This window comes from Podarcis muralis, chromosome 4, assembly GCF_964188315.1.
Source record: "Podarcis muralis chromosome 4, rPodMur119.hap1.1, whole genome shotgun sequence".
Classification (NCBI taxonomy): domain Eukaryota; kingdom Metazoa; phylum Chordata; class Lepidosauria; order Squamata; family Lacertidae; genus Podarcis; species Podarcis muralis.
In genome coordinates, this window is record NC_135658.1 from 77256455 (window position 1) to 77317402 (window position 60948).

The 60948-nt window shown below is 41.4% G+C and overlaps 1 protein-coding gene and 1 long non-coding RNA gene across 2 annotated transcripts; both read left to right on the plus strand.

Annotated features, from left to right (window-relative positions):
- Positions 1-14021: 14021 nt before the first annotated feature.
- MRPS9 (mitochondrial ribosomal protein S9) lies at positions 14022-55865 on the plus strand. Its single transcript, XM_028727954.2, has 11 exons — positions 14022-14178; positions 23751-23930; positions 33333-33395; positions 33485-33515; positions 35059-35138; positions 44233-44321; positions 46944-47019; positions 49700-49868; positions 53005-53113; positions 54514-54683; positions 55659-55865. Exons 1-11 carry the CDS (start codon positions 14089-14091, stop codon positions 55748-55750), a joined length of 1149 nt encoding a protein of 382 aa, XP_028583787.2. The 5' UTR covers positions 14022-14088; the 3' UTR covers positions 55751-55865.
- LOC114596414 (uncharacterized) lies at positions 23942-26843 on the plus strand. The gene is made up of 2 exons (XR_003706521.2): positions 23942-25546; positions 26356-26843. It is a non-coding gene; the product is annotated as an uncharacterized LOC114596414 (long non-coding RNA).
- Positions 55866-60948: the final 5083 nt, after the last annotated feature.

Here is a 60948-nt window from a genome sequence, read left to right on the forward strand (position 1 = left end):
CTGCAAATGGTGTTTGGGCAGATTAGGCTCTCTAAATATATAGCTATATCTCAAAAATTCATAATTGAAATGCATTCCTTTTTAGTAAGAATGTGATTTTCAATGACATTTCAGAAAGAGGTACCTGCATTTTCACTTCCTGCTTTCAACTATGATGGGGTCAATTATAAGCAATATTATTGGAAGACAACAGAGTTTCCCAAATAGAAACAGCATCATTATTGTTATCAGAATTTTCAGGAGAGGTGGAAATAGCTTACTGGTGATGTTGCATTGCTAATAGGTAAAGGTAAAGGTACCCCTGCCCGTACGGGCCAGTCTTGACAGACTCTAGGGTTGTGCGCTCATCTCACTCTAGAGGCCGGGGGCCAGCGCTGTCCACAGACACTTCCGGGTCACGTGGCCAGCGTGACGAAGCTGCTCCGGCGAACTGGCACCAGAGCAGCACACGGAAATGTCGTTTACCTTCCCACTATTCAGCAGTACCTATTTATCTACTTGCACTTAAGGGTGCTTTCGAACTGCTAGGTGGGCAGGAGCTGGGACCGAATGACGGGAGCTCACCCCGCCGCGGGGATTCAAACCACCGACCATGCGATCAGCAAGCCCTAGGTGCTGAGGTTTTACCCACAGCGCCACCCGCGTCCCTGCATTGCTAATAGTGGGAGCCTAATATTGAAAGTGGAGAATATGAAAAGGCATGGGGCAAAAGGAAAAACATTGTGGAATTCCCCAAAACCTGTTTTATTCACCTTCTTCCCCCACTTTCTGGAATAATACTACAAGAATCTCAGAAAAATGCATAATCACTTTAATTACATAGGAGGCCACATTCAGGTACTTCCGCTACTAAAGAATCCATGCATTATTCCAAACAAATTATTTCCCCTTAGGAAGAAGACAGAAAGGTATGACACTATTCAGCCTCTGCCCCAAGCTGAGTTATATAGGAAACATTATTTCTCAGTGCTAACAATTTGTATGTTTGCCTGTTCTTAGGGAAATACCGAATGATTCGTGTTTATAGTGACTTTTTATCCTCCCATGGTAGAGAGTAGGATCCTGGCCAAATTGTGTCCCCTGCAATGACGCTATTCCTCAGATTGCCTCAGCCTCTTCAATGGATTGTATTTACCAGTGTGAAGGTGTTCATCTTACTTGCTGCTCAACTTAAACCCTGCCAGCTATTTTCTTATTACAAGGTAAGTGACATAATGGCCATATTGTCAAATGGAGGAAAATGCAGAATATTGAAGAAGGGCAATATATGTTCCAGCCTTTGTATGTACATACCGAAGAATGAGAAAGCAAAATTCATATGAAGAGGGTCTCAGAGCATGCTTGGCTGAGATAAACCACATAAACTATTGCCAGCTCACAAATACCCTTTTTCCATTCCAGTGGCATCCTCTAAACAAGAAGGAATAGGATATGACTTCATCCTTTCTTTGAATGTAATTCTAGGGTTCTTACATACTAACAGCAAACTCATTCGCTCAGTATGGATCCTTGCTCAAAATGGCACCAACCTTCCACATGAGGGAGGTGTCTGCAGGTTCGGGAGTGCCCCATGGTTTGTAGAAGTGTGAACAGAATATTATTTGGGAGGGGGGAGACACTCCAAAACAGCCTCATGAGCACCAAGCGCGCTTAATGAGCACAAAATGTTGCCTGATTATTGGAGGGAGGGAACTGAAAAATGGATGAGAAAGAAGAAGACAAAAGAGTGTCCTGGAGAAGGGGAAAACTGGTGGCCGAAACACAGAACATTTTTGTGGCGGGTCCCATATGTACTTTGGAATGAGCCAGTCAAAAGAAGTGTGAAATTAGCACTTTTAACGGATTCTTTGGTGATCACTCGTAGCCAAGTAAGATTGTCTTCCATGAACACAGTCTTAACTGTGAGTCCGTAAGTGACTGCGGAGGCCAATTCTGGATCCACATGTCCTTTCACTGTGGGGACATAGGTTTCTGGGCAGGAGTTGACCATGGTGAGGGTTTGCCAAGCGTGCCTTCCTCTTAGTGCATTTTCCCCTTTCGTCCTGAGTTTGAGCATCTTCAAAGTCCATGACACCTTTGGTAAAGACTGTTCTCCAGTTGGAGTACTCTAGAATGAATCAGTGTGAAATTGGCACTTTTATGGATGATACATACTTGCACTTACCCAGTGGCGTAGCGTGGGTTGTCAGCACCCGGGGCAAGGCAAGTAATTTGCGCCCCCCAACCCGTGGATTTGCGCCCCCTAACCTGTGGATTTGCCCTAACCCCAGATGTTGCGCCCGGTGCGGCCGGCCCCCCCTGCACCCCCCACGCTACACCACTGCACTTACCAGCTCTCAAGATTAGTACACATTTTTGGATATAAGTGTTGAGAGGGGAGGAAGGTGAAGGAGGAGTTTGGGAACAAATATTTTTGCTACTGCGTGTGCTCTAGCACTGAGCTATGGCCCTCCCCTACAGTCCAGTACTGATAGGGCTAAAAGGAATAAAAGAGAGTTGTACTTCCTTCCCCTTTTGGTACCCATTCCTGGCAGGAAATACTGTAAGAAGCATCCTTCATGCCCCTGTGGTAACAGGGTCCTATTGGACAACATCTCACTAGGAAACAGAAACAGCAACTGCAGTGGGCCTACCCTAGTTTTATTTGCTTTGACACTGCAAAATCCTCTTCAAAGTAACTCTAAATAAAATTGGAGTTGTGGAGGTCGGCTAATGTATACCAGAAATGAAAATGGAATGTTCTCTGAAATGTGTGAATACAGCTGATTTACATCTGGAAGCAAAGCAATTTTTTGCATCTCCCTTGTAATAGCCATGCATTTATATATATCAAAATGTGACAAACAGCAACAAAAAATTATAAACCTTGGCATGGTGAAAAAGAAAATCACAATAGGAATATTACCTAAAATGAAATAACATAAAACACCACACAATAAAACCCTGAATTTGTTTACCAGGCTGCAGACTTCTGATTGTTCTGACAATATGTATCTTATTCTCCATGTCACGTGACCTGGCTGAAGTAAGAACTTTGTTTTAAAAAAACAAAAACAAAATCTACCCCCAATTCATTTTTAACAAAATGAAAAAGCAAAGTATAAAATTTAAATGAATGCAAAAAGAAAGAAGAAAGAAAAATCAAGATATTTAATCCTTAAAATAGAGCCGGCCCAATACTATGAATATGTTTTGTTTTTATGCATTGATTTTATTATTTGCATTTAACCCGAACACACACAGAGATATGCTCAAAGGTAGAAGTTAGAAAATGGATGAGGGGGGATATAGAGCAAAACATAATATAAGGAATTGTAGGGTCCAGAGTGATGCATAGATAAGGTTGAAGTAAGCCTGAAATCAAACCCCCTGACTGAAAACAAATGTCTTTCAGTGCAGCGTTACTCAGAAGTCAATGGGTTTACTCTCAGGTAAGTAGGTACAGGACTGAAGCTTCACAGCTCATGTCTGGTTTCAACAAAGATGCATTTTGCATTCTTGCCAGCTGCATCCCCATTAAGTGTCCCAGACAGTTGAAATAATGTGGAAGCCTGCAAGCTACAGGGGCATAACGGACAGGGGAGCCCACCACAGTCCGATGTCTGGGATAATGGGAGAAAATGAACTTTCAAACACCAGGACTGAATGACTAGCCTCTGCTGGTTCAGTAGATTTCACCTCCGCTCAAAGAGTTGCAGCAGAACTTATTAGCGCTGCACTTTGGACTAAAGAATGAGTTAGGCTGGTCTAAAAGTCAGTTTGGGAACAGCAACAGGAAGAAAGAAGAACACTTTCCATGACTAAAAATACACGTGCCTAGAAATCATTTGCCAAGTAGCTAGCAGTCACTAAAGACATAGGCCCAACAGCTATGTTCCCCCGCCCCCTGGGTACAATTCCCTTTGAGAACAATGAGATGTCATTAAAAATTGCTCCCAGGGGATTTGCTCTATCCCATACAAAGTGGGCAAGAAAACCTGTGCTGTATCCACACTAGGCTGTGTGTGGCTGGATGACTTATTCTGAAGCTTTCTGAAAGGAAAACTTGAAAAAGAAAAAGACTTGGAAAATGCTGGAGCCCTTGGACCATCTCAAAAAGGTATGCGCAGGAGTGTGACTTCTAAAGTGAAGTGAAGTGGACTCATGGTCCTATGTGGGTCATGTTAATTTTTGTTAAATAAATAAGAAGTGGTGCACCTGGATCAAATCAGGCGAGTTTTGTGGATTCTTCCACCATTTCTAGTAACAATATAAAGTGGAAATCTTCCATCAGCCTAGCACCCTGTAAGTGCTGCAACTTCTACTTTTGTCAAAAAGTGAATGACTGGTTAGATTAGATAGATAGATGATAGATAGATAGATAGATAGATAGATAGATAGATAGATAGATAGATAGATGATAGATAGATAGATGATAGATAGATAGATAGATAGATGATAGATAGATAGATAATAGATAGATAGATAGATAGATAGATAGATAGATAGATAGATAGATAGATAGATGATAGATAGATAGATGATAGATAGATAGATATAGATAGATGATAGATAGATAGATAGATAGATAGATAGATAGATAGATAGATAGATATAGATAGATGATAGATGATAGATAGATAGATAGATAGATAGATAGATAGATAGATAGATATAGATAGATAGATAGATGATAGATGATAGATAGATGATAGATAGATGATAGATAGATAGATAGATAGATAGATAGATAGATAGATAGATGATAGATAGATGATAGATAGATAGATAGATAGATAGATAGATGATAGATAATTTATTATGGTTGGAGACCAGCTTATAAAACACACTTGGGGGTGCATTCCCAGAAAGAAAACAAACAGTTAAAACAATGTACAACAATAAATTTAAAATTTATAAATGCGATAAGCATATAGACACTTAAAACTTTAAGATAAGCTACCACATAGAATGACTGGTTGAAAAATGAGAGACAGAAGCACATGTACTCAACATAATATATACTGTACTTTCATGCGAGTCACCCTCCATGATATTGCTCCACCTCCAGATACCAAAGGACACCTTGGCAGAAAATGACACCACCCTATAGTTCAAAAGCTAGACTCTCCATAACACCACACACAAATGAGCAAGATATCAAATTCTTCCTGGCTCCTGTTTCTCAATCCATTTTGTTGTACGCCTGTGGGCCTCCAACAGCAGAAGAGTTTGCATAGTTCAAGAGGTTATTTCAGGAGACCCTCAGTGTTGAAGCTGGGTCAAGAAGAGTCAACAACAAATTGGTTCCACTGTTCTAAAGGGGATGTTGCTTACCAGCCGAAAGAAATGACAAAAGTGACAATGTCAAATAAAAAAACCCTTCAAACTACCCATGATTCACCAGGAGAAAGGTCATGTAGGAAGACAAGAGAAACTGCATCCTATGATTCTTAGAACAGCTGTAGGCCCCCTCTCTACTACAATGTTTATGACAATTGCAGGGGAAAGAGAGTGAAAATTTCCCCTGGTAGAACCAAATCACGCACCATCTGGCCACCACTGTCAGAGAAAACCCCATCAAGAAACTTCCAATGTAGTGTGAATAATCCCTCAGTCAGCATTCCAGATGCTCTTGCACCAAATTAATGATAATGGGTTATTGTAAACAGTGTTTAAATTTATATAAGGGGGGTGCCATTGAAATCCGCCCCCCCCCAACTCAGGGCCTATAGAATATGCTGGCTAGGTGTCAACTTCTAGGAAGATTCTATTATACATGTGCCCGCACATGTTGGAAACTATTCTTGTTTAGCAGAAGATGATAATGCTAATGCACTAGTGATGAGGATGTGCTTTATGTGACTTATTATTTGAAATCACTTAGGTCAGAGGTAGTCAATATGGGGCTCTTCAGATGTTGTAGACTACAACTCCCATCATCCACAATCATGGGCTGATGGGAGTTGGACTCAACACAACGTTTGGAGGGCTGACACTGACTACCCTTGATTTAGATGATTGCTCAGTTTATGTTCCAGCACCGTTGCATATTTCATGCTCAGAAAGGAATCCAAGACTTGGACTATATCTCTACTTCTATTATTTTATTCTGGTAGGACTGTGCTTTATGCACAATTTTTTTTTTCAGGGCAGCAATCTTATGCGGCACCCCAAAACACATGATTTGGACCACTGTGCCCGAAAAAAGTGCAGCCGGAAATTGTGTGAGATCACGACACCCATTTTTGCCACTGTCCTCTCACGAGAAAAAAATGGGATGTCCCATTTTCTCCGGGGCAGTTGAGGGATATGTGACTCTTGGACCAGTTGCTGTCTCTCAGCTTAGCCTACCTCATGGTTTGTTGTGAGGGTGAAATGGGGAGGGGGGCCGAATCATGTATGCTTCTTTGACCTTTTTGGAGAAAAGGTGGGATATAAATCTAATAAATTAAATGCATAATTGGTAACATCATGGAAGGAGTTACCATACATCTTCAAAACTCTTCCCTGAAATATCCTCAGACATTTTTTAATTATTATATTTTCAGAGGAGAATTGGAGGGCTAAGCATGCCTCCCATCACCAATGCCATTATTTCAGCAAACACAGATTTGGGGACATGTAGTTCCCAGGATGTCTGGAAGTCTGAGGGGGAAATTAGGCACCAGTCGAAACGCTATTGTGTGGCCTTGTGTGGCTTGCAGTTATAAGGAGGGTGGAGAATTCAGATATCCATTATTTCGAGAGGTACTCACACGATACAATTTATCCCTAAAACTGATCCAAAATCTAATTAAACATTATTTTTAAATGAAGAAGGAAGAGGAGGTAGCCCTTGTGCTTTGTGAATGTAGAGAATATTATCATGTGGACTAGTGTGCCTTGACTTTCCAACAACTAAACCATTGAGATCTATTTGTTTACTGTTATAGATATGAGCAGTATTACATATCAACATCGTGAGGGGTGAAGCATACACCTTCAAATCTCCCACTCCAAATCAAGAAAGAATGTAAATAAATCTATTTTAATTACAGGTGATTAATTAAAGCAAGACACCAGAAAAACATTAGTTTTAAAGCTCAAAAGATATATCAGTCTAGAGACGGTCATTTTTGCCCTTTCGGAGGCTGCAGCATCAGCTCTTGAAGGTGATTAAAAGCTGTATTCCAAGATTAAAGGAATTTGTTAAAGGTATTTTATTGGGAGGGCTCTTATTTAAAGAGGTACTTCAGGAAGTAATCAGCTGTTTTACGGTTCCATTGAGAAAGCTATTTCTCTGTCAGTATAACCTCAAATAATAAGCATATAATCAGTCTAAGAAATGAGATGTGTATAATATTTCAGAACAAACTGTGTGGAAAGCATCTTGTAGAGCTGCATAATATGCCTGATTTTACACACACACACACACACACACACACACACACACACACTTGATTAACATCAGGAGTTAGAAAGCCATCACAAATTTTTCAGCAGCAAAAGACTGCAGGGAAGGAATGTACAGCAAATAATACTGAATACAGAAAATATTAATTTCATGTTTCCTTTATATACATAATGGATAAGAAATGGCTTCTGATGGAGTTACCCACATTTATTTTTATACACACATATATTTTATAATTACTATGGTTGGGCAGTATGTCCAAATAGTTCATAGGAAAAATAGGCAGTTTTCATTCAAAATTATTCTGACTGGGCATTGAAGACATTACTGTTGCATTACCTAAAGTGTAGAAAGCCTAAGTGTGAAAGCCAAGGTCTTTAGGTTAGATAGATAGATAGATAGATAGATAGATAGGTTTGTATTACAAATCCTTAAACTTCTGCTGGAGAACTAAACAAACTGCAGTGACCTTCAAGATAAAGCTCATACTTATTTTGAGTAATGCTGATTCTAAGAATGCCATGCTATGTGATTCTGTACATATGCATTTTGGATTTTCCATTCCATTCTGACCTGAGATCATTTTGCTAGACCGGTCCAGAAAAAAACATAGAGAGTCCTCTAACTCTAACATTCTGGTGTAGCTTCCAGAAGCCAATATGAAGGCAGGCTCAGAAGTGCCAGAAAATTGGCAAAGGGTTAGTACCAGTGTAAACACTCAAAGGATTAAGTCACAGCTATGAGATCTGGACGCGGGTGGCGCTGTGGGTAAAAGCCTCAGCGCCTAGGGCTTGCTGATTGAAAGGTCGGCGGTTCGAATCCCCGCGGCGGGGTGCGCTCCCGTTGTTCAGTTACCAGCGCCTGCCAACCTAGCAGTTCGAAAGCACTCCCGGGTGCAAGTAGATAAATAGGGACCGCTTACTAGCGGGAAGGTAAACGGCGTTTCCGTGTGCGGCTCTGGCTCGCCAGAGCAGCGATGTCACGCTGGCCACGTGACCTGGAAGTGTCTCCGGACAGCGCTGGCCCCCAGCCTCTTGAGTGAGATGGGCGCACAACCCTAGAGTCTGTCAAGACTGGCCCGTACGGGCAGGGGTACCTTTTATGAGATCTGGACCTATGGCTTGTATGCTTCACTCCATTTCCCCCAGCAGGTAACAACACCTTGGGTGTACATTAGAATGGGAAAATGGCACAGGGTATGTGTGGAATACTTTGGCCACCTCGTGAGAAGAGAAGACTCCTTGGAAAAGACCCTGATGTTGGGAAAGATTGAGGGCACAAGGAGAAGGGGACGACAGAGGACGAGATGGTTGAACAGTGTTCTCGAAGCTAACATGCGGGAGGCAGTGGAAGACAGGAGTGTCTGGTGTGCTCTGGTCCATGGGGTCATGAAGAGTTGGACATGACTAAACGACTAAACAACATGTGTGGAATGGTTAAACCTATCTTTCTCCCCATACCCCCAATAATTGCTTAAGCAAACCGGCTGCCTACCAACAGTGGCTGAACAAAAGGAAAATATTGGGAGATCTTATCATAGTTCTCCCACATCATGAGTGATTTGGCTGTTAGACACCTTTCTGGAATGCAGCTTTAAACCCTATCAGATCACAAGACAAGTCTGGGTGCACAGTGGTTGCAATCCACAAATAAGCACTGAGGTAAGAGATTATCTGGAATTGCATCCTAAAAGCTCTATGGGATCTTAAGAAGAGTCCTCCTCAGGGACTCATGGTTACATTTCCAGTTCTCCTTCCCCTCTTTTATCTGAGAACTGCTACTTGAAAATCCAAGTGATATATAGGTGAGGTTACAGAGGGCTTTCTCGGTAGTGGCACCTGCCCTGTGAAATGCCCTCCTGTCGGATAAATAATTATGCAACCTTCCGTAGACATCTGAAGGCAGCCTTGTATCGGAGAAGCTTTTAACGTGAGATGTTCTGTTGTGGTTCTGTATATTCTGCTGGAAGCCGCCCAGAGTGGCTGGAGCAACAGGTCAAATGGGCGGGGTATAAATAACAAAATTATTTTTATTAAAGGTAATCAGAAGCACAATCTACCTTTCCTAATGATTCAGAACAGGACTGGCAAAAAGAAGCACTTCTTCAAAGAGTACCGTATATACAGTGGTACCTTGGGTTAAGTACTTAATTCGTTCCGGAGGTCCGTTCTTAACCTGAAACTGTTCTTAACCTGAGGCACCACTTTAGCTAATGGGGCCTCCTGCTGCTGCTGCACCGTCGGAGCACGATTTCTGTTCTCATCCTGAAGCAAAGTTCTTAACCCGAGGTACTATTTCTGTGTTAGCGGAGTCTGTAACCTGAAGCGTATGTAACCTGAAGCGTATGTAACCCAAGGTACCACTGTAGTTAAGTTTTGGGATTTGCTGCCACGTGATGTAGTGCTAGACACCAATGCGCGTAGCTTAAAAAGGGAGTTAGTGCAAATTCCTAGAGGATAAAGCTCTACTAGTCACTATGGCTTGCACTATGCCAGTATGCCTCTCAACACCAATTGCTGGGGAACTTGGGCAGAGAGAGGGCTATTGCATTCTGAAATATACTCGGAGTCGAGAGTGGATTTCATGCTCTTTATTCAGCTCATGGTGGTGAGGAGGAATGCAAGTTCCCCCACAATATCTGCTTTATATGCATTATTTACACAATGGGCTGCACGTGGTTGGCTAATTCCGGGATTCTCCTGTAGGCCAATCAGGTTGCGGATTCACTTCCACCTGGAGCTGGATTGGGTGGCTCCTGCTGACCAATCATACTGCTGCATTGTTCTAGGACCAATCAGACTGCTGAATTCTGAATCCTATGGTTCTAGGACCAATCAGACTGCTGCATTTTGGATCCTATTGTTCTAGGACCAATCAGACTGCTGCATTTTGGATCCTATTCAACTCAGTACATAACACATTCAGATCCTGCTTTTGGGTTGGCCACTGTGAAAACAGGATGCCAGACTAGATAAGCCTTTGGTTTGATCCAGCAGGACTCTTGTGTTCTTAACGGCTCTGTCCTGTTGAAACGCCACATGCCTCCATGGCTCTATTACAGAAAAGACTAATTTGATCCAGGGAAGAAATGACACTATAAGAAAGTACTGCTATCATCCAATTTCTTATTTAGGAGTAAAGTACATGTCTCTGTTGTTTTTTTTATAAGGAAAATGCTGTAGCACTGTGAGCGGGGAAAAAGGAGATCATTATCAGGTGAAGATGAAGAAATGGGCCTGCCAAGATTGGAGGGGAAATTCCTGTATCAAGACAAGAGTAATAGGCCTATCAAGAAAAGTGGCAAAGAGACAATGGACGGAGATGTGGAAGGAAAAGCCCTGCCAGAACCACCATTCAGTCCCTCCTTATTCAAATGTCAAGAGAAAGCAGCAAAGGAAATCATAGGATTTCAGAGAACCAAAGTTACAGATGGGGCATGCATACGACAGTATAACGTCTTTATCAGAATCATACTGTTTTCAGAAGGAGAGGCAAAAAGATTTGAGAATTGTGTGGTTTTATCATTTTGGCTTAGGATCTGTTTGGTAGAGAAGAGATGAGAGTTAAGAATCCCACCAACACAGAAGCTGGAGGGCCACAGGTCTTTCTCTCCTGCTGCTGTATGAGGTAACTGACCTCTGAAATCAACAGTGACCTGCGGCTTCAGAATTCTAGAAGGGGCCAGGCACGGATTAGATCCAGAGAAGAAACTCTATGACCTCCAATACAAATTGGAGGTCACCCATCTCCACTGTTTTGTAGCCTAAACATCATGCAGTTTTTCTTTTATTCAGTGTCACAAACTTGTAATTCCAGTTACAGATAGGTAGCCGTGTTGGTCTGCCATAGTCAAAACAAAAAAAATTCCTTCCAGTAGCACCTTAAAGACCAACTAAGTTAGTTCTTGGTATGAGCTTTCGTGTGCATGCACACTTCAGGTATCTGAAGAAGTGTGCATGCACACGAAAGCTCATACCAAGAACTAACTTAGCTGGTCTTTAAGGTGCTACTGGAAGGAAATTTTTTTGTTTAAACTTGTAATGTTACATTTATGTAAAAACAATAAAACATTGTTCTTTTTCTGTGCCAAGCATATTTTTTTTATCCTAATTCCTGTACACTTGAAACAGAGAGAAATCCTCTGATCCAGATATTGCATTCTTGATCATTAATTCTCTCTAGGCTTGCAATCCTAGTAGGGAAGAACCTGAAATTGAGGTCTGTAGAAAGGGCATTTGAGTAAACCAAAACCAGTGTACAGAGCTCACAGATAGGTGTGGTGTCATTTCTGAAAAGTCAAAAATATTCAAAGTAATCAAGGAAATTCCACATTGAATAAATGTTGGTTTTTATCAGTGCATGCAAAAGAAGTGGCAGTTTTTAAACTAACTACCTGCGTTTGAAATGTTTCCCATTAACACAGGCACATTTGAATTTGCAGCTGGCTTCCCTGGCAAGAGGGGCAGCCTATACAGCAATTGGAATGACGAAAGCGTTGCTGGATGTAATATGCACTGGCCATTCTTTCTAACGGGAAAGAGGTTTGCACTCAACATCCCCAGACAGAGATTGTACACTACATTTAGCTGCAATTATGCAGTTAAGATGCCAACATCTTCTGGAAAAGGGAGAGTGAATATATTGGAAATAGTGACGTGGTGTTTGGCTGTAGATTGGATAGCAACTGATTGTGGGGGTTTTAGATTTCATGTTACTGCTTCCCCATCTGTCTGTAGGTTAGAAGGCATGTGCTCTCTGAGCCAGAGCCTTTGATTTATTATTTAACAGTGGTACCTCAGGTTACAGATGCTTCAGGTTACAGACCCTTCAGGTTTCAGACTCAGTTAACCCAGAAATAGTACCTCAGGTTAAGAACTTTGCTTCAGGATGAGAACAGAAATCGTGTGGTGGTGTCGCGGCGGCAGCAGGAGGCCCCATTAGCTAAAGTGGTACCTCGGGTTAAGAACAGTTTCAGGTTAAGAACGGACCTCCAGAACGAATTAAGTTCTTAACCCAAGGTACCACTGTATTTATTCAGTATATGCTGTTTTTCAACCTACAGGTTTCCAAAGCAGCTAAAGCCCAATAAAATTATTATTTTAAAAATCAAACAACTTAAATACATATGACGTCCCAGCAGGTTGCACCATTTTCTGGAGGTCAAATCAGGCATTTGATTAACAGTTGCCACAACATTTTGGGCAGTATCTGACATTATTCATATATAGAGTAGATCTACTGAAATCAATACTGGATGTCACTCATTGCAGAACTATGGATTCCAGAAGCATTTGTTCTTCACCTTGCTGCAGTTCCGTCTTGCAAACATGGATAAATCCAAGTCTGCTTAGCATACCATCAGTGGTAAATTGTTTGAAGATTTTGTTTTTTGGAATTTTAATACAGTACTGTATAGACATCATCTGCACTAAACATTTACACAATATACACTGTACTATACACACTATACAAGCAGTACTATACCAGTATTATTAACAGTATTATACCACTTTATACAGTCATGGGTCCATCCGTCCCCCCCGAATCCTGTAGTTTTTTAAGAGTGCAGAAAGTTGCTAGGGTCTCCCTCATCGCTCCACAGAGCCCCAATTCCCAGAGTTCCCTGGGCCGAAGGACTGAATGTTAGGCTGTTGTGTTGGTAATTAATGTTGAGTTACTATTAGTGGCTGTTTTTCCTTTTCAACGTTACATCACGCAAAAAAAAAAAAATGAATTTCAACTAAGTAGGGAAAGATGCTGACTTCATTACATTTGGGCATTTTCCCAGAATGCCAACTGCCCCCAAGAAGAACAAATTTTATGGTTCCCGCAAGTTTGCATTCCTTCTTGCACATTTCCAGGTTTAACTCAGTCCTATACTCCTAGGCAAGTGCGAATAAGATGGCAGCCTTAATTTACCTTTTCCCAGCCTTGAAACTAGAGTGTGTGTCCTAATAAAATGAACAATAGCAAGACATGAAAAAGCATTGGAAGCACGTTCCCTACCCTCTCAAAGAATTATGGGAGCTGAAGTTCACCCTGCACAGAATTACAATTCCCAGTACCACTTAACAAACTACTGTACCTAGAAATCTTTGAGAAGGGGGGCAGAAAATGTGCTTTGCATGCGTTTTAAAGACACAGTGTGTAGGTAGACACACCAGCCACCTGCAACCCTATCTACTTTTTTTATTGCAGAACTACTGAAGATACAGTCGGTTATCCGTAGATGTCCCTTAATGATGCTGAATATCCTACAGTTGGGAGATTACACAGCAGCCACTCATTATTTTTCTTCTGAACATCTGGGCAACTGCGGACAGTCCTGAAAAAAAATAGCAGCCTTTCCTCCTTCCTCGGGGTTTTGCGGCTCTCCGGGGTTCAAAACAGAAACAGGCGAGCAAAATATATGTATGCTGCTCCCCTTCCCACTCAGACTTATGTTGCACGCGCGGCTACATAACTATTAATGGCTTTGCCGCTTCACAGCTCGAGAGTCACATGACTCCTCCTGGGGGCGAAGCGTCCTCTCTCCTTTCTTCCTCCAACGCTCCCCCCCCCCGCCCGCTCGCCGCGTTTTGCGGCCAATCAGGCGCGACGTCTCCGCCGTCGTGCTGCTGCGTGTGCGACAGTTGGAGGGCCGCTGAACGGAATACGGCAGATAGGGGAGGGGTCTCTCTCTGTCTACCCCGCCCTCCTCTCCCTTAGCAAATATGGTAGTGGCGGCGGTTGGGCGCGTGCTGCTCGGGAGCGGTGCGTGGAGCGGGGCGGTGAGGACGGGGAAGCGGTTGGCGGGGCCGAAGGTAAGAGAGAAGGGAGGGAGGAAGAGAGAGAGAGCGCGTGCGGGGGGGGGGGAGGGGAGTAGCCGCTCACGTAAAGAGCTGCCGGTTTCTGAGCGCTCGGCGGCGCATGCGCTGTGTTTTCTCTCCCCCCCCCACAAGTCCCATGTGAGGTAACTTCAGTCCCCGAAATCTTTCTTTCCTCAATGTTCAGAAAACGTTGCTCTGTAGCCCGAAGTTGACTCGAGTCAAGTCGCTTCTCTGCCTTCCCACCTCTCATGCCTTTCAATAGGTTTATGTGGCAGGGCTGTGAAATGCCTGCAGTCGTACTTTGGCATTAAAGTCACGGCTCTCTCTACACAGACACACATATAGATACACACACCATATGTGTGTGTATATATAATTAAAGGTAAAGGGATCCCTGACCGTTAAGGCCAGTCGTGAACGACTCTGAGGTTGCGGCGCTCATCTCGCTATATAGGCCGAGGGAGCCGGCGTACAGCTTCCGGGTCATGTGGCCAGCATGACTAAGCCGTTAATGGCAAACCAGAGCAGCGCACGGAAACGCCGTTTACCTTCCCGCCGGAGTGGTACCTGTTTATCTACTTGCACTTTGACGTGCTTTGGAACTGCTAGGTTGGCAGGAGCAGGGACCGAACAATGGGAGCTCACCCCGTCACGGGGATTCGAACCGCCAACCTTCTGATCGGCAAGTCCTAGGCTATGTGGTTTAACCCATAGCGCCAACCGCATCCCTCATATATATATACACACACACACACATATATATATATAGTCATACCTCGTGTTTCGTTAGGTTCATGTTGCATCTTTTCGGCTTGCGAACGCGGCAAGTGTATATTTCCGGGTTTCACCGCATGCGCACATGCGTTCTGCGCACTTCGCACATGTGCAGAAGCACTCTATCACGCTCCACACTTGCGCAGAAGCACCGCTCTAGTTGCGCACTTTTCGGGGTGCGAACGGCACCCCAGAACGGATTGTGTCCGCAACTAGAGGTACCACTGTACACCCAGTCAGGTGGGTGGGGTACAAATAAATTATTATTTACACACACACACATATACATGGCTTCTGTGCTGTTAGGATAGGAGTTGGGCCTGCAGTCACATCTGGAAGACCATACGCCTTCTTTATTTTATTTTATTTTATTTTATTTATACTTTTCAGATATATACATTTCACTGTTTTTAAAATCATTTTGACATTTTAAAACTTGACTTCCTTCCCCCCTCTTTCTGCGGTTCCTTAAATTTATTTTTAATATCTTACACATATCCAAATTAACTTATTTATTCACCTTCTTTAAATATATGTGCTTATGTAGCAGCAGGTTATTACAATAAGGATTATCACAAGTGATTCCTGTAATTGTGCATTGCAACAAGGTAAAATAATGAAATGCAATTAAACCATATAGGCTCACACTAATGAGAGGAGCCCAACACTACCCAGAGGGTCACAGGCAGAAATGACACGGGTGAAGTTCATTCTCTTTTTGACGATGTATTTAATAAATAATAATAATCCAGCGACTGCCTTGGAATCTAATGGAAGAAATTGGAATTGTAGCCTGAAGTAATAAATTGCTTCATCTGTGACACTTGGATTCAGGAAAACTATTCTCAGTCCTAAATAAGGAGGGTCTGTGTGGTATCATGGGTAGAGTGTTGGATTCTGACCAGAGAGACCCAGGTTCAAATCCCTGCCTGGCGATGAGCTCACTGGGTCACTGTCCTAATCTGCAAACCAAATGTTTTAAGGTATAAGGGCAAAGGTGTGTGCATGTTTAGCCCTGATTTCATTGGAAGAAGAATAAGGGGCGGGGGGGAACATCATGAATCATAATGAATAATAAATGTGGTGGTTCTTCTTGTGAATATGTATCATCTGTTTGGGTATACTTTGCTCCCAACTACAGATAAATTCTCAGCTGGGCTCTCCCATCAACCAGTTTCAGTTTTGCATAGTTCAGCTGCCACCACATCATACCCTGGCAGGGTCAGGAGCCCCCTTGATCTCAAAAAAACTTAACTAATTAATGAATTATACCACCCTCTACCCGCAGGTCTCAAGGTGGTTCACAGAATAAAATCAAAATATAAAACCACCAAATACATAATCAAAATAAAAACAACAACCCAATAATCCCCCCTAAACCCCCCTCCCCATTTTAAAAGAGCATAGGATCCTTAAATCTATAAGCTGATTTGAGAAGAAAGTGGGGAAGATTTGTAGGAGAGGAATCCCCAATAAGGTTCACGGAAGAGCTGTAACTAAACAGCCAAATGGGTTTCCGGTAGTTAAATGCAAAGGGTAAAGATAAGCATAGAAAGTACAGTGGTACCTCAGGTTACATACGCTTCAGGTTACATATGCTTCATGTTACACACTCCTCTAACCCAGAAATAGTGCTTCAGGTTAAGAACTTTGCTTCAGGATAAGAACAGAAATCGGGCTCTGGCGGCGCGGCGGCAGCAGGAGGCCCCATTAGCTAAAGTGGTGCTTCAGGTTAAGAACAGTTTCAGGTTAAGAACGGACCTCCAGAACGAATTAAGTACTTAACCTGAGGTACCACTGTATAACCATGCAGAGTGGTCTCTTGAAAAAAGATTGAGTGCTGCCCTTCCAGTATAATAGGGCTTGTGCTGGATCTGCTGGCTCCTTTGAAAGCCACCTCCACCAACTAGCCTTGCAAATTTCCAAAACAAGCTAACTGCAGTTGAGAGCAATGTTCTTCTCCTGCTTCCAGTCTCTGTTGTAGAGGGAGCTTCCATCCTGACAGGCAGCTCCTAAGGCCAAGCTCTCAAGCCTGCCAGAGTACTTCATTGCAACAGAGGATGCATTTACAGTGGTGCCTCGCAAGACGGAAAACTCGCAAGACGAAAGGGTTTTTTGTTTTTTGAGCTGCTTCGCAAGACGATTTTCCCTATGGGCTTGCTTCGCAAGACGGAAATGTCTTGCAAGTTTGTTTCCTTTTTCTTAACACCGTTAATACAGTTGCAATTTGACTTCAAGGAGCAACTCATAGAACGCAGTGTGGTAGCCTTTTTTTGAGGTTTTTGAAGACTTTGGTCATTTTTGAAGCTTTTCCAAAACTTTTCCGACACCGTGCTTCGCAAGACGACAAAAATCGCAAGACGACAAAACTCACAGAACAAATTAATTTCGTCTTGCGAGGCACCACTGTAATTGGGGCTATTGAGGCATCTTTTTCTTTGGTTGGGGCTATCTTAAACACAGGCTTCTGTCTCTTGTAACTGAAAAAGCAGGGGGGACACCCATTTCAGGTTGCAGAAGTTGCAAGTGCAGGTCATGCCATTGCTCACCTGCACACCTGCTCCACTAGGCAGAGGAGAAGCCAGAATTATACCGCAAAGTACCAATACCAAGTTTAGAAGCCAACTTTCCTTTGCTGCAATATATGGCATCTATACAGCACAGAAGAAACCTGGTTATCATTATGCAAAAAGGACTTGGGATAATCCAAGGTGTGAGACAAAAGGGTCTGTACTTGTATAGGACACAATTGAACAACATGTATCATTATTTACTAAAATCACATTGCACAAAATACAGTAGGGAGATAGAACTCATTGAACAACAGCCGTCAAAAACTGTATCTACTGTGTTAAAGATGCGGGAATGTAATGAAGCCCACTATTTCACCTGATTTTATCAGACTTTGACATTTGATGCTGGAAAAACAACCTAATTAGATAGAAAGATTAATAAAAACCAGAAATATGATCAATTACTCAACAATTAGAAACTATTTGCATCCCGAGAATTTATTATGGTTTAAATACTTCATTCATATACACTGTTGTTACATGACGTTTAAGAGATTCTTAAGAGATTTAAAATAATTTTATATTTAATAGGTTCTTAAGAGATTTAACAGTTTGAGGAGACTGTCCTAAAAAAGATAAAAGTTGACTGTTTTGAATTTATTTTGTGATACAGGGGTATGATTGTGAATGAGAACAGGTTGAGGATTACATGATTAAATGGGTGCGGGATACTGGAAATATGATCCCCATGGAAATCAGGAAATTGCTAGAGTTCATTCTTTTTGTTAAATCAAACTATAAGAGAAAACTGCTTCAAAGTAATGTCAAGGTGGTATTTAACTTTGGTTGTACTAAGTGTGATGAATAAGGATAAGGAAGTTACTTACAATAACAATAACAGTTAGATGTTAATTTTGTAAATTTCTATGTTGTGAGTTCTTCTACTATTGTTACTAAATTACACTTTAATCCGAAGAGACTATTTAGACTACAACTAATCTAGAGATGATCATTGCAGCAAGGATGTTGTTTTCCCAGAAACTGAAAACTCAGCTATTTCCTCTTCAAATTAGTGACAGGATAAATAAGCTTTGGAAATTGGCTGTGATGTAAAATTAAAATATTACTTAATATTGAAATAAACAGGATATGGACAAAACAATTTTCTTTAAGTTTGGTCCCTATTCTTACTGTATTGTCAAAGAAATTCTTGTCCCCCAACATTTCAGTATAGTTTTATATGTTTTAAGTTACGTATTAATGATAATGTAATTGTTCTGCTTAAAAATGATTTAAGAAGCTATATTATTTGAAATGCATGTTCAGAAGGATTGATAGATAATATTATTAATAGCATTATTGTTATCAGTATATTTTTCTTGTTGCGTTCTATGGCGCAAAAATGAAATGTTACTGTTCAGCCATTGCACAGCAAGTTTCCCCACCCTTACAAGTGGGTGCTGAGGTGCTAGTGGAGAGCAGCCATGGGCAATATCAGGAAAATTGATGAAATGTAACAGTTTGCAAGGATGGGCTCTCCCAATTTGCTACATGAAATGTTGCAGCCGTGTTCTGGTTTGAATTTAAACATTTAAGAACTCCTTAAGTTGGCAAATGGAATGTAACTCAGTACGTATTTACCCTTGCTTGCTTTATTTAATTAATTTCTGTCCCAGAGCAGGGTCACCTAATGAAATAGAAACTTGTTGCATGCTGCTATTGTACCTATATGTGTCTGTGTGTGTACACACACACACACACACACACACACACACACACAGTGTGTGTATATATATTATTGTGACCAACACTAAAATTCTCAGCATAGTAGTACCTAACTGTTCTTGCAAACAGCACAATCAGTACTGTCTGCACCTCCTCACAAGCCCTCCCTTACCAAAAGCATCAACAAAGAAATGAGCTTTTAACTGGTAGCTAAAACCAAAGAAAATTGGTGTCTGTCACATTTGAGGTGGGTGGAAGGGAAGGAATTTCAAAACTCAAGTGCCAGCACAGAAAGGCCCCCACTTGCTTGTTTGTTTGTTTGTTTGTTTGTTTTTGTTTGTTTGTAATATGTATAAGCTTATATTGGTAGGATCTGTCTTACATTGAGTCAGTCCATTGGTCCATCTAACTCAGTATTTGCCTGTGCTTTCTAGCAGTGGGTCTCCAGGTATCTTCACCGTCTTACCTGGAGATGCCAGGGACTGATGCATGCAAAGCCCTCCCACTCAGCTCTGACTCTTCCCTCACTTAGATTTTGATTAATATAACTTATGCCTTTAATGTATGGATGCTTACAAGTCTAGGGGCCATAATAACGTTCAAGACAATACAACATACAAAACTGTACTACCAGGATGAACAGACGGGACACTGGTCTTCAGTTGGTGGACTAGGACTTACTGGGTTGCAACAATATAGCCATATTCTAGGATGACCATATGTCTGGATTTTCCTGCACATTACTGGGATTTCAAAGTCCGGGGGGGGGTTCCGAAAGGCAGTGCTTTGTCCTGGATCTTAGGAGTCAATTTAAAAATCACATTTTTGGGGGCTCAAAAAACTCAACAACCTAGGGTTTTGTCTAAAAAAAGTGCAGTTATGCCGCTGATTTTTCAACATAATTGTAATAAATTAGGGATCAAAATAATGCTAGCAGTGTCTTGCAGCTTTAATACAGAATTACCTGCAAATAATTAAGTAAACATCTCTTACTGTAAAATCCTATACTTGTCTACTCAGAAATAAGCCTCTTTGAGTTTGCTTCTGTTTAACTAAAAAAATAATGTGTGTAGGTGGTTCCCTGTGTGGACAATTCACCTAGAGGGGTCGGGTCTAAAAGCATGTGTGTGTATGACAGAGACAGAGAGAGCACTCTCTCTTGCCTATTCACCAGCTTCTAACAGTTTCAGTCTAGCTGGTGGAGCCTGTAGGGGGGAGCCACAGTTTATGCAAAATCTGCCTTGTGAAGGCAGATTGATCATCCTGCTAATGCTCTGCTTATATATTTCTAAGTAATGCAAATATTACAAATACACCATAAACCTCCAGTGCCCTTCTCATCCAAATCCCTGGTGTTCTGCCTCTTGAACACCTCGTATCTTGGAACTAGGGAGCACGTGACAATACTTAAAAGTAGCTGGGCAGGCTAATGTATTTATCTGTCATGGATGAAAAATACTATCCAGGTTCAAAGAGAAAAGCCAAGAAATCACTTTTCCCAGTACCATTTTCTATTCCTGGAAAGTGGGAAGAGCCACTGAGCTTTGCCTCTCTAGGACTCATCATTGTCCTTGTTTCTGCAGTGGTTTTCAGAACTTGAAAGCTCATATTTAACTACATAAAAGATGGTTGGGATATCACCAAAGAAATGCTCTTGTGTTGCATCAGGACAAGATGCCATTGGTTCTATAACTGGGGCTTGCTTTTCATGACAGAGTGCTACTGGTAAGGGGTAATACAAGGAATTATAGGAAGGACCCTTTATTTTTTTTGGCAGGAGGTCTTCGTTTGGTAAGGGACGCGGGTGGCGCTGTGGGTAAAACCTCAGCGCCTAGGACTTGCCGATCGTCAGGTCGGCGGTTCGAATCCCCGCGGCAGGGTGCGCTCCCGTCGTTCGGTCCCAGCGCCTACCAACCTAGCAGGCCAACCTAGCAGTTCGAAAGCACCCCCAGGTGCAAGTAGATAAATAGGGACCGCTTACTAGCGGGAAGGTAAACGGCGTTTCCATGTGCTGCGCTGGCTCGCCAGATGCAGCTTGTCACGCTGGCCACGTGACCTGGAAATGTCCTCAGACAGCGCTGGCCCCTGGCCTCTTAAGTGAGATGGGCGCACAATCCCAGAGTCGGACACGACTGGCCCGTACGGGCAGGGGTACCTTTACCTTTACCTTCGTTTGGTGCTGTTGAAAGGCCTGGATAGTTCAGTTGGTTAGAGCGTGTTGCTGATAACACCAAGGTTGCAGGTTCAATGCCTGTCTGGGACAGCTGCATATTCCTGTGTTCTGGGGCATTTGGACTAGATGATCTTTAGGGTCCCTCCCAACTCTAAAATTTTATGATTCTATGGAAAATATTTCATATCTGAATTCAGCACTTCAGATATTGGACAGCAAAAAAGGCATCTCTTTCTTTGTCAGAAACTTTAGCTTGTGACTTGTTGGGAATAGGCCCTCTTTTGAAATCCTTGGGACTTTCTTTTGGGTAGATCTGTATAGCTAGACATGCAAGGCACAGAACTCAAACTGAAATAAGAATATGTGTCACATTGTAGCCTAAAAGATTTGACCACTAGATGGCTAACTCCTTAAATTGCTCTCTAGCAAAACTGTTGAGTAGATCTACAAGATTTCACCTTCCAACTTCTTTTCCACCCTCCCATTTCTTTTTCTTGTTTCTTTCCAGGGAGACAACTCCAGTAATCTGTTTATGGAATAATTAGACTGCCGAGAAGCTTTGTTAATATGAACACAGGACAAATAAAGTAGTGCATAAGGATGGCTCTTTGCCAAGCTTGAGCCATTACTGCTTTGCCAGTGATTCTTCTGTTCCTTTGGCAGAGTGCTTGATTGAAATTACAGTTGTCTTACCCACTGATTATCTTGGTAAAAGAAAAACAAATCTGTCTAGCCATATCTTACAGGATTCCATAAAAGCCAGAAGATAACTGTCTTTTGGACCATTGTTTTGAGCAGAAATTGTATTCGCTAGTAGGCATTGATGGCAATCGCACTAGGGTTTTAAGAGGGAGGAAGTAAATTGCTCAGCCAAAACTGTCAGCCAGGCTTTCTAAATGGGCTGTCTTAGTCAATATGGTAGGCAAATGTGCTAAAAAGCTTGGAGTCCTCATAATCTGAAGTTTTAAGAATTGGTCAACATTCACCAAGAACAGTGTAGAATTTCTTTAAAAATAAGTGTTTGCACGCATGCATTCAATACAGTATATGGTACTAAGACTGTATTCTTGTAAATTAGTTACACTGAGTTCAGTGAGACTTATTCCAAGTAAATGTTCTTATGAAATGCAACCTTAATATATTCTCAGTGCACTCAAGAAATATATATTTCTATCATTTTTTTTACATCTGTTAGCTAACACATGAAAGAGGATGTGAGCCAGATTGGATTTGAGTGTGTGAAATTTGGTCTCTTGGATGTCCTGAGTTTCATTCGCTTCTGAAAAATCAGGTGCATGAAAATATTGAAAATTAAGTAACCTGTTTTACTGAAGGTTTAGGCACATAGAATTCTAGAGGAGTGGACTCTCTTTACAGCTCCTTTTCTCTTCCTTCTTCCCATCCCACCCCTGTTTTCTTTGCCAACACTTACCATAAGTGACCTAGACCTATCTTCCACCTTCTTTGTCTGTGTGCTTGCCAAAATATCATAGGAACACTTTACCTGATAATTAGTTATATTAGATGGGGATATGTAAATAAAATACGTCTTGTATGTTTAAAGGCAGGCATTTTGAAAAACAAACGATTGCTTGCGTCATTGTGACATCTGTCTCAGAAAACCAAGTTTCTTGGAAAACAATAGCCCTTAATGAGAATTTATTTACAGAGCAGATGCCAGATATTTACAGAGCAATAATTAATCTTGCCACGTCACTTCTTTTCTAGAATAGGGCTTTTCTTCTTCTTCTTCTTCTTCTTCTTCTTCTTCTTCTTCTTCTTCTTCTTCTTCTTCTTCTTCTAGAATAGGGATATGGCCCTGCAGATGCTACTGGGCTATAAGTCCCATCCTCTCTCCCGCTGGTGGGAATTGGAATCCAACATCTGGAGGATCACAAGTTTCCTACCACTATTTTAGAGCTGTATGTTTGAAAGGAACAATGAAATTTCACTCAGTTCATATAAATCACAAGCCCCAGATCCCAGGAAGTGTTCTAGTAGTATTTAACTGGAAAATTGAGTGGATTGTCTTATGTTAACATGTATTAAATTTTAAAATGTATTGGAGTTTAAGATGCATTTTAGCTCCACAGCAATACCCCTGTGAGATAGGTTATGCAGTTGGGACAGTATAATTTACCCAAGAATTCAAGTGAGCTCACATCTGTATATGTGTTTTTCTACAGTTATATCCTGCCTATCTATCTTCTGTCAGTGAAATAAAGGTAGCATAAAAAGAGTTCCCTGGTAGTGTCTCAACCAGGCACTGAGGAGTCCAGACTGTCTTAGCTTCAGCACGGTTGCCGTATTCTGTGCCTTGATACAATATCCATGCTGTCCCTTTTATTTTGAGGTTTGTGATCTGTGTTTCCCTTCCCTAGACATTAAGACTGATCTGCACTACCCCAACAGTGCAGAGGAAAAATGTTGCCGCTTCAGGACCTGAAAAGTACACAGAAGCTTTTATCAAAAAACAGACTGAAGATTTCAACATAGGAAAGAGACATTTAGCCAACATGATGGGAGAAGATCCAGAAACTTTTACCCAAGAGGATATTGATGTAAGTATGGTTGCTCAGTTGGAGAAGTAATTTACTGCAGGGTTTCAGAATTGAAAGCTCTTTGCTTCAGCATGAGCCCCTCAGCTCTCCGTGAATTTTAATCGAACTGTCAGCGTACAAGCGAATGCTACTATACATAGAAAACATTGCAACTGTGGCTCTGAATAGAGATTCTACCCCTACTACTGTGCGAGGTCAGACATCACACTGCAGAACTCTATACTATACCTTGCTAAAGCACAGCAGGTTCTTTTTAAAACTACTAATGGATAATCCCCTTGATCTGAGGTCGTAAGAACCACTATCAAGGTTTATATAGCATTTGGAAGCATTTACCCGTAATTTGACCTGCTGGGTAGACTTATGCTGGGGTTTCATGTATGATACTATAACAGCTAGCATTGCAAGTGACCTTTTTCAACACTTAGGGCCAACACTTGGGTTGCAACTGTGCATGCTTATTTTGGAGCAAGACCTACAGGAGGTTATTCAGAGTAAACATGCCTGTTCCGCTTTTGATTTGTGACTTCAAGTACATATTTGACATTGAGCTTTAATTCTTTCTGGTTGCCCCTGTGTTAGATGCTTTGCTGATCAAATAAAATAAAAAATCATTGGAACTAATATTTCCTTCTTCCCTCCAATCTAATCTCTCCAACCCCACCACATTCTACCCTGTGTTATTTTTTGGATGGTATTGCACAAAATGTCAGTAGTTGTGAGCCATTGCAGTTTAATGTAACTTCCACATAAAGAAGCAGAATGTCTCTGAATACTGGGTGCTGTGATGAGCAAGATGGAAGCACGTTAACTTACCTACAAATGTTGAAAAGCAGGCTGTGTAGGTGGCCATGGTTGAAAACAAAATATTGCACAACTGTTCTGATCTAGCAGGGCAATTTTAATTCTCCTTGTTGTTTCAATTTTTATAATAGTCTTATCTTCCCTCTTGGTCCTATCCTTTTTCCTGATTCTTTCCAGAACGGCACATGCACCTTGCTGGTTGGTTCTACAGTGTACAACCAAAAGCTCTTGTGCTACTGGGACAAAGGGAGAGATTTATAATATGCCACCCCTCAGTACAAATTTATTTATTAGACTGGTTCAAGTTTTGACCTCCACATTGCATGCCTCAGCATGAAGCCATGTTTATATGGAGTTGCATTGATCTCTGAGCAGCTTTGATGTAAAGGCACACTAGAGAGTCTCTGTCAGCATTAAAAACCTTATGATAAGCAAGTCAGTTCTTTAAGCTTGAATTACTTGCATTTCCTCATGTTTATTAACTTCGTTAAGGCTAACAGACCAATTCAATGCTTGTTGACCTCCCTTGAGATTGAAGGGAGATTGTTAAGATTTGGGGCACAATCTCATGGCACAGATTTGGCTCTGGTCAGTTTAAAATGGTGGGTGATTCTGTAAGCCCAGTGCCAAAAAATCTGGGACTCAGACTCCTGTGCCACTTCTAACAATGCCGTTGATTCAAAACACATACCGGGGCGCTTTTCTCTCTGATCCTAGGTAGCAGCCAGGAGGTGTTAGTGATGTAGCCCAAACAAGTCAGTGATGACACCAACATTCTTTCTGCAGAAAGGAAGACTGGCCTGGAAATGAGGGTATAACAACTAATATGTAGGATGGAGAAGCTTTGATTTACACTAGCCAGAGGCAGTTACTCCGATTCATCCTGCAGTGGGAAATTTCAGCACCCCAGACAAAGTGATTGCCAGGCATCCCTATCTGAATGCTGGGACTGGTAAAAATCAAAACGGAAAGTGTTACTTTCCCCTTGTGTATTTGCAAAAATAGGGAACGAAGCAGTGGGTGAGAATGGGGCAGTTGAACTCATTCCTTGTCTTCTTTCTTCCCTTAGTCCCCTAACTTGGTTGCCTGCCTCTACTTCCCACCTTTGTAAGAGATAAGTTCTGATCTTGAAATCAGGCCAAGGAAAAAGCATTTGGGGAAGAGATCATTCATTCATTTTGCAGGGAGGAGGCATGGGTAGAGTATGGAACTCTTTGCTCTTTTCTCTGCAAAAAATGATCTCCCCACCACGCTGCTGCTTTTATATGTATTTACTAGTGCCTTTTGTTTTAGAACACAGCTTGCCTCCAAACAGTCTAGTTAGATAGACTCTTAAACTCACACATGCCAGTTCTTCCCCAGCAGTCCCTTCCAATAATATTAGATGCTTTAAGAAAAAAAAAGTCACCTGTAACTATATTGGGCCCTAATATGACATATTCTTAAGATCCTGTACCAAACCCCAACCTTGTGGCCAAGAAACGCAGGAGGTTTTAGATACAACTTTGTGAATTAGGAGTTAGGCCCAAGTCTAGTTTATTGCAAACTACCTCCTCAAGAAAACTTTTCCTCGAGAAAAATGAGGTATATCCTGAAAAATCTCATTTTCTCCTTCTTGCAGATGTCAAGTATAAGACCAGTTCAACACGTTATCTTTTTTTAAAAAAGAGAAGACAACAAAGAACAACATTTTACTTAGCAAAGCATAGGACTTGTAATGCTTGTTCAAATAACATCAGGTGTTGTAAATACTTAGGCTGTATAACAGCGTCTGCTATGCATAATTAAATTTCTGTTATAAAAATATAAAAGCCGCTTAGCACTGGCAGCAGAATTATCAGGCTTTACACTTGGAATGGTAATAATTCCTTCTGATGAGTACTTATGCATCTCCTGTCGTCTACTGTTAATCAGTGTGTGTCGTACATTTCCAAAGTAGACATCCTAGGGTTCTTTTTCTTACTGGCATTTTGGATGTGTGTGTTTTGAAACAAGTCATACAGAGAAATATGTTAACGGGGTTGTCATTGCGTTCACGAGATTTTTTTTGCGCAGAGTAGTGCTTTCCTGGTGGTTTTATTTTTTAGAAATAAAAAGTTAAGCTATAAATTACAACTGTGTGTCTTGGGGAGAGGCGGGGGGACTCCAGTAAATTGATATATAACTCTGCAGAAGTCTACCAATTGCTTTTTAATTGGTATTATAGACCGTGCTCTGAAATCCGGATGTTTTATTCTCCTATGTGTGAATATGCAGTATGAAGTTTCTCTAATTGATTCGCTTTGCCCATTCCATTTGATGTATCATTTTTCACAATATTTCATAATTTGTGCTCATTTCTAATGAACAGAGTCGTTAGGACAGGCATGTCTAAGTACAACTGACAGCTAACATTAGGTGCCAGATGCAGTTTATAAAGCTATGTAGAACTGTAGAGAACAGTTTAAATAAATTAGCACCTGTACATTAGTCTCACTTGCTGGTAATTTATAAGCGAATCAGTAGAGATGACATTTAGGTAAGTCATTGATCAAGTTAACAGCTGCATACCCGCTGCCCAGCTGGGATACCTAATTAATAGAGATTGCAGTCCTGACCTAGTGCTTTTCCCTGGGTTGAGAATGTAATCCTTTTATTTTGTGATTTCATTTTTAATGTATGGTGCAAACACACCTTAGCTTTGAACAGTTGGATGATATTAATATAGAACCATTCAAAAAAAGGTAGCCCAACCAGTACCCAAGCCAACTTGGAATGATATTTTATAATCCATTAAATGCAATCACATCATCCTGTTATTTATTTTGGACCTCTGTTGAGGACTGCTTCCTTGTTCAAAGCTTGATAAAGAAAGGTGAGAGTTGTTGGTATATGTGAGCGCTAAATAAGTTTTTGGGTAGAGTAAGCCAAACGTCTGGATTGTACTGATTTGCAGACTGCCTGTAGCATTTGATGGAATCATGGAACTGTAGAGTTGGAAGGGACCACAAGGTTCATCTAGTCCAATCCCCTTTTTGCCCATTGTGGGGCTAGAACCCACAACCTAATGCATAGTGACCTAATGTCTAATGCATAAATGTAAAGCAAATGTTTTAAGAAACTAACTTCATTGACAAAAGGCATTTGCCTTTTTCCAAGAGGCAGAGCAGCATAGTTCTTTCTGACGAATAATTTTATTGCGTAAAGCATATTTATTAAAAGGATTAAAAGGTGTAGGGAAAGCTTCCTTTGCTCCAAAAGAACATGTCTCTCCCCTGCCCCCCCCCCTTTTTTTGCTGCAAATCTACCAAGGGGGAGGTTTATGATACCTTGATTCTTATTACAAAATATAAAGTAGCTGTAAGTTGCTTTTGAAAGGAGTTGGAAGAAAGTTGATGTTATAAAGCCTATTGGCTAAAACTTATATTTCAGAAGAGAATAAAACATCAGTTGAGAGACTCCTATAAGAAAGCAGGAAAATACTTTAAATTTTTATATATCGCCTATACATTTGGCTGGTAACATAACATCATTTTTTATACCCAGTTCTAAATAAAAAAATACTGGGGTTCATGCAGTTATGTGATGATATCACCTGGAAACAGAACATCAGACCTAGTTTGTATTTGAAAACGAATTTTGTGTCTTCCTCTTGATAACATTTTCTTGAAGCCAAAGTATCTATTTTCTTTGCATGTGAGGCTATAGTAATTCCTGCTTCTTTCAGGGTCCATTAGAACATGTGATTGCAGCTCACTTAAAAAAGGGAGCCAAAGTCTACATTAATTTTATCCTTAACATTTATCCAGAGTAACGTTTTTGTGTAATTTGGGTTCTGAATGTATGGGAGTATATCACCTCCGCAGCAGTTTTAGCCTATCTATTCATCTTTCTTTTCTGCTCATATTTGACTTGGCATGTATAGGTCCATTTCTCGAGATCCGTTTCAGCTCAGTGTTCAGCATGGCATAAGCTGCTGTCTCCCCACCCCAATATCAAATTGGAATATAAATAATAATTATAAAGGAAAACATTTTTATGAAACAAATCAAACACAAATTAGCCGAGTACATATTACTAACTTTACAATAAAATGATATTGGGTCATTTAGAATTCTATAGCCCACCTTCTTCAGACTTAAGATAAGCTCAGCTGCTGCTTGCACATTTATCCAAAGAAGAGACAGACAAGTCAAAAACAATCAGATTAATCAAAACTGAAAAACTGTGTTGCCATAGTTGCATACGAATCAAACTATTTTTTTAAAAAAAAATTGTGACTAGTATTGAATACATATGCGTTAAACATTTGGTAATTAATATTTTCAAGACACCTGTAATTTGGACTGGATGATTTCTTTCAGCTTCTTTAGTTGCTTGAACAGAATTATTTGAGTGGTAGTCAACTAAGCCGTGCTCAGTGTAGGCTGTTTCAATTTGTGTAAGCTGCCTTGAGTTCCAATGTGAGGAAAAGGGGGGGATATAAATAAATAAAGTAATAAAATAAGAGAAATTACTGGACATGACTAAGTTAGGTCCATTAACAACAACAATAATAATTTTATTATTTATACTCCACCCATCTTGCTGGGTTGCCCCGGCCACATTAATGGCAGTGGGATTACTTTGAGTAAAACTTAGTTGAATGCCACACCTTTTCTTTAAAGTCTCAATTAAAAAATAAATTAGAACTTCTTGGTAGAGAAGAAATGAGAGGTGAGCCATCAGGAGTTTGTTTCTTTTTCATAAAAGTAATAGACTTAAAAGTGTTATTTGTAGAGTGATGGTATTCATTGGTCAGCTCACCAGTACTGCTCTAGTAGTTACTTTTTGGAAAACGTAAGGCACCTGTCTGCTACTGAAGTCCCAACCTCTAATCTTGGCACAGTGTATTTTGTCTTTTTTAGGACCCTAAGACACTTGAAGAAATACATGGGCCTCCAAAGATTTTCATCATATTAATACTGAACAACATTTGTAAAACAAAGCACCTTCTTAACTTGAGCTTGTGTGCCACAGTTTATCTCTTATTTCATTCAGCATCAGTATCTTGCATTGCACCAAAGATCACATCTGAAGCTGCCCTGAGTTTAAGGAGTTAGGTGTGGTGAGCTGCTTCTGTAAAGAATGGTCTTCATATATGCAGATGTCCACAAGAAATGGGGCTTTCTGCTGTGATTTTAACTATTTTAAAGTTTTCTTTAAAAAACAAAAAGTGTTGTGGTCTGAGGGCACCAATTGCAGTACCCTTGCTGAAGCTAAGCATCACCAGTGACTGGACTGCTTAAGAGCCCTATGTACATACCACCAGGGCTTCATGATGACACGATATGAATGAAAACATTAGAATTTTCATTGGAAGCCGCATAATAAGGTGAAAAGAGGCGTGGATCTGTAGAACAGTAACGGGGTTGTGACTTAAGATTTCAGCATCCTAATAGCACTAATTAAAGCAGTCCTGATGTTGGCACATGCTAGAGCAAGTTTTCTTATGCTAGCGTTGCACAGTAAGTCACCTTTAGGTCGTTGTCCTTTAGAGTGCCATGTGTTTGCATGATAGATATGAGCAGCACTAGCAGCTGGATCTTCCTGTGCCTGCAGTCTAGATGAACATGTCCTCCTTGCTATCTCGGATCACCCCAAAAGTATGATTTTAAGGTTGCAGGTTAGCTCAGGTTTGAGCCCCATGTTGGGCAAAAGATTCCTGCATTGCAGAGGGGGTTGGACTAGATGACCCTCCTGGTCCCTTCCAACTCTACCATTCTATGATAAACCAGCAGAAAGTTTTGCTGTTGTCGAATCTTTTTGATAGAAAAATTATTGGAAATTCCTTACTTGGAATTGCATGCACATGTGAATCCATTTTAGCCATTTGGTTTCAGTTCAGATTTTCAATGAGGGGCCAAGTAGATCTCTTACCATTCAGTGATGTGGGAATGCCACCAAAAAAGAAGCCGGTCTTTGAAAAGTCTTGTGCAGAGCACTCGTAGTTTGTGCTCATCATTGCCTTTGCCTCGTTTTCTACCTCTTTAGCATGTACACAGGCAATATTCTGTTCTACTTTAATTACAGATATGTAACAGTCAGTGTTTATGCTCTTGTAGCTGAAATTATTGTTTGAATCATCAAGCAGAAGCTGGCACTGAAGAGACTACTTAATAAGTATACATAGTCGGTCCCAGTATTCCATAATATATTCTTTTGATATGTTATTTTATATGGTGTTTAATATCCGTTGGCTTGCAGTGGGTTTTTCTATTGTCATTATAATTAATCCCCATTTGTTCACAAATGAATGTTCACCTACTCTGTATATGTACAATATCCCCATTGACTAACAAATGGGAATTCATCAAGTCACTAAGAGAATCAAAATACCATTCCAGAAAATCAAGTTAATCCTTTCTGTTTGCTGCTGAATTCTCAGAATTTCTGTTTGGAATGCCAATAGGGTATTAATAAAGTAATAGGTGAGGTCTTTATACACTCCACGCATATTAAGTGGGTTGATAGCGTTGACAAACCAATCTGTGTCCACAGAAAATATTATCAGTGTGTAATAGCCTTGAGTTAATGTAACCAGCAATACAACACAATTCTTCAGAGAGAGAAATATTAACTGCAGACTTGAGACTTTTTCTTCTCATTGTAGACAAATTCTGCTTGCACTAGTATTTCTTTATGCAACAGTTCAAGGTTCAGAATCATAATGAATTTTACATAATTTTATGTAACCTCTGTGCTACGTTGTATCGCAGGTATGCTATATTAGATAGCTTTAAAATTATTAAGATGTCATACTGGATATCTTCCTGGCACACCAATGTAAACACATTAGCCCAACTCAGAGCTTCATGCACTCTGCTGACATGGAGCTCAGAGCTATTACGGACTTCCTTGTTTGCTGAAAAGTTGGAAATGGCTAGCTCTTGCAAGCGCTTTCACCTGCAGCCTGAACCAAGTGGGAAAAATGCATGTGTGTGCATCAGACCTTATGCAGACTTGAGGTGTCACAGAGTTGGAGCTATTTTCTTACAAGTTGGTCTCAATGGGTTGGATCTAAACTGTTTGTGGATAGAACTCACTGGCAAAACCCACCTCCCACTCTTCATCTGGAGCTTCCACTGGTTCTGTGTGTCCTCCATGAAAAGACAATGTCTTTCCTATTTAAGGATGGGTGTCTGGACACAACACAGTGAAATCAGGTACTTCTTTCCAGAAACATACACGCCAATCTCTGAGCGGTGCGAGATTCCAGGGGTTCCAGGTGGTTACCCAGGATTTGGTTTCCTTGGAATGAGGGATAGCTGATACTGTGGTGTCTTTAAGATATAAGGTTTATTTACACATATAAACAACCTAAGCTTATGATGGAGGGGCTCACAGCATTAACACCCCAAGAGGGTCTTGCTTCTCTCATAGCTGCAGGCTTGGATTCAAACAGGAATCAGGCATGGTTCTGTCTCTCCCAGCTGCCTGGCCTGCAGAAGCTAGAAGCTTCTTGCTTCTAGCTCAAACACACAAATCCCAACCCTGGCCTTTGCCTTTCTGACTACCAGTGAGTTGAGGGAGGGGGCTGTCTGGCACAGAACCACTTCCTTTGTTACCTTAATGGTCCATCCTTACTTAGATTTTAACCCTTGCTGGATCAAGGAATTAGAAGGGACTCAGGCATATAGCCTCCCTCCCGCCCTGCAACTCACAACAATGCAAATCATAAAATTGGTGATGATAAAAATGGCAGCAGCCAGTAAGAGTGTATCAGGGCCAGTTATTTTGACCTGCTAGAAGTCACATGGTGATGATGTACTGAAGCTTTAGAGAAAGTTGCCGCTGATGTCAAGAATCACGATAGGGCTTCTCCTCTCTTTGGAAGCACGTTGTTGTTTAGTCGTTTAGTCGTGTCTGACTCTTCGTGACCCCATGGACCAGAGCACGCCAGGCACCTCTGTCCTCCACTACCTCTTTGGAAGCATAGGCCAAAGCAAAATAAGCTTGTCTGGCAAACTCCCGCTGGCTGTTGGTAAACGGCACTCTGTTCCCTTCTCCAGCATCCTAAAGCAAACAGAGGGTTTTGGATTATACATGTTCCCAAATTAGGAAGGTAGTGTATGAGTTTAACCTTGACAGTTAATATTATCTGAGTTGATGAATTGTAGGCAAATTTATGTAGCTGGCTGAAAGGAGACCATGATCTGCCAGTAGACCTCAAGAGTGATTTGCAGCAGATTGACAAGGGTTTCTGTCTCCCAATCGTTGAACAATGGCAAGAACACAAAGGGTACTTTCCATCCAAAATAAGACTGCTGAAACAAAGAAGGCTTAGGAGGAAATCAGGAGTGAATTTGTGTGTGAAAGGGCTGTGAGTTTTGTTCTGGGGCTTAGCATGTGCTCAGAGGCCTTGCTTCTTAATAAATACTGTATGTTGGTCCATCTGCCTCTCCACTGGTATTTTTTACCTACCTCAACTTGGAGATCTAGTAAAAAGAAAGTCAAAGGGTAGAGATCCCTACCCATCTCTGAGCTAGATTTCCTGAGATGAGAGCTCTAATTTATGACTCTTATGATCATCAATAAAGGTTTTTTGTTTAACAAAGTCTTATTTTTCTCTTATTGCAGAAAGCTATTGCCTATCTCTTTCCTTCTGGTCTGTTTGACAAAAGGGCCAGACCTGTAATGAAGGTAAGAACACGATTCAGTGCAGTAGATAAAAAGAGAGATTTTGTATCGGTTGTGCTAACATTTTTCTATTTTATTATATTTTTAAATAGCATCCCGAAGAAATGTTTCCAAAGCAAAGAGGTATGTGGAGGTAGACTGTGTATGTGAAACCACTTAAGTTGTTTTCTGTTATGTTCATATGTACACGAAAGCTGGGATACAAAACTACTAAATGTGCATCTGGAATTTTGCCATGCCCACTGGGTTTTTGTATGTTGCGGGTGGCGCTGTGGGTTAAACTACAGAGCTTAGGACTTGCTGATCAGAAGGTCGGCAAGTTTGAATCACCACGACGGGGTGATCTCCCATTGCTCGGTCCCTGCTTCTGCCAACCTAGCAGTTCGAAAGCACATCAAAAGTGCAAGTAGATAAATAGGTACTGCTCCAGTGGGAAGGTAAATGGCATTTCCGTGTGCTGCTCTGGTTCGCCAGAAGCGGCTTAGTCATGCTGGCCACATGACTGTACACTGGCTCCCTTGGCCAATAAAGCGAGATGAGCGCCGCAACCCCAGAGTCGGCCACGACTGGACCTAATGGTCAGGGGTCCCTTCCTCACTCGGAAGCAAAGATACCCTTGACACATCACAGACTGCTTCGGAATACCTGTTTCAGAAGTGGCTTGCTGTGTGTCATTAGAGGTTGAGGATATAGTAAAAATAATCAAACAAGTTCAATCCTCTTTGGGTATGCAGAATAATTTGCCAGGCCCTTTGGATCGCAGGCCATATTTGTGTGATTCCTTTATTTGTTATTTTGCTCTTCTTTTAATCTTCCTATGATCATTTCTCAGTTGACCAAAGAGATCGTGAAATTTATTGGCGATCGCAACGAAAATGTAATATTGGGACAGTGGAATCCCACAACTTTTTACATTGCAGATGGTGGTTAAAGCTTTCTGCAGTCACTAATCACAGTGTTTATATCTTATCCTTAAGGTTCACAAATCTTGGTCCTAAAATATCTTGACTTTTTAGATTGAGGTATATGTTTTTAAAAGAGCTGACCACAGCCTGTTTCTGTAATTGCAGCTCTATATTGGTGGTATATCTTTATCTAATCTGGAGCTGCACTTTTCATACCTGTTCATTCTTGTTAGTTTCTCTTCTATGTTTGCTTTTCTATAATTCCCTATGTAAATGTGCCTGATGCCAACTTGAGGCTGCAATACAGAGCATGAACACTTGGAAGCAAGTTCTATTTAGATCAGTGAGAGCTAGTATTGGGCTGTATTATAGAAATAAGCATATTTAGCTGCAAATAGATAAGGCTGAGGTAGTATGTGCCTTTTTAATATGCTAAATGTTTCTATAAATGCTTAGTTTCTGTGACCAGTAAGACCAGGCTGAGAGGTAATAAGCTTAGAGTGAAGAACTGTCACATATTAGACAGGATCATAACCTTAGCATGGTTAAGCAGTGGGATAAATTATTAGTTGAGATTGTGGTGCCAACGTTGTCTTTTTATAAAAAAATTAACAGCAGAGAATATCCTGGCATTCTCTGAACAGGGTGGGAGGGAGTTCTGGCCGCTGCATGGGGTTTTATTATTCCTGTTTCAACTATAGTTTGTGTTTTAGACTTCTGTAATTACCATTACATTTGCTTCCTTGTTTCTTTTCCTTCAGCAATCCAGTGGGACAAAGATGGCCGCCCATTTCACTTTCTCTTTTACACTGGCAAGCAGTCCTATTATTCTGTAATGCATGTAAGTTATTTAATGGCTTTTTCCTGGTGGACCAAAATAATGGTCACTTATTACATAATGTGTATGTTTGTCGTAATTTTCTTAGGGCAAACTCGTTACCAAAGGAAGGAATGACTATTAGCTTTGGTTTCCCCCATAGTTACTAAACCAGTCTTGCTACGAAAGAATTTCAGACTGTGATAAGTAAAATACTAACCAAAGATGACCAGAGGCAAATTCGTATGGTAATCCTTTTTAAAATGTACAGTATTCTTGAAGGAAAGGAAAGTTGCAGAAGGCAGCTAGATGTTTCTTATTGACGGCCATATTAGATAATGTGTGAAGCAGGTTTAAAGCTTTAACTTACATTTCCTTGTAATAGCTTGACATTTGAGCACACAGGAAATTTGCAAGAGGCCAGTGCTGTCTTTTGACTGGCAGCTATCCTATCCTTTCAAACATGAGAATTGGTGTGCATTCCTGGAGTTCATATTGCTTTGTTTAAAATTGGGGCCATGAGTAAAGCACTAGCCTCAACCACTTTTACGCTTTTTTACTCGGAGGCTACAAAGAACAGCCTCTCCATAGAGCATGGGTACTTTGTGGCTCTCAGTTATCTAAATCCACTTTGACAGTGACTCGGTGCTGGTACAAATCTGGGTAGAGAATGTGGGAGCTACCCACATGCTGTTGCCCACTACTGCATTGTGATAGGACGTGAACATTGGTAGTGGTAGAAATCCTAAGCCTCATGCCTGATCATTGTGGTTGTTGTGTTAGTCCTTAGCTTGTCCTTTCTTTCCTTTTTTCTGCTGCCTTTGCACATCTCACTTCACACGTTAGGTGGTCACTAAACAAGTGAGCTGATTTCCCATCTGACTTGTTTTGTTTGCTAAGCTGTAAGAAATCTAGCTTAAATTTTATGCAATTGTCCTGCATCAGTATGGTGAAGAAAGTCTGCAGCTGCCTATTTTTTCTTTTTCTTTTAAGAACAGGCATTTATGAACTTACAGACAAGTTCCTTCCCAAAAGAGAATGACACCTCTGAAGTGTGGGCATGGGATTAACAGAAAGGCTTTTTTGTGAAATTTACCAGCAGTTGTAAAAATTAGTAGGTAGATTAAAAGTCTGTTCAAGTATTGTCCAACACTACCCAGTGAGGTACAGGAGGAAACATCTCTCCATGCCTATTAACTGTAATCGCTAGGCATCAGACATCCATGTTAAGAAACACTATGTCTGTCTAGCTTGCCACAGCTGAATTTCTGGATTAGATGGAATTTTGGTCAGTCCAGCATGGCAGTTCTTAGTTGAGCCCATACTGTGATTTCTAGTGACTCCTACATAACAATCCACTAAAGCGTGGGTAGCTAATATAGTGCCCTTCAGATATGGCAGGACTACATTTCCTATCATTCCTGACCATTGACCATGCAAGTTGTAGCTGATGGGAGTTGGAGTCCAAGAATATCCGAAGGGCATCACTAAAGAATCTCTGAACCGATTTCCTACAGAAGCAACATATTGATAGTATTTGTTGCATGTTGTCTATTTGTAGAACTTGATTCGCTGACTTTGTGGAAGAATCTAGTACAGTCATACCTTGGGTTACAGACGCTTCAGGTTGTGCCTTTTCGGGTTGTGCACCGCGCCAAACCCGGAAGTGCCGGAATGGGTTACTTCGGGGTTTCGGCGATCGCGCATATGCAGAAGCGCTAAATCGCACTATGCACATGTGCAGAAGCACTAAATTGCAACCCGCGCATGCGCAGACACGGCGCTGCAGGTTGTGAACACTGCGGGTTGCGAACGTGCCTCCCACACGGATCACATTCGCAACCCCTGCATCCACTGTAGAATGAATTGTGTACTGAAGTTCAGTTATAGTAATATATATATATATATATTTGTAATCTGATTGATAACTTTTCAGCCTGGTGATGCCACTGAACTCTTGTTTCCCTTGGTATCTACTTCTGGTTGCAGTACCATTTAGAGGACTTCCTCTGTAAAAACAAAAACAAAAAACACCATGGCTTTACTGTGCATTTTAGAATTATCTGGTGTGTGTTTGTACTCCACACACCCAAAGGACAAAATCCCCACTTGTCAGGTACATTTATTTCTGTAGAGGGAGAGGAGAGGAATTATTTTTTCTTTTGGTTGACCTTGGGCAAATGAGCTTCTTGCCCTGGCAGAAATGAAATGAATGATAAATGTAGAGTGTGTCTTTGCTGAGTAATGGAGCTGCAGCGTAGGCTTTCCAGAGAGGTTTTCTCCTGCACAGCCTGAGGCAGCCTGAGGACCCCTACTGTTCATTTAAATAGGTATGTCAAATCTGCCTCGAAACGCTGCTGGTTTGATCTGTGGTAATATTTGTGAAGGTTCCATATGGACTTGAGCCCCCTGCAGTGCTAAGAAATAATGTACAACGCTTCATGGTGCAGACGCAAATTTTCTCTGAAAAGGGATGCAGCGCTGCGTTTTAGCTGTCGGAGAGGATGATGGAGCTGACGCGCTAGGCCTGTCAACTTGTTACACGGATGGGTTGCACGCAGAGAGGCTGTGGAAAATCTGTGCCTTTTAGCTTTTCTACTTAATCACGGTTGTAGCATTGCCTTTAGACTGTATGCTACATTAATTCTCTTCCTGCCTTCTGCCTTTCATCCCAAGTTTCACGGAAAAAAGTAAAGCATGCAGGTCTTGTCGAGGAGCCTTATCAAGCAGCTGTCATCTGACAGGCCATTTGCATTTGTTTTGGCTGAAACAGAGCAAGCCAAGGGCAAGATGTTTTGTTGCATTCCATCATAATGAAGAAATTAAAAAAAAATATTACAAGGCGCCCAACTTTTATTTATTTTTTTTACCCATTGCTTGCCTTTTGAAAGCGGCATGTGAGGTTTTCCTGAGACACACGGCCTTTTCAAAGAATAGCTGTGCTCACCACTTGATTAAAATCTTCCTGCACACGAAATCCTTTTGACAAACAGAAATGCAATCATTGTAGAATATTTGTAAATTTACTTAAGTCGTGTCAGGGCGTTTAGAGATGTCTTCATTAAAAAGAGTGATATAAATCATTTCATTAAACAGGATTCATCCCATCTTCTGCTCAGGAAATGTGAAATATGTGTAAGGGTGTTAAAGATGAGAATCATAGGCTAATGGAAATTAGAGAGATACTTGTTAAGTGCCAAACTGTCACTTTAAAAAGTAAATGTAGAATAATTTCACTTTTTTACTGCATCTTGTGCTCATAGCCTTTTATAATTTGCAATATTTAAAATTTTTATAAAATACATTTTGCCTACATGTGTCTATTACCATTTGCTTTACTGTCATATTTCAGTTATTTATTTCAGTTGAGCCAACCACCCTGCCATTTATATAGGTTACTGGATGCAATATGAATAGGCTTCCTTGTAGCATTTACATTGACCAACATCCATCTTGTATATTCCATTTCATATGCTGCTTACATGTTAAAGCTTATTACTAATTCAGCATTTCTATTCCCATTTTCATCTTTGTGTCTCTGTTTGTTGAAAAGAGTTTGGCTTGGGACGTAAAAGGTTTCCTTAGTTGCAAATTCAACTGCGTCCTGAAATGTCTTAACCCCTTAAATTCTTAAATTTGTGCGAACCACCAATTGGGAGAAGTCTTCAGAATATCATTCATCTTTTACAAGGTTGCATCATTGGCTTGTTTAAAATGGCATTGGAAACCCATGTGCAGCTATATGTAACAAATTAAGAAACAGAATACAAAAACAGACCAGAAGGATGTTTTCCAACTAACAGCAACTTACAGAATCTGTGTCTGGCATTTTAAGATATTGGTTGTGTATGAACTCCACCTATTTCCTCTCTCCAGTGCTTCTGAGCCCGGGGGCAAGAGAACTAAGTCTAAATGTATTGATGATGTTGATAACCTACTGTGTTTGTTTAAGATATATTTCAAAGATCCAGTAGACTGGTGCTTGCTCTTAACTTACTATTCAGCAACAGCTTTGTTTAAAACTGTCTGTCTTGTTAATTGACATGATCGAGGATGCGGTCCTCCTGTTTTATGACAATATATATATGGCTCACAAGTATCTTATAAAATCTACTGCATAATGGCCACATTTGTAAGGGATATAGGCATGTATATTTATGACTTTGCTGTTGCCTCTGGAAACTGTTAGTTAAATCTTCACCTATCTGTTCTGAAGAAGCAAGAATTCCTTTCTGAAATGTTTCAGATGTGAACGTTTGCCGAGTGACATGCCTCTCAGATTCTTATACCGTTGCAAGATAGCATGCATCATTATCCTGTCCATTGATTTGTTATCCTGCAAATAATTTTGCACATGCCTTCCTTTATAGCTATGCACATCAATAAAATTTAAGAACAGCCAGAGTGTTTTGAGGAATGAAGGAAATGGGATCTGAAATGAGCAAGTAAAACTTCCCATGTCACAATGTACCCTTGTCAGTAGATAAAAACTCTTTAGGTTATCTTTTTCCCCCCATGTAGACTGTATTTGAGAAAAATAAGTGAGGGTGGTGAAATACATTTAGCCAAAGGTGAACTGAAAATGCCCATCCTTTGAGGAGCTATACAGTATCTTGTGGGCTTTTATGACATTCACACAGCATTATAACAGGGCCGGGAGAAGGGATTTTTTTGCCAGTGTTCAGGAAGACAGCATGGTTATCAAGGTTGTGTTTGCATTGCATGCACCATTGGCTGTGAGTCTGGTGCACAGCTTGACTCTTTTTAAAAGTTTGCAGTCCTTGAATTCACAGAGAAACTTGAAAATGTCCAGGCATAGTAAGCTGAAGACTCTGAAACTAGAGGGGTTATTTGGTAAGGGCTCCCAAAACATATTGGTGTGCAAATGTCTAAAGGTTTCAGTCTGCGAAACTACAAGACAGATCCCAAGTGTAGGTAACCGTTTGTTCACTGCATGGCTACAAATGGGAAATGAGCAATTCACCATGTGGTTAGAATCATAATGGAGTAAAAGTGGCCATGTAGCTTTATGAACGAACTATAATTCCAGCTAACACAATAAGTGAAGCAACATCTTCCTCTTCTTCCATCCATGTAGAGCATCATTACCAATCTCAAGAGTGAAGGACCTCGCAAGGATAATGGGACATAGCAACCTGTAATCTTCCCCCATAGGCTTGAAGGAAGTTTTCAGAGCCTGCTATCAGATTGTTATAGAGAAGAATAGAGATGAATGTGCCAGTGTGCACTGTAATTTTTATGGTTTGGCTAGCTTCATGCGACAAGCTTCCATTTTAAAAGGGTAGTCAGCAGTGTTGTATTTCTTACATGGGCAAGTCCATCTCTTATCCCACCCTCTTCCAAAGGTCCTGAATTGCCTGGGTTGCTGGTACGTAGAGAAGAATGTAATAGAAATTATATCAGTTCCTGGAACCTGATTCAAAGGTGAAATCTACACACATAAAAAAATTTGTGAAAATGCTTTTTTTAAAGTGTTTTTAAAAATACAATGAATTTTTCATAAGGCTTTCCATCGCCATCTAGTGTCACATTGTATATTGCACTTAAAACACACTTAAAATGTTTTATTGGCAGCTGTATAGCTGAGTCCAAATGCTGAATAATTTTCTTATGAGCCAAGAAATTTAGTGAGACGGGCCTGGCCCTGTTGACATAACCTTTCTTGATTGGGTTTTCACAAACTCAGGCCTGCTTTACACATAACATGTTATAGCTACTCCCCGGCTCTTGCTATTGCTGTGCCAGGAGGAAGCAAACCAACAGCTGATTTACCATTATGTGCAACTTGGACTTGTGGTTTGTTTCTCTCCAAACAAACCACAATTGGAAGGCAAGGTTTGTTATCAGCTTATCACTTATGGTTTGTTTAGAGACAAATACACCATTGTCGAGTGCTCAATCAGAACCTCTTTTTAGGAAGTTGTATTCAGATAAATGTCCTTGTAATCGGATAAATGTCTTTATTCTTTTGTGTTCTGGCTTAAATGGGGTGATTCTACAGCTAAAGAGCCTGGATTGTTTGAAGAATTACCGTATTTTTCCCTCTATAACACACAGATTTTTTCTCCTAAAAAGGAAGGGGAAATGTCTGTGCGTGTTATAGAGCGAATGTGTGGTCCCTGGAGCCAAAAAATCAAGCAAAAGTCAAATCTCGAGTCACGGAGAAGGGAAACCTGAAAAGAGGAAGTGGCAGCTTTCCTGCATTCTGCCTCAGGGTCTTACTGCCCACCCTCCTCTGTTTCGTTGCTGTGTTTGCTGAAACGGAACAAAGAGCAGGGAAAGCCCCTCCCCTCCAGGCAAGCAGAGTGTCTTTCTTTCTAATTCCTCTCTGTGCTCCGTTGCTGCTGGGGGAGAGAGAGAGAGAGTGGGGGAGGGAGAGGGAGAGGGGGGGAGGAGGGAGGGAGGGAGGGAGGGAGGGAGAGAGAGAGAGAGAGAGAGAGAGAGAGAGATGGCTGGCTTGGGGGGGAACTTTTGCCTTTCTTTCTTTCCTCCCACCCTTAGCCAGCTGCTTCTCTGCACACCCCTCTCATGTCCCTTCTTTGTTTTTCCTTCGCTCCCCACTTAAAATGTGGTTACAAAGCATAGATCAACATGGATCCTCAGGATCTTTGCATTGGGTCACCCCAAATTCACCATCAGATCACATAGCATGTCCATGGCTACAGCCTGCCCCCCCAAAATCACGCACCCATTGTTGCCTGGGGCTGCAATGGTGCAAAACATGGTTAAAAAGCATGGATCCACATGGATCCTCAGGATCTTTGCATTGGGTCACCCCAAATTCACCATCAGATCACATAGCATGCCCATGGCTACAGCCTGCCCCCCCCAAATCACGCACCCACTGTTGCCTGGGGCTGCAATGGTGCAAAAACATGGTTACAAAGCATGGGTCCATATGGATCCTCAGGATCTTTGCATTGGGTCAGCCCAAATTTACCATCAGAGCACATAGCATGTCCATAGCTACAGCCTGCACCAAAAAAAGCACGCACCCACTGTTGCCTGGGGCTGCAATGGTGCAAAAAAGTCAAATCTCGAGTCACGGAGAAGGGAAACCTGAAAAGAGGAAGTGGCAGCTTTCCTGCATTCTGCCTCAGGGTCTTACTGCCCACCCTTCTCTGTTTCGTTGCTGTGTTTGCTGAAACGGAACAAAGAGCAGGGAAAGCCCCTCCCCTCCAGGCAAGCAGAGTGTCTTTCTTTCTAATTCCTCTCTGTGCTCCGTTGCTGCTGGGGGAGAGAGAGAGAGAGTGGGGGAGGGAGAGGGGGGGAGGGAGAGAGGGGGGGGAGGAGAGAGAGAGAGAGAGAGAGAGAGAGAGAGAGAGATATGGCTGGCTTGGGGGGGGAACTTTTGCCTTTCTTTCTTTCCTCCCACCCTTAGCCAGCTGCTTCTCTGCACACCCCTCTCATGTCCCTTCTTTGTTTTTCCTTCGCTCCCCACTTAAAATGTGGTTACAAAGCATAGATCAACATGGATCCTCAGGATCTTTGCATTGGGTCACCCCAAATTCACCATCAGATCACATAGCATGTCCATGGCTACAGCCTGCCCCCCCAAAATCACGCACCCATTGTTGCCTGGGGCTGCAATGGTGCAAAACGTGGTTAAAAAGCATGGATCCACATGGATCCTCAGGATCTTTGCATTGGGTCACCCCAAATTCACCATCAGATCCCATAGCATGTCCATGGCTACAGCCTGCCCCCCCAAAATCACGCACCCACTGTTGCCTGGGGCTGCAATGGTGCAAAAACATGGTTACAAAGCATGGGTCCATATGGATCCCCAGGATCTTTGCATTGGGTCAGCCCAAATTCACCATCAGAGCACATAGCATGTCCATAGCTACAGCCTGCACCAAAAAAAGCACGCACCCACTGTTGCCTGGGGCTGCAATGGTGCAAAAACGTGGTTACAAAGCATGGATCCACAGGGATTCTCAGGATCTTTGCATTGGGTCACCCCAAATTCACCATCAGATCACATAGCATGTCCATGGCTACAGCCTGCACCAAAAAAAGCACGCACCCACTGTTGCCTGGGGCTGCAATGGTGCAAAAATGTGGTTACAAAGCATGGATCCACAGGGATTCTCAGGATCTTTGCATTGGGTCACCCCAAATTCACCATCAGATCACATAGCATGTCCATGGCTACAGCCTACACCCAAAAAATCACGCACCCACTGTTGCCTGGGGCTGCAATGGTGCAAAAACATGGTTACAAAGCATGGGTCCACAGGGATTCTCAGGATTTTTGCATTGGGTCACCCCAAATTCACCATCAGATCACATAGCATGTCCATGGCTACAGCCTGCACCAAAAAAAGGACGCACCCACTGTTGCCTGGAGCTGCAATGGTGCAAAAATGTGGTTACAAAGCATGGATCCACAGGGATTCTCAGGATCTTTGCATTGGGTCACCCCAAATTCACCATCAGATCACATAGCATGTCCATGGCTACAGCCTACACCCAAAAAATCACGCACCCACTGTTGCCTGGGGCTGCAATGGTGCAAAAATGTGGTTACAAAGCATGGATCCACAGGAATTCTCAGGATTTTTGCATTGGGTCACCCCAAATTCACCATCAGATCACATGTCTGTGGCCACAGCATGAAGCACAAAAATGATACATCCACTGTTTCATTCAGAATGTTTTTTCCCTTGTTTTCCTCCTCTAAAAACGATGTGCGTGTTATGGTCAGGTGCGTGTTATAGAGCGAAAAATACGGTACATTGTTATTACTACAGACAAACCACTGGTCACAATGGTTTATCATAACTGAAATTAGTTAAGGTATGTGCTATGCCCCTTTGTACCACAGTTTGGGGGGGGGGGAATATGGGAGTTATGGTACTGTATTCTTGTGGTTGAACTTCTAACACACACAGACACAAAATTATTGTTTTTATTAAGGATTTTCTTGGGTTACAAAAGCACATACATTGTTTCCATTTTCAGGTAATAGAGTCCTTTCTACAGATTAGTTACATTAATTGCGAGACATTAATGCTGAACTTCTAACTGATATTTGATGCCAAAATTTTCAGCAGAAGGTTTTAAGTGGAGCTCACCCTTGTATCTATTCTAGGAATTGTATGGTAAGCTACTTCGTATTGAGGAACACCAAGAACGAATGCGTGCTCAAGGATTATTACCGCCTGAGAAGAAATCCCAGTTGTAAGTTGTCTCTTTGTGATCACAATGAAAGTATGTTGGGGATGAGGGATGCAGATGCAGTTCTCATACAAGATTTTCAAGATATATCATGCTATGCGGTATTATTAGCCTAGGCCACCCTTTCTCAACTTGGGTCCCCAGATGTTCTTGGACTACAACTTCCATCATTCCTAGCTAGCAGGACCAGTGGTGGGAGGAGATGGTGTCAATGCAAAATGGTCTGAAATAGGTGAGAATTGGGAGGTAAGCAAAGGAGACTATTTAGGAGTCGAGAGTTGATAGGTTGTTGTTGTTTAGGCGTTTAGTTGTGTCCGACTCTTCATGACCCCATGGACCAGAGCACGCCAGGCCCTCCTGTCTTCCACTGCCTCCCACAGTTTGGTCAAACTCATGCTGGTAGCTTCGAGAACACTATCCAACCATCACGTCCTCTGCCGTCCCCTTCTCCTTGTGCCCTCCATCTTTCCCAACATCAGGTTCTTTTCCAGGGAGTCTTCTCTTCTCATGAGGTGGCCAAAGTATTGGAGCCTCAGCTTCAGGATCTGTCCTTCCAGTGAGCACTCAGGGCTGATTTCCTTCAGAATGGATAGGTTTGTTCTTCTTGCAGTCCATGAGGCTTTCTCAAGAGTCTCCTCCAGCACCATAATTCAAAAGCATCAATTCTTTGGCGATCAGCCTTCTTTATGGTCCAGCTCTCACTTCCATACATCACTACTGGGAAAACCTTAGCTTTAACTATACGGACCTTTGTTGGCAAGGTGATGTCTCTACATTTTAAGATGCTGTCTAGGTTTGTCATACTCTGGCTTTATTGTGTTTCTAATGTAAGCTTTTCAGTGGTCTATGAGGGAGACGGATGAAGTGAAAGATTTTAGGAATGAGTCAAAGTTAAAGCAGAGATCGCTCAGACAGTGAGTGATAAGAGTCTGTGGGAAAAGAGTATAATAATTGCCTAGCTTGGAAAAAGAGCAGAACTTAGAGCAGGAATGAAGAGCAAACACAGTGAGACTTGCCCTTCACCTCCTTGATTAAGAGTTGAAACTGCACATGTCACTTTTGCTAGTATCCCTGTAGTGAATGTAGCATCCCCAAAAGAGATTCTCCACAGTCTTTGCTTTGCTTTCACATTTAGAAATGATTTCCTCCTGGAGGACAGCCTCCTCTGTATGCCTTCCCTCTTTGCCTTGGATTGATCATCATCCAAATGATTGTGTGCAGAGCCAAGATATGTCAGAATGAATTGGCACTGGGACACCTTCAGGAAACTAATCGTTTGCTGAGGAGAACCAGCTGGTACCAAAGGATGAGCCATTACTTGGAGTGGTGGTGTAAGGAAGACTTATCCAAGGTGTGGATTAGGAAGGCCAAAAGAAAATGAAATTGGGGGAGGAAGTTGAAGCTGAGCACTGGAAAAACAGTGGCTGTTGAAATCTCTGACAAGAAGGTTAAAAGACTTCCAAAAAAACAGCAGCAACACCCCTTGTTAGGACTAGGCTTGGGCTGCATTTAAAGCAAACCCACCCCAAGAATTCTGAAAGCTGTAGCTTGTTAAGGGTGCTAGAAACTATAGCTCTCTGCAGGTTAAACTGCAGCTCCCAACCATTTTGTGATCGTTTTCCTTTGAGTGGGTGTTTTAAATGTATGGTGTGTACATAGCCTTGGTGAAAAGTAAGGTTTCAATAGGTTTCAACTGGAGGGAAAGGTTAGCATGAAGAGACAGAATTCTTCTTGAAAAATGAAGCGAAGAGGTAGAATGAGGGATAAAAGTTAAAGCCGTTCAGGAAAAGTAAGCATGAGAAGAACAGAAGGAAAGTAAACAGCCTAAAGGGCAGAGGAACAAGCTGATAAATGAACGGCACCAAGCCCAGGGGGCGCTCATCTTTCCGCTGTCCACCGTGTGGTGATGTACAAGATGTATGAAACAAACAACACCAGAGAATGCCTGGTTTCTCTTTTGCCTGCAGCACATGGCAAGACAGTAAGATAGTTATTTTTGTTTTCAAATTGTGGCTAATCCAGTCCTCTGCTGCCCCTACTGTGTTTTACCACAGCTCTTTTTGATGCACGTCATCCCTTCAGGAACTGAGTGTTCTGCAATTGGCCAGCAACTGGTCAGTCTGTCTTGCACCAGAGCTGATCTAGATAAGGTGTTGAAATCCCAGAAGACTTTGTATTCCCTTTCTGCTTCAGTGCTTCACACCCTGAAATTACCTCTAGATAGAAGGGAAGAGTTATAGGGAAGGCAAAATACTATTTTTTGCTATGTTTGCGGTCTTTTGTGTTGTGTTTTTTGAAATCTTGTGTATTAAATTTCATTCTGGGACAGCTGATTTACATACGCATTAGAATGCTGCTGAAAGTTGCCTTTAAACTAAGCCGATGCCCGGACTTTTAACTCTCAACCACTTTAGAAATATTACTTGTTAATAAAGTAAAATTATGACACTGGAGCTACTGCTCTTTGCTTTTGGGAATAGAAAGTTTGTAAATGTAACTTGCACTTTCTCAAAGTAAAAGACAAGTATATTTCCAAATGAAGTGTGACTGTATGTGTGGCCCTTTGCAATCTTAGTCTAATTGCATGATTAGTTAAAAAGAGAATATATGTGATATTTTAAACAGAAACCTGATTGGCAGCAGATGGCTGATTAAAGAGGAATTGGAAGAAACGATAGTGGAAAAACTGTCAGATCAAGATGTGAGTAATTAATCTCCTTTATTTAATGAACCTTGTATTTTAACGGAACAGCTACATGGGTTTTTCTTTAAGGATTCTGAAAAAATCTTTTCCTTGGAGACAGGAATTATTCATGTTCTTGGTCTCTTTCGTGCACATAAACACACATATTGAAGAATCTGTATTGATTCCTATACAAATTACGTAAGCCACATTTGGACAACTTGTTCACTAAAATTGTGAGAAACTGAACGGATTCTCTCAAAGCAGCACTTCTCTTTAGTTAAATCTGTCTGACAGGAACCCAAGAGGAGATCCTTCCAATTTAACTTCTTCCCCTGTTTGAACAAAGTGATAATTGTCCCAAGCATCCATCTGCAAAAGTTTCCTGTCTATTTGACCTGCTTCCTGGTGTCCCGGTTCTCTTCCTCATTGGTTGGCCTTTCCCTATCCAACCTTCTGCCACCCAAGGTGTTTCTTTTAATTTTCTTTGGCGTCATTGAAACATCTCAAAGAGTCATGCATATTCCAGGCATGCAAGCTGAACTTCCTAGCATGCTCAAAGTGTAAGGCTAGCTAGATCCTAAGTTTGTTTTAATTTTAATATGCATTCTTCCTAATCGCTATTTTTTTCCCTTAAATGAACTCTGTTATTTGGAAAACGGGAGGATTGGCTAGTCGCTTTACTTCACTGCTTTATCTCCCATGAGCCTGGTCACTCTGGCAACAGGCTTGTGGAAGCAGGGAATATAAAGAGAGGATGTGGGTGGTTTCCTAAATCCCAAGATAAGCGCTTAAAAGCTATGCGCTTCCCTACTGCCTGCTGACTTGGAAACTTAAAAGCAAGGTGGGGGCAGTACTACCTAAAGGTTGGAGACCTGGAAGGCACTTTACTTCTCACAGCGTTGGTGCAGCAGGGAACTCCATAACAAAGAGTTTTATTTATTAAGAGAAACATAAAATCAACAAGAACACTGCAGAAACAAAATAATAATGGCTCGTAATGTGCTAGCCCTATATAATCCCTTGCATGTTGTGGTGGTGTTAAACAAATGTCCAAGTGTGTGTGTGTGTGTGTGTAAGTGTGTAATATGCAGAATATTTTGGGGAGCCTAGGATAACCTTTTCATTTGTTAGTCTCCGTGTGATCATAGTTGTGTGAAGAGAGCATGCAGGGCTTCACCCCTGACCCCACTATTGGGTCCCCTGCTGGGCCTGCCTTTCCCCACTGCTCACACTTTCAGGCAGCGGTTCTCAACCTGTGGGTCCCCAGATGTTGTTGGACTACAACTTCTGTCATCCCTGAGCTCTGGCCTTGCTAGCTAGGGATGATGGGAGTTGTAGTCCAACAGCATATGGGGACCCACAGGTTGAGAACCATTGCTTTAGTGGGAATGTTTGTAAAGGGAAAGCCTGTTGCACACTCAGGCTCTCCCCACTTGGTGGGAAGTGTTTATGGGCATTCAGCAGGCTTCTCTTTAAAGACATTCTCCAAAATATGTAAAGAGCAGGAAGGGGGAAGGATGGTGTGGCCCCAAAGGCAGCGGGTGCATACTCTGGTTTCTCTTCAGATCGTATAAATCTTTCGCCTTTTTTTCCCAAAGGCAGCGGGTGCAGCCCCATGTGCGCTCTCCATGTGATTAAAATTGTGTGGAGAGGAACAAGTGAAGAGGGCTTATGCCAAACAAATACTGCTACGTCTGCCAATTGGATTACTTGTAATAAAAAGGCGATGATGAGAGATCAGGTACTCTGTACAAAGAATTACCTGCATCTTCATTATGTCACCTCTGTTGCTCTCCCCCCCCCCCAATTAATTCTGTTCTTTATTTCTGTCTTTTGTGTGCGCGCACTAAACAGGTATTTAAGATCTGTGGTCATCAATACAACATTCGCCATCGACACAAACATGTGTGCCAGTGTGTGAAAGACTTTATACTTACAGCCGCTTCTTAATTTTTTTGTTGCCACAAGGCCTTGAGATAAGCCTTAATAACAAGACCATGTACCAGCAGTGCGGCGTTTTACTTTCTAATCACATGTTCACGATGTAGGGAGCGAAGCACACAGTAGCAAAGGATAATTTATTTCAAGAGGTTGCCCTTTAAGTCAAGTATCTCTTGAATTTTTAAGAAGCTTGATTGTTTGGTTTAAAAGGAAAATTATAAACATTTAAAGTAACTCCCGACTGAACAGCCAGTGGCATAGATACACATTTTCCGTATGTATTACGAAATATAATCACCTAAGAAGTGGCGTTTAGGAAAATAAAATTATTTCCATTTAAATGTACATATCAACTTGTTTGAAATGAGTTGGGAAGCTTACCTCTTGCCACTCTTCATCAAAGAACTGGATTCTGTTTTGAGGCCTGCAAAATATTTCTTTGAAAATTAAGATGAACTTCATTTTAATGTGGTAATCCCGTCTTACAAAGAGGTTGGTTGTATTTTGTTGAATTCTGGATTCATTTGTTGCTAGGGTTAAAAAAAAAAAAGGATTAGGTATCTTTATTCGCATAGAAAATGATACATCTGCATGTTGTTTTGAAAGCAGCATGCAAATGCAGAAGTGTCATCCTGTCAAAAGTTATCAATAAGAGCAGAACTGGAAAGATCAAGCATGTAAAAATAGAAGTTGTTGGCAAATGCAATTACACTTGCACCCCCAACCCCTTAATGATATTTTTTATTGTCTACAGTATTCACGGTGTATTCAGCTGCTAGAAAAACTGGTCGCAATGCCGTGCTATGAGATTGAAGATGATTATGTGCAAAAATTCCGTAAGCAATTACCTGTGCAATCCAAAAAGCAGAACATAGAACCCTTACAGTATGATGAGCAGGGCCTGGCCTTCAGTGCCGCAGAAGGTAACTTTATGTTCTTGTTTTTCCTTTGTAGAGAGAGGGGCAGTTCCTGGTAGACCTGAGAAATCAAAGATGTTCTAGTATTTTCCTGGTTGTCCATTCACAAGCATGGAAAGGCCATAGCTCAGGACTAGAGCATTTGCGTTGTGTACAGAAGGACACAGAGGGATGTGGGTGGCGCTGTGGGTTAAACCACAGAGCCTAGGGCTTGCCGATCAGAAGGTCAGCAGTTCGAATCCCCGCAATGGGGTGAGCTCCCGTTGCTCGGTCCCGGCTTCTGCCAACCTAGCAGTTTGAAAGCACGTCAAAGTACAAGTAGATAAATAGGTACCGCTCCAGCGGGAAAGTAAACGCCGTTTCCGTGCGCTGCTCTGGTTCGCCAGAAGCGGCTTAGTCATGCTGGCCACATGACCTGGAAGCTGTACGCCGGCTCCCTCGGCCAATAAAGCAAGATGAGTGCCGCAACCCCAGAGTCGGCCACGACTGGACCTAACGGTCAGGGGTCCCTTTATCTTACAGAAGGACACAGGTTCAAATTCCCCAGCGTTTCCAGATAGTGCAGTGAGCACCTCTTGCCTTAAACTCTGAAGGGCAGCTACAGTATTGTGTAGACAATACTGTGTAAGATGGATTAGAGGTCAGTGCAAGATGGATCATAAGGCAGCTTCCTATTCTCCTATGACGTTGAACCAAGATTTGTGGTGAAATGTGATCTAGAACCTATGTTGTCGTACTTGTTTCATGAAATTGTTTTGCTAGGGCATAAGGACCCATTAGCAGCTTTCCTTGGGTGGGCAGATAACAATTTGGCAGACGTATGCGGGAAAATGGCACATAGTAGTCCCATTGAAGTCACTGGGCTTTACTTCTGAGTAAAAACACAGGCTTACGATCAGGCTGTATTCACACCTAGTTTCATGATAAAAGAATACAATGCATTATGACTGTATCTATTAAGCAGTGTTTCTCATTTATGTGTGTTTTTTTTAACCTGACAGTTCATTTGGGCTAGTTCAGTACCTTATTTTCTTAACAAGCAAAGCTGTTCAAATTTCACGTTTTGTTAACCTAGTTTTCACAACACCACAGTGACTTGGATTGATAAGATTCTGGGCTTGTGTGTGTGTTAATTCTTTCATTTAATATTACTGTCTATGCTGAGAAAAATTATAGACTATGGCTGAATCTTCTAAACATGCTGGTGATATTTTCATACCAACGAGACTTAATCAAACAAATATGGGTATTTGTTGAAAAGCATAATCTTTTGTTTAAAGATTTTCAGTATCCTATGTGTAAAGATTATCTGAAACCTCTACATAATAGTAAGGAATTCGTTTCTGAAAGGATTCTTTGTATCAGTAGTAGATTGCATCATTTTATTTTCTTACATCCCTAAATGCATAATAGGCATGATCAAAACAATTTGTAACTGAGTTCAGTGGGACTTACTCCCAGGAAAGTGAATATGGGATTGCAGTCTCAAAAACATAGACGTAGTCCCATGTATGACCTGTTCACAGGCCATAGTAAGCTGCAGTTACTGTTTTACTGTGAACACAGAGATTACTCCCACATTGCTCATCCCATACCAAGAGCAACATACCACAATCTCTAACTTAACAATACATCTGAACTGGGGATTGTAACAAGCTGTGTTTGTTTGACTCCAAACTATGATCTGAAGCCAAGAAAAAACTTGGGTTGGTTTGGAGTTGAACAAACCATGATCCCTAGTTTGGAAGTAATGCTAAGTCGGGGATTGTGATTTGGTGCTCCTTTTCACCATAGCGGAAGGGTGTTGTGTGTGCATCTGCACATTCACAGTAAACCATTAGCTATAAATTACCACGATGTATGAACACAGCCATTGATTGCGCTAATGTGCTGTTTCTTCGTTGATAAACGTTCTTCCCAGTTCGCAACAAGCTGCCTTAAGGTTCAGGTCCATCACTTCTTCATACTTATTATTTAAAATACTTGTATCCTACCATTCCATTGCATTTGCTGTTCTCAATGCTGCTTACGACAGTTTTAAAAACCTGTAAAATCAAACAGAAATTAATCATCAATAATCAACAGCTGGGGAAATCTCCCTGCCCTAAAATCTTGCAGTGGCACATTGAGTTAACCTTAAAAATCACTTTATCTGAAGTCCTATGGCTTTAAGCATATCTTATTTCATTTGAAGTAAATGAGACGAGCTGCTAAGTATTTATGCTTAAACAGAGTTTTCGGTCATTATTAATGAATAATTCTCCATGTATGTTGCAAAGGTCTGAATCTAACTAACTATTTATCTTGTCAAAATCCAGTTTCTCTGTTGAAGATGCTGGCTGCCATTTTGAATTCTCAGAGTATGCTTCCCTCTGCTGGAGGAAAAAAAGAAATATTCATAGCAATGGCGGCAATATGAATATTTTATCCACCATGTCCCATTTTTCTTTAATGGGATGAGACATTTTTGTTCTTTCTGTTTATCCCTTTTTCAATTTATTCAAATCTTTTCAGTATTTTTATAACAACTACTTGCACGGATGGAGAGAGATTATGTGTAAAGCCTTTGTTGTCGAAAGATGCTAGTGTCTCTGCCATAAGACAATAATACTAATCTCAGGGCTTAGCCATACCACTTGGGTTTCCCAGCAGCTAAATAATAAATAATAATAATGATGCAAATTCCCTTGGTATCATTTTAGCAACCACAGATAAACAGGAAGCATCAGAACCTACTCAGTGGCCAATACCTAGAATAACAGTCCCTATTTATTGGCTATGAGATGGACTCTCTGTTGTTTCCATTACCTGAACAATTGAGGCAGCTTCACCCATACGGAAGTGTCAAAAGGCTGGCAACTCAAGCCTTTCCCATTCCGGAACAAATTTAGGCGCTAAATCAGTATTGGGCCTCAGGATGGATAAAATAGCTTTTGTTACATTACAAATAGAAACTTTGCCTCATAGGAAAAAGAAACATGGGGAGCACTGCAATTGGCCAGGAAAGAATGCTGTGTGATGAACTTGGAATAAATAATATTTATTATGAGAGAATTTCACTTTTGCTAGGATTTTCCCATGATGAGCATGCCACGTATGATTTTTGAGATGCTAAGTATAAACGTGTGTTATTTTTTTCAAGGCTGGAGAAAGACAGCAAAAGCAACCGTTAAGGTTTATGACAATGGAAGTGGGAAAATTACTATAAATGGAGATGATTATATACTTTACTTTCCAGTGTTGCAGGACAGGTGAGTGAACTAAGTCAGTGTTTACTGTAGATAGTTATTTTATTTAGAATTTTTCAAGGGGATATGTTGCTGAAACAAAGACTATAGCCAGTCTAGTCTTAGCAAAGACTGCTGCCCTGGGTGACTTCGAGAGGAAGGTAGGGATATGAATTGAATAGGTTTCTTAGTTTCTTCAGTTTTCATTTTTGTTTAAAGATTGAGGTTGTATTACATGTGCACACCACCCTACCATCGATACTTACGAAAAATTGGGAGCGTCTTATTTCTTGCCATTGTTTAACCAAAGTCACAAATGTCTGAGTTGAACACCTCCCATCAAGAGGACTTCCAGGAAGATGATGGACAAAAGAGATCTCACCTGGAGACTCTTCCATGCCACCGGATAAAACCTGGGGTCCCCGATTGCAGGATTGCACTGAAAAACACCAAAGTCAAAAGCATTTGTAAACAATTAGACTATGGCTGAACGAGTGGCATAAATACTGTATATTAAAAATAGAAAATGTTTCTCTCCTGGGCTAAACTATTTCCTTCTATCACTGTATTTTTGTTTTTGTTTTTTGCACTCAAACTGCATGCTCTTACTTTTGTCATAGCACCTAATACAAGTTGGAATCCTGGAACCACCTTGAAACTGATCTGAAGCTCTGTGTTTGTTCATCTTCTCACCAAGTGGATTTTTCCACTTGAGAAAATGTTCCATGTTCCGCGAGAGAGTGATGATGCAAATTTATTTATCAAGCCAGAATTTCAGAGATATAATGCACCTAGTCTAGTTAATCTTGGGCACAGATTGGTACAGAGGGGTCTCCTAGGTGCCATTTATGCAAGAGCCCAAAGATTGGACCAAAGGCATCCTGTTTGTAACTAAGACTAGATTAATGCATTTAAACTCACAAGAAGGCTGCAGTTTCCTTATTGGAAACTGATCTTTAGAGGCCTGCATAAGTTGTTCCCCACCAAGCCAAATGCAGCCTTTCAGAAGCTTAACAAAACTCATTTGTTTGTTGTCTGTGACACTGCAAAAGAGAGAGAGAGGGTTATGTTGATTATCTTTCTTTCTTTGCAAATGAGCCTGTTCTAGATATTTGCCTTGGGAGTTTTCATTTGACATAGTTTTATATTAACATCATTTTGCTGGCAACCATGCTATGTTTGCCATTAAAGGCAAGCTGAATTTTATGGACTATATATATGCAACATAAAAGAAGTGAAAGGATTACAGTTGATATAACAGGGGGGGGGGGAATAATCAAGCGGTCCACCCAGACCCTCCACAATTTTGTGGGGAAAGATCAGGAACCACTGATCTAGATCATTTCCACCTGTCTCCCCGATTGCTGGTGTTACAACTGGACTACGCAAGCCAATAATGCTGAGTGCATTTGTATGTTTTTCAGAGAACAGCTGATGTTCCCCTTCCAGTTTCTCGATCGCCTGGAGAAGCACGACATGGTCTGCTCTGTTTCTGGGGGAGGAAGAGCAGCACAGGCCGGAGCGATCCGCTTAGCTTCCGCAAGAGCGTTGTGTAGCTTCGTCACCGAAAACGAGGTGGAGTCCATGAGGCAAGGTATAAATCATGAAGAAGAAAGTTGCCCTGGCTCATCTCTGTGTTTTGCATTAGAAAAGTTTGGGCTGAATCCAGCATTGCTTAAGTGGACATCCATTCACACAGCAGGACTTCAGCCTTCTTTCCTCTTCCACCCCCAGCAATCCCTTTTGTACTCCCCCCCCCCCCCCAATTGCTCCAGAAGGTCCACCAACCATCCAGAGCAGATGAGAGGGAGGGAGACAAAGGGGACATCTTGCTGCCTGAACAGAAATCTATTCCTTGAGGCATGGAATCCATTGGCTGCAACTCTTATGAAGGCCACTCATGAAAAGTGGTTGTACTTCATATTTTTATTTTTTATTTTTTATTAAATTTTATTTAACATAATTATTACAAAATACATACAAATACATACATACATACATACATACATACATTTTTCAGATAAGCATATATATAAAAAAAGAACAAAAAAGAGAAAAGTATGAAAAGAAAAATAGGGAGAAAAATTGGAAAAAGGAGAAAAATTGGAAGAATTTCCTCCAAATTCACTCCACAAATATCTCAACAATAAAACTTCATTGATTGACTTCCATCGCTTACACTGCACTTCCTATATACATTTTAAGCAAATTTGTATCTGTTATTCCGTATTTTCCCCATACAGTCTCATACAAATATTCTAATCAATAAGTTTTCTAAATCTTTCATAAACCTATTCTAAACACAACCAATACCTTACACTTAATCCTTGTCTACATAAACAATTTAAACATTTGTCTTTGATAAGAGAAAAACCAAAAAATATAATCCAGAAACAATGGAAACATACTTCATATTTTTAAGTGTACAATCTCATCATTAGCTTATCTCATCCCTCTGGGCTTCACCTTGCACCTTCCGGTTTTCTTCTCCCAAGTTCAGCTGCTGTTCTGAGTGTAGTATGGAAGCACCGTGACTGAACTTCTTCTAACCTTTCTCTCGCCCCTGCAGCTGGTCTCCTAGCAGTTGATCCACGTGTGAGAGAGCGGAAGAAGCCCGGCCAAGCGGGATCCCGCAAAAAGTTCACCTGGCAGAAGCGCTAAATTCAGACGTGAAACAAAGTGCATTGCAGCTGTTGCGATGGATAAATTTTAGACATGTGGATGCGTGTAAATATATATCTATATATTTGTAATTAAATTGTTTCTCTCCCACCCACCCCCAATTCCCGTTCATGTTTTTTCTTCTTTTACGAAAAGGACAAAACAAAAAGATGTATCAGTTGGACTTGCTTGATGTCAAAGTTGCTTTCCTACTGAATGAGCAGCGGGAACTAACTTCAATAAACGTGGGGACAGGATAGAGCGGAACAGAATAGAGGCAGCTAGACATGGAAGGAAGTACAGAACGAGGCAGCAGTTGTAGGACGAATAGGGAGGCAATGTGAGTTGCTCTTCGAGAGCTCTGCCATTTGTTGTTAAAGCAGAAGGTACAAAGGTATTGAGCCTTCAGTATGAAAAAGCAGGACAATGAATTATTTCTTCCTTGGTGAAACTATTAGGAATCCTCTTTTCTGAAAAGAGCATGGTTGGTCTATGTTCTGTCATCATATGCAAGTCATATTTAGAATCTGTGATGCCCCAAGTCACTGTTTGCATGAAAAATGTATACCTTCTTTGCAGCTTTTAATCCACACACAAACTATTTTAATCGGTTTTTAAAATTGAATTTAATTCTGGCTGTCAATACAACCTTCTTACCACAAGATGGAGCTGTTTAAGTCTACCTTACAAAATTACATAGGTTTCCAAAGGGGGCAAAAATAAGGAAATGTGGAGATTGTGTAGAATTGCATCAGACTTTTTAACACACATATGCTTATGAAACTATTTAAATCATGAGCTCAGTTATTGTTAGAGCCCAGGCTGTTTTACACAATACTTTTTTGGGGGGCATTGCTGCCTAACTAGTGTAAGTAAGGTCACTAATTTGGAGGGTTTTTAATTGCTTGAACATTATGAGGGTTGCAATAATTAGTTGATTGGTTAGAGTAATCAATTTGCAAACCTTTTGATAAACTAAAAAGGTGTCCCTGTTAATCAGGCAGCCTGTGTTTAATACAAGTCATTACAAAAACCCCAGGAAGCAGATAGCATCTTAAGAGACATCTTCTCTAAAATAATTTGTGCTTCAACACCTGTATGCATTATCTAAAAGTGAAGAATGCTTTTTTTGCTCTCTCCAGAATTATTTTATTCGTATGCAGATTTATGCAATTATCATACAGTTAATGTACTATGATTATCTTAATTACTAGCCCTAACAATTATTATTTGGGAGGGGAGGAATGCTGTGGGAGACTTACGTTAATGTCAAAGACCCACTGAGGATAGAGGAATAATTGTGTGAGCTATACAGGAACAGATACGGTGAATTCAGGCAGTAGGTAAATAACATGGCTCTGTATTGGTTTCATTGCATGATCATTCTCTCTTCCCATTGTAAATAACAGCCTGGATAGCTCAGTTGGTTAGAGTGTTGTGCTGATCACGGCAAGGTTGCAAGTTCGATCCCTGTATTGGTCGGCTGCACAGTCCTGCATTGCAGGGGGTTGGACTGGATGATCCTCAGGGTCCCTTCCAACTCTACAATTCTCTGATTCTAAAACAGTGTTAGTGGGACGCGGGTGGCGCTGTGGGTAAAAGCCTCAGCGCCTAGGGCTTGCCGATCGAAAGGTCGGCGGTTCGAATCCCCGCGGCGGGGTGCGCTCCCGTTGCTCGGTCCCAGCGCCTGCCAACCTAGCAGTTCGAAAGCACCCCTAAGTGCAAGTAGATAAATAGGTACCACTTTATAGCAGGAAGGTAAATGGCGTTTTCGTGTGCGGCTCTGGCTCGCCAGATGCAGCTTTGTCACGCTGGCCACGTGACCCGGAAGTGTCTGCGGACAGCGCTGGCCCCCGGCCTCTTGAGTGAGATGGGCGCACAACCCTAGAGTCTGTCAAGACTGGCCCGTACGGGCAGGGGTACCTTTACCTTTTTAAAACAGTGTTGATAAATTCAATTACCAGCTGTTACGGAAAAATCTAGGTGCGAGGCTGCTCAGTCACCCAGCTCGTTGGGCAGAGCCCACGGGTCCCTGCGGAATAGAGGATGAAGTTCAGCCACCAACCGGAGCAAATAGCTGCAGACCAAAGTTTATTGCGCAACAGGTTCAAAGAGGAATTTTGAACCCGGAGGATGGGGTGACAAGGACTTTTAAAAGTTTCTGTTTTATCCCAGCATACAGTTCATGAATCATTATCACTACATCATTGCTACATCAGAAAAGGGGAGGGTTATACATGATTAAGGGACGCGGGTGGCGCTGTGGGTTAAACCACAGAGCCTAGGACTTGCCGATCAGAAGGTCGGCGGTTCGAATCCCTGCAACGGGGTGAGCTCCTGTTGCTTGGTCCCTGCTCCTGCCAACCTAGCAGTTTGAAAGCACATCAAAGTGCAAGTAGATAAATAGGTACCGCTCCGGCAGGAAGGTAAAGAGCGTTTCCATGTGCTGCTCTGGTTCGCCAGAAGCGGCTTAGTCATGCTGGCCACATGACCCGGAAGCTGTACGCCGGCTCCCTCGGCCAATAAAGTGAGATGAGCGCCGCAACCCCAGAGTCAGCCACGACTGGACCTAATGGTCAGGGGTCCCTTTACCTTTACCTTTATACAAGATTAACATAGAAGGAATGTGTATGTATTGGGAAGTACATTCTAAGCACCTACTACAAAGGGACAATAGAACTTTGGTTTGCATAGTCTGCCACCTGGGCAAGTCCGGAGGAGTGCCTTTGCCCAGTGATTGACACCTATGAGATTGACACTCCTGTGAGTATGTGACCTCCCACTTGAAGGATTATGGCGGGGACCGAGTGGTTTCCAAGTCCTTGGCCGATGAAGCAAATTGGCGGCGGAATGAAGGAATCTAGCAAAGGAGTTGATTTTATATGATTTTTAAAGCTAGGTAATTTCCTTGTCAAGTCGAAAGGATACATTTATGCATAGTATTTGTAACATTTAACAACTTTAAAGATGTGCCCCCCCACCCCGGTAATTTCCGTAACAAGCTTTTCTATGGACAGTGGCTTTCTATAGAGCTTAGCCTGTGAAAGGCTGGGCAGCAGCCCCAGCATCATGGAACCACGGCCTATACTGGTCACAATGCAGTAGTTGCAAGAAAAGAAGCTGGATAGTGCATTGTGGGTAACCAGTTTTGTTGTCGTTGCATCTCCTGTAAGGATGCCCAGAGACAGCAGCTGCCTACCCTCCCAATGTAAATAATGTACTTAAAGGTGCAAGAGGAAAGCAGGTTCTGAAAAGACGAAATCAAGGCATTGCTCTCTGAGAAGCCAGCAGCACCAATATATTGACAAGCTATTTAGACCAGCATGTCTGAACCGAACCAAAGAACACCCAACCCTTGAAATTTCAATTTGCACCAGAAGATTTTGCAGAGAAGCCAGCTGGAACACAACTTTTTTTTCTGACCATTTTGGGAAAGATGCTTCCACGCCACGTGCTTAGAGTGGAATTGCCATTCTTCACTTACTCTTTATGAGGTATCCGCACGACGCCATCATCCAATCATTGTCATCCTGTTTTTCCCCAATGGCTCTTCTGCCAAAAAGTGAATTTTCAGAAGAATGAAAGAGTAACACAGGCTTGACACCTGTACGATGCCTTTAGCTTTACTCTTCCATCTTTTTAAAAAAAGTATTCCCCCCCCCTTAGAATATTGTATTTATTGAATTAAATTTAAAAGTATTTCAAAACCACTTAATGTTTTAAATGTTTCCAAGTGGTGTGCAACAGTATGAATCAACATAAAAACACTTAATATCAAAACAGAAGCCCATTGATTCAGAGATCAGGGAAAGCTGCCACAAACAGATACATCTGAAGATATCTGAAGCAAATTATTGTTGCTTCATGTATGGCAGAGTGAAAGGCATTCCAAAGTGATGTAGCAGCAGCAGAAAATTTCCATTTTAGAGCTATCATCCTATGTTCTGTAGAGTGGTGCCATGAGTACCGTTTTCCTGTGTGATCTTAGAAGTCTGTATTGGGATGAGTACCCTGCCCCCAAGTTTTTGTGGGCTTTATAATATTAATAAACATTTACATGGTCCTGTGTCTAGTCAGTAGTCAGGGGCCGTTCCCTCAACATAAAGGTAATAGCTGCATGTCCAGGTATTCCTCTCAATAATCACTGCAGGGTTCTGGAGCGGCTGCAGCCTGTCTTAAAGGGATGGACACAAAAAACTGCAGTATTCCTGATAGTGTGGACAAATCTGCTTGTAGATTATTGCTATCGTAGCACTAGCAAGAACCCTGTAAGGTAAGTCAGTAGAATGGAAAGTGAAATACTGGTGGACTACAAAAAGAGGTTTCAATACAAAGAGGTTTCAAGGTAAATCTTTAAAAATGCAGTTATAAGCACAGAAAATTGGGAAACACTGGCCTGGGAGCACTCCTAATTGGGGAGCCTTTACCAAAGGCATCAGGGACTTTGAAGAAGCACAAACTCAGGACAAAAAGGAGAAACGAGCTAAGAGGAAGGCACGCTTGGCAAATCCTCAATGTGATCAACTCCTGCCCGGAAACCTATGTCCCCACTGTGGCCTCCACAATTACTTCCGGACTCACTGTTAAGACTGCGTTCATGGAAGACAATCTTACTCGGTTATGAGTGATCACCAAAGAAAAGGTCAGTAGTCATGGTGACTCTAAGCAATAATAATTAGAGTCACCATCACTCCTGACCTCCTTTGGTGATCACTCATAACTGAGTAGGATTGTCTTCCATGAATAATTTGGATTTAACTATTGGAGGACCCCAAAATTGCCCTTTCATGTATGGTAGTTGTCAAATCACCTCTGGGTTGCCCTTTAAAAAAGGAATGTTCACTCTTAGGATATATGTTCCTGATCAATCTTGTTTTCTTCATTTTGAAGAAAGCTTCTTAAAGATCTCTGTTGTCAGGGCCCCTTTTATGCAAACATCATGAATAAATGCTCCAAAATGTTTTATAAACAGGCATCTCTTGAATCATAGCCTTCCTGACTTTGGTTCTTGTGATTAGATGTTTTCCCTCTCTCCATTGTGGACCATTCTTCCCCACCTAAGCTGCTCTTGAAGCTTGACTTTCATTCCAGTGGATAATTAGCAATCTATTATGTTTTATGAAGATGATAATGTCAAGAAGAAAGTGGCACAATTACAGTTTACATACAGATGTAAGCTCCTTACTCTGTGTGCTTTG

Bases quoted from the DNA above. Each gene is read 5' to 3' on its own strand.
- MRPS9 (XM_028727954.2), top strand. From the start codon at position 14,089: ATGGTAGTGGCGGCGGTTGGGCGCGTGCTGCTCGGGAGCGGTGCGTGG. The intron at 44,322-46,943 runs GTAAGTTGTCTC...TATTTTAAACAG, and splicing joins CCTGAGAAGAAATCCCAGTT to AAACCTGATTGGCAGCAGAT. The intron at 49,869-53,004 runs GTAACTTTATGT...ATTTTTTTCAAG, and splicing joins GGCCTTCAGTGCCGCAGAAG to GCTGGAGAAAGACAGCAAAA.